The 70597-nt window shown below is 32.3% G+C and overlaps 1 protein-coding gene and 12 non-coding genes across 13 annotated transcripts; all 13 read left to right on the top strand.

Annotated features, from left to right (window-relative positions):
* The first annotated feature begins 14957 nt into the window (after window positions 1-14957).
* Window positions 14958-16803, top strand: LOC125069384 (prolactin-releasing peptide receptor-like). The gene is made up of 2 exons (XM_047678865.1): window positions 14958-16298; window positions 16595-16803. The coding sequence occupies exon 1, from the start codon at window positions 14958-14960 to the stop codon at window positions 16281-16283; it is 1326 nt and encodes a 441-aa protein (XP_047534821.1). The 3' UTR covers window positions 16284-16298; window positions 16595-16803.
* A 9510-nt stretch (window positions 16804-26313) lies between these two features.
* Trnav-uac lies at window positions 26314-26386 on the top strand. The gene has a single exon. It is a non-coding gene; the product is annotated as a tRNA-Val (tRNA).
* A 249-nt stretch (window positions 26387-26635) lies between these two features.
* Trnav-aac lies at window positions 26636-26708 on the top strand. The gene has a single exon. It is a non-coding gene; the product is annotated as a tRNA-Val (tRNA).
* A 96-nt stretch (window positions 26709-26804) lies between these two features.
* On the top strand, window positions 26805-26877 carry Trnav-aac. The gene has a single exon. It is a non-coding gene; the product is annotated as a tRNA-Val (tRNA).
* Window positions 26878-26972: 95 nt separating this feature from the next.
* Window positions 26973-27045, top strand: Trnav-aac. Its single transcript has one exon. It is a non-coding gene; the product is annotated as a tRNA-Val (tRNA).
* Window positions 27046-28259: 1214 nt separating this feature from the next.
* Trnav-uac lies at window positions 28260-28332 on the top strand. The gene has a single exon. It is a non-coding gene; the product is annotated as a tRNA-Val (tRNA).
* A 96-nt stretch (window positions 28333-28428) lies between these two features.
* On the top strand, window positions 28429-28501 carry Trnav-cac. Its single transcript has one exon. It is a non-coding gene; the product is annotated as a tRNA-Val (tRNA).
* Window positions 28502-30407: 1906 nt separating this feature from the next.
* On the top strand, window positions 30408-30480 carry Trnav-aac. The gene has a single exon. It is a non-coding gene; the product is annotated as a tRNA-Val (tRNA).
* Window positions 30481-32300: 1820 nt separating this feature from the next.
* Trnav-uac lies at window positions 32301-32373 on the top strand. Its single transcript has one exon. It is a non-coding gene; the product is annotated as a tRNA-Val (tRNA).
* A 14816-nt stretch (window positions 32374-47189) lies between these two features.
* Trnav-aac lies at window positions 47190-47262 on the top strand. Its single transcript has one exon. It is a non-coding gene; the product is annotated as a tRNA-Val (tRNA).
* Window positions 47263-48311: 1049 nt separating this feature from the next.
* Window positions 48312-48384, top strand: Trnad-auc. The gene has a single exon. It is a non-coding gene; the product is annotated as a tRNA-Asp (tRNA).
* A 4836-nt stretch (window positions 48385-53220) lies between these two features.
* On the top strand, window positions 53221-53293 carry Trnav-aac. The gene has a single exon. It is a non-coding gene; the product is annotated as a tRNA-Val (tRNA).
* A 9295-nt stretch (window positions 53294-62588) lies between these two features.
* On the top strand, window positions 62589-62661 carry Trnav-aac. Its single transcript has one exon. It is a non-coding gene; the product is annotated as a tRNA-Val (tRNA).
* Window positions 62662-70597: the final 7936 nt, after the last annotated feature.

Raw genomic sequence — 70597 nt, 5'->3', positions numbered from 1 at the left:
GCAATTCATAACATAGTTGAATTATTGACGTCATATTGCATTAAGTGAAACCAATTAATGGATTATAAACAAATAAGCAAAAAACAAACTTCAATTCCATATCGTGCTGCACTTGATACTATTCCTGATTAATCGCTTTAAATTATCAGTTATACCGCAATATTTTTATCATCAGATATCATCAGATAATTTGGTTAATATTTCAGTATTTCGTACATTATAGGATAAACAGATGCTCTGTTCCTCTTATTTGTGATACTCTTTAAGTTAATGTCAACATTCAGACCAACAGGTACGAAATATATAAGTATGGTAACTCAGTACCTACATATCAACAATACGTATGTAAACTAATAGATGTAGTATTCATCGATTTTAAAAATTGACTTTCTTCGGGTTCAACAAAGTAAAGTTCGAAAAGAATGTCTGTCTCAAAGTGAGCGTTGGGTTTCGCCAAACCAAACTTGGAAGCTGAATGGTACATTAATTTGGACACGATTATATATATACTGTCATTGCTTAATAAATCTCTTTTATAATTTTTTCTTACCTTCTGTTGTTGTTTTTATTTTTGTATATTCAGTAGTATATACGTTGTTTGTTTTTGATTTCTTTTGTCAGGATTTCTTTTTCTTTTTTTATACTTTTTATTATTGTGCCGTGTCTTTCTTCTGTCCTAATTCACTACGATAACATAAATTGGAAATAAAATCAAATATAGAATACACTTGCTCACTGTTGAAGCATAAACTCGTTAATACTATGAATTATTAGTAAATGAACGGTGGGATTCATCGCTCGAGTGCTGTTTAAATGGACGCAATAATTTTATATAAATTAAACAAAAGCGCTAATAATCGCCGGAGCATTATGCTGTCGGATTGCTACAATAGCAGGTGTATTTGACAGCTCAATAGAGAATACACGTTGTTATTTATCCTCAACGAATCCTCCCGTCATGGATGGATATCATTAAAACACAACATTGTAGGTATTATATTTCATAATTTACTATTTTCAATCTAGTCACGTAGTTAACAGTGTCGTCGGTCTAGTGGCAAATTTAAAAGGCACTTTAATTTTGTTGCGGATGGATTGATATCAGATTTATGTAGTTGAAATTTTATTAATTAAAAATTATATTATATTAGAGCTGTATAAATTCTTTTGGAACACGCGATTAATTTCTTTTATTTTTTCAAGCCAGGAATTTATGTTTTGTACGAAATATATTAAATTAAAAGAACGAGAAATAATGAATTCGAAGTTAATCCATTTGGTGATGGCCAAACTGTGAGTTCCAACGTTGGAGCCAGTGGTCATACGTGCTTTAAGAGGCTGGGAAGTATGAACACTACTAACTTCCAAACTTCAGGTAGCTAATGAGAATTGCTGGACTTGGCTTCTCCTCGGGCCTGTTTAAATCAGAGATTGAGATCTGCAGCTTTTAAAGCTCATTGCTGCACCAACGAGTATTTAATAATGATCCTGGATAGACTACTTGCATTTTTTATGCAAAATTTCATATTTTATCCAAGCCATAACGCCAAACAGGCGCTATCATACTAAAAAAAGCGAAAAAAGGAACTTGGTTAATATTATATTTTGCTGCTTGAGAATTTATCTTGTTTAATTTTTTCGTTACTGTCTTCGAGGGAAAAAATTTATTCTGAATGCATTATTTTAAGCTTATTATGATAATAAATATCGTTCGTTAAGATCATTTGTTATGTCGTTATTTTATGAATTAGTTCTTGAGGAAGCATATTTGTATTGTGTCATGAAATATTTTTTTTTGATTTTGGGTAAGAAATTCGTTTGCAATTATGATGTAGATATCTATGTATTTGCAACCAATGTCATATCGATAGTTTTAGTATCTATAGGTTTTTAAGCGACGTACTAAATGTATTTACAACAAAACTGTTGGTTGGTGAAGTTTTTTATTTAAAGGTATTATAATTGAGCCATCATATCGACCATATGACCAGACTCTATATATCTTTGACTGTAACACATTAAAAATCTTCTAAATAACCGTAAATTGATATACCTGTACGTATACATGTTTCTTAGCTTATTTATTTAAACAATGATTTAATTCTTCACTTACTCAATCATCCTTATAATTGAATCGATATTAAATTGAAGTAGATACAGCATAGTTTAACTGATCACCCTTATAGAAGTTGGTAAAGCCGAAAATTTATATTTAAAATAGCTCAACGACCAAAGTTTTAGAACCTCTTCTGATTTCAGGGTTGAGTTTAACTTCAATTTATTTTGAAGCTAAACAATAAAATGGATTAACAGAGTTGTTTTAAACAAATAAAATCTTCCCATTTTCATTTCGTATCTATAGTAATATTTGGATCTGAATCTCTAAGCTCGGGCAAGCGCCGCTGAATTTTAATGCTGTGAATTTTTGTTTCTAATTAATTTCGTGGTTAATGGCGATGAAAAATGTCGTAAGGAAACTTGAATTTGTGAAATAAAACTTTAATTCTTTTGTAGAAAATTTATGGGATTATTTTACGTTTCAAATGTTCTAAATCATTTCATGTATCTGTAATGTTAATAATAATTTCTACAAACCATATTTGTTATTAGTAATTATATAATAAACTTCTTACGTTCAATGAATTTGAATCTCAATTTAATGTATTGTTGGATAGAACCCAATCAATTAACCAAATCAATCAGACAATTTTAGTCTTAAGCACTCAATCAGACCTCAAAAAGTATTTAACGATTAACTTCTATCTCTTTTTGCTTCATAATTTTTTTTAATGAGATCTGCGGCAAACGAGCAGGAAGCTCAACCGCAACACCCTATGTGTCGAAACTTCGAATTTTACGCGATATCCGATGGTGAAATTTAACAGCCGGAATTAATTCAAACAATTCCTCGGAATATTCCTCGTGAAAAATGCAGAAGATGAGATCCAACTTCTAAACAAAGGCAAAGTATCAAGTTTGTGAGAAAAAAAAATTGCTCCAATGGATAGGATGCAAAGAAGGAACAAAGTCTATCCCAATCCGCTGATCTATAGTGCCACACTCGGCGGCAGTCCAAAAAGCGAGGAGTGGCAACCTGTACTCCAGACGAGACAGTGGTCCGATAATCCCAGAGGGGATCGATTGTTGCCTGGTAGCCGAATGAGAAGTCAGCGGAAGGTCTTCTCCGTTTCGAGGTGAAAGTGAACGGCGTTCAAGTTGGAGTTCAGGCCCCTTATGTTTCAGAAATCCACAGAGAGGGTTGCCTTATGACGCACACTTTACTTGCTCCGAACAGTAACGAGCGTAAAATCTTATCTCCCAGAATTCGAAGGGCAGCCTTGGCATCCCTGTTCATGTGGGGTACTTTCTGAGCTTAGATGCCCAGTGAGGGATTCTATTCCGAGATCGCTGATGGTCACGTCCTGCGGTAATATATCCAAATTCTGCAAAATCATCATGATTTTTAGTATCGCACCTCTGGGACTCGATTTTTAATGAGAGAGTAGTACATCCCCGTTAATGCCGACCGACCTGAAGGTATGAAGCATGACACTACCACTAAACTACCATTTAGAGAATTCAATTCTTTTAAAGCGGTTTCAATGCATTAAAATTTCAAATACATCATAATTTATTTATAATGTAATAAAAAAACTTACGGTATCTTACGGTAAGAATATAAATTTAAATGAACGTCGGACTTAAGCTATACTTAAATGTTTTATAGAAGTTTTAACAAAGTTAATCGCAGTTTCTTGACACTTAAAGACACGTTTAAAACCAAGTCTATTATTCATTTTAATTTTCTATGAACTGTTAAGTAACAAGTTCAGCTTATTTAATTTGAGATTAAGGTTTTCGAAGAAAGGTGAAGATTTACGTGGCCGTCACGAGTCGGTCGTACTCTATCGATCTCGAACACTGAGATTTTTATGTATATAATTTGAATCTTATGTTTAGTCGTGAGTCATTAACAGTTTTGGGGTTGCCTTCGACATGCCAATTGAACTTGGTTCTTTGTAGAATTTTGGACAAAAACCGATACACTTAGAACTATACTATAGAAAAACTATGACTAGACTATGAAAGATTTTCAGCCTGAAGAAGCTGGTGAGACCTGATTGGATACGACAACTTTGATGCATCTTGGGAAAGCCAATATCCGTCAGAGTTACTCTACTAGTTGTATGTATTAAGGATGAATAACAGGAGTTCTGGTGAATTTTTTGCCCAGATGATTGGAATTGCGATTCAACGAGGTAATGCTGCTAGAATTCTGGCACCATTCCACGCGGTCATCGGTAAACTGTTTTAATTGTTATTTAATTATAAAAATAATAGAATGTTAAACTTCAACACGATTAAGTTTAAAAACATTTGCAATTTTATTTTTAAGAGAGTTTTTTTAAGGTTATTTAGTTAACGCGTTCTTTAAGCTTCGGGCGATTCTATTCAAAATGACAGGCTATTATCTTGACGTAATGGAGCCATTGTCGTGTTCTTTCCTGTTCGTAGTGGTAAAGTGAATTGAAAAAGGATTTTAAAAATGGACTGCCTAATGCTATAATAAATAATTCTTTCGTTTTAATCTTTTCACTTATATTATTTCTTATAATGTTATTCATTTCGAAATTGTAAAGGTGAATTCGATTAAAATGTTTTTTTTTTTAAATGTAACTTCTTTGATGTCGTGAAATGTTTATATCAACTTTTAAAAAAATAACTTCGACTCTGTCATGTTTTTAGTTATTTTTAAATATTATTTTTATCAGATTTTTTTAGAAGAGCATAAATGTAATTCCGTTATTTACCTCCAATTTCGAAAACTTTTTTATGTATGTTAAATTATGTATGGTATAGGTGTTAAAGACTTGATTTTAGACAAAAGTTTGTTCCGGTTTTCTTCAATGTTTTCCCGAGATATGGTAGCACGGCCAATGTATAAGGTTTCTATGGTACTGTCGTCTGAATAGCATTGAATGTACCTGATTTGCCACAAGTCATTTGTACGCAGCCTTGTGGAACACCAGAATTGACGAAGTATAAATCAGAGCATGCACCGTCTACAACGACCTTGATGCTCCGATCTGCCAAAAAGCTGGTGATCCCATTGCATAATTTCCCGGGAAGCCCATAGGAAGGAAGCTTAGAAAAAAGGGCTTTGTGCTACATGCGATCGAAGACCTTCGCTCCAAGCTGGCTACTAATGTCTCTCCCTTGCTCTTAACTGCTTCCTCCCATGTGTGAGTTAAACTATAAGATCTCCGGCTGAGCGACCCCGAAGGAAACCGTAATGCCGGTCGCTAATTAGCTGGTGCTCCTCCAGGTATCGTAGGAACTGGCAGAACTATAATAAAAGTGAGAATCAATGATTTGCCTTGATTTTAACGTTCATTGTTCGCTAATTTTGTCATCGGCTGCTACCGACCAATAACCATTAAGACTATTGTTGAATTGACTAAATAAGTGAATTTGAATTTAATCTACATTCCAGAAACTGGAGGTTAGAATATTATCCTTAGTATTTATGAAGAATAACTAAGTAATGCTTTAGAACACTCAATATATAATGCGAAAAACAAATACAATACTGGCTTTGTAAGAACTAATAGTTGAGGCAATATTTTCTTAGATTTACAATAACATTAACAAAAGTTGTGGTCACAAAAACCGTTTTAATTTGTACTACTGCACTTTACTAATTTAAGACAATTAGTAATTTTGTATTATAAATATTTATTTGCCAGCACACCTTTCTTGCTCAGTATCTAGCAAATGAATGGCTTGTTTTCCGACTTTTGTTATAAGTTCAATTTGGGGTCAAAACCAAACTTGTATTATTAATCAAAATAAATATTTTAATCTAAATGGAAAGAATCAATTGAGTTACTACATTATTTGTAGGATATAGTTTATAGCTTATTGTATATTTCCGCTTTATGACAACGCCTTAAAACAATGAAATATCTAAAGTTGGTAACATAATCAAATAAAATGCCAGTATGTGATGTTCAATCAATAAAACATTATTTATTGATTGAACATCACTTACTGGCTAAGATCATATCATGAAATGTATAATGTAAAAAAATTACGAGTCATCTTTATTTAAGTAAGCTTTCCTTGGCCATGATTAGTGTGACGTCACGTGTGTTTGTCTCTGTGACACGGTTATAAGCGCTGATTGGCTGAATAAATATTTTTAATGTGGTAGCGATTACTATAAAAACAAATAAATGAATCCTGCCAAATGGTGGATGGTAGTAAAATTTACATGGATGTAGATATTTGTGCAAGCTAGTCTTGGTAGGTACTATGTACCCATCTCATATTCAACCGCCAAATAATATTTGGTATTATTGTAATTTGCTTTGAAGGTAGATGGGCCAGTGTAACCACAGGTGTAACGGACATTACAACTGAGTTGCCAATGTTGGTGGTGCATTGGTTATATAAGGAATGATATATTATTAATATATTTTTCAGTACCAATGTCTATGGACAGCGGTGAGCACTTACCGTCAGGTGGTGGTGACATCAAAAATCCAAAGTTTGGTGGTGCATTGGTCATGTAAATATGTGTAATGGTTAATATTTCTAACAGTACCAATGTTTATGGGCGGTGGTGACCACTTACCATCAGATGGCCAAATGTATTTCTTACAGTATCTATGTCCATAGTAGGGGGTGAACATTAATGTCGAGGAAAAATATAAAAAATAATGGAATTGAAATGGAACAGAAAAAAAATGGAATTTCAAAAATATTGTACGCTATTATGCAAGTAAAACAGCGGGACAGGGGCTTATCGTAGCGCAATATCGTGTCGGAAAACATTTGTCGCAGCTTCCGTATTGCGTCCGCTGCACAATGGCACAGGCAAACACTTAACGGTGTGATGTACATGCACTATCGATAGATTTATTTTTAAATGAATAAAAAAGCAATCGAGCAAATTATCAAATCAAAAACGAAAAATGAATACTAACCGAATACTACAAAATGATAAAAGAAATGCGTTTCAAATTCATCACTTTTAAACGTATTAAATATCTTGAAATCTTACTCTCAACGTGCTCACAAAAGTTTGACTTCAGAAAGAAAAATGCGTCTAAGCAATGTGTAGAAAATTGTTTGTCATCATTTTCGTACATTTGGCACATCACGTTATCTTGGTCCACTTGGTGTGGTCATTTCGTTATTCTTTCATTTAAAAAGTACGTTTATAACATTGGTACTTAACATTATTAAAGAACAAATAGATTGTGTTAAACTCGAGCTGTTAATTAAAAAAGTAGCTTATGTTTCTTATCAGTCGTATATCCTTCGGGACTCAAACTATCTCCATACAAAATTTCATCTAAATCGGTTCAGCGGCTTGAGCGCGAAGAGCTAGAGATAGAGATAGAGAGATAGAGATGTCGGATATAAAAAAAAAAAAACATAAGCGTTAATGCTAATTTTAGCTTAAAAATATACGTGATACAAAATGGTTTTAAATTTGTATGTGAATTTAATTATACTATAGTATATTAATAGTACTCGCTATAGTAGATATATATGTTTAGCGAAAAATTGGTAATTTGTATCGCAGATGTCTACATAAAATACTCGTATCATCGAAAAATGTTATTAAAATAATGCAAATCACGATAATTCGACATCAAACCAGCCAAGCCCTAATACTACCGAAGCAGGGCTGCCGTAAACGGAAATTTAACAGAAATAATTACCTGGGAACATTTTACTGCGCATGTGCCAACCCGTCCCGCGCATGGCATCGGGTTGCGGACTCTTAGTAAATAAAAATACTGTTTATTTCGTTTTATCTTATTTTAAAAGTATATACTTACTTCGTTTAATATTTTTCATAATAATAATATGTGAGATTTGTGATATTGGTGTTTAAAATAACCAGAGTGAGACAAATATGTAAGTAATTCTGATTCTAACCTCAAAAAGTGTGGAAAATATGACCGCCGCTTAAAACTAAATGGATTAATTAAAAACAGAAATACAGAATAATAATATTATAATTATAGATGCATATTTTATTCCGTTTTTAATTTAAATTTATAGTATATTAGTGCCTTTAAAAATCGTAATCGCAATATACACGCCTAAATAAGTTTTATTGGTGTAGTCGTTGAAAATTGCGTGTTGCTTAGACTAGATTTAACCATGATTATACCACGGATATATTAAATACCGAGACAATTTAAACTCCTATTAAAAGCCATGTTAAATTAATTCTGGTTATTTATTATGCGTGTTAGGAAGCACACTTTTGTAATTTAGTTGTTTGATATTATTAAAACAAAAACAATTTCCACTTGTCACAGATTGTATTCTGTATTTTGTTTAAATGATGTATTTTATTTGTGAATGTTTTCTTTTTTTATTTCCTTTTTTGTTTGGTTTCAAATAACGAATTTGTAATTAAGATATGTTTCTATTAAATCAATATGATATGGGTCTATCTAGTTTAGTAAGTCAGAATGTTTTCATCATCGCACTAAAGTGCAAACGGTCGTACCTATATAAAAATAAAAATGAAACTAGACATGCTACGATTTTTTTGGTTGAATATTTGTAATTCCATCACGAAACAATGGATCTCAATGAAATTTAGCACAAAGATGGATTATAGTCTGGAACAACACAGGGTACGTTTATCCCTAACACTTGCACTCTTCACGAGGGTGAGGCCTCGGATGAAACTACAGTAGTATATTTTTTATGTTTTAAATGTAGTATAATCCTAACTTGACTATCTCGTTAGCTAACCATAAAACCCCGAGGTTCTGAGTTTAAACCCCGAAAAAATCTTATCTAAATCTTGGACCGACAGAAGTTATTGGGGGACTGTCCAAAAATTTTCAGTCAGCCGGAGTCTGAAAGAGGTGTATACTCTCCTTTGTCCCGAAAAGCACGTTAAGCAGTTGGTCCTGCATCTGAAGTATTTCTGGTCGGGTAGGATTTGCCATCCCATAGTATTATAGCCATCGGAATAGAGAGTGCATTCGTTTGCACAAAATTGAGCATAGTTGGTGGTTTTCCCTTGAATTTGGACGCCGTGACTGAAATCGGTCAAGACGACATCATCATCAATCCTAACTAAAATTGTAAATGCAAAAGTTTTTCGTTAAAGGCGTATCCAGAGCCATTGGTGGAAACTAATATACCTACTAATAAAATAAAGTATCAATTTGTATGTACTCAAATTTGACATACGACCTTTTGCACTAACAATAGCAATATACTTCAATAAAGATTATTATTAGTATTAATAATGTAGGTGAAGGTTAAGGAAATATTAATAACAGATTGAAATTACTCGTCCATTTGTCGATTTTATCTCTGAAGTATTATATCCAATATTTATCTAAACCAATGAGTTGTTAGATCCTCTAAAGGATCTTTATACGTAAATGTTTAGTATAAAATATGTGTCTAGTTGTACTAATCTTTCGAATGGTAAAACAAAAGCACACAGTTTGTTATAGAAGAAGTGTTTTATTATGAGATAGAGTATACTCTAAGTACAAATAATATATTTTTGTTTTTCCGTCTCAAATCACATAATGTGGATATTTAAGTGAAAATGGCAGGACAAATATTTGATTTGTCTCTATAATAAGTGGATAAGTAAATATATCGTGAGGAAAAATGCACGTATCGGTTAAATTATACTAGAGTAACCAACCCGCGTTTGTATGTACGTCTTGTAAATATAGTTTACATATAATACAAGAACATAAATGATTAATTGAATTAAGTTATGTTATATATAACTTTGTAAAGTAGCCGAAGAATAATTATAAATTTAATTTAATAATGTATGTATTTTAATATGGTTTAAAATGTATTTATTACTCATAAGAATTTAAAAAAAAAATTAAAATTAGATTTATAATACATAAAAAATAAGTAAACAAAAATTACTTACAGTATTTAAAACGGGATATTTACCATGTTTTTTATTTTTATTTAATGGAGCTCGATATTTCGACATTATCTACGAATGTCTTGTTCACGAGACTGCTCCAACAAATAAAAATAAAAAACATGGTAAATATCCCGTTTTAAATACTGTTAGTAATAAAAATAACCATGTTAATTTAAAAATTTAAACAAAAATTGCTAGTATATAGGTAGGTATATAGTATATATATAACAGTAAATAATTCCGTTAACTAAATAGGATTAGATAAAAAATGATTTCATGGTATTTTTCTTTTTAGTACAAAAAAGGTTTAATACCCTATTTGTACCGTAAGCGACGTTATCGTGTATTGACTTTTTTATTTTAGCTTTTATCTTCAATTGTAATGGATTAGATTTCTACGAGACTGCGAAAACAAATCCAAATCAACAGCGTCGTATTTAGCTGATAGTAGATATGTGGTCGATTGTTGTTGGAAGGCTGCCAGTTGGACCGGTGAATTGAGCCATTAAAGCCATCAATGCCAAGTGAATTGGCGATGGAACCTATCCTTATTTTATGATAGTCATAATTTAGTTGAGCATTCGAATTCATGAAGTAAAGTCGAGAGAAATGTAATTATTGCCTTTTTTTTTAGTCTCTTTCTGTTATATATTATTTTGAAATTGGAAAGTGAATTTTATTTTGTTATAATATTTATTGTTGCTGCTAAGTAGGTGTAGTGTTAAATGTTACAGCTTGCTCTACTGATCGCATCGTGATGTTATATCGACCTTCAACAATTTGGTATCTAATGCAAATACATTTTCAAATCGGACTCGGAAGGTTCTGAGACGAGTTCGATCGAGCAAATAGACTTCTCCTTAAAGGTATTATTATTTATAACAACACAGTTTATTTTATTTTATCTTACTTATATTACAAATGTGAAAGTAAGAAAATGGATCGGAATGAAATTTGACACAGATGGGTTATAATCTGGAAAGGACATTAGTTACTTTTTACACCTAACAAACTTTTGAATCGTCATTTAACAAACTATATTAAGTGAAGCTACCACCGGTTAGGAATGCTGATTATACCGAGACGAACCGGCAAGAAACTCGGTAGTTACTCTTTTTCAACATTTAAAAATACAATGTCATGTTTGTAAAATACAATTATATACCTATGTATATAATTCATCCTGCCTGAAAGTCAACAAGTATTAGCTCTACGCTTTTTTACTATGTATATAATATCATATCATATCATATTGAATAATATGCCTCCTTTACCAATATGTTTTTAAGAAATGATTTGAATTTATGAAGTTAAAAAATTAAATTATATACATATATTTTTTCATGGGTGAATGGGTTATGTGGGGGTAAATGCTGACCGTTTCACCATAAAAATTAGCACACAATATTATTTATTAACGCCGGCAAACAACACTGAGTTTATACGTATGTAATTTACTTCAAATCGTGCTGGTTGGTTGAGTAACAAAATTAAGAAACGATCAACTTGGTGAGATCAGCTCTCTTAAACAGGAGTGGCAACCTTTGCCCAGAGCTGGTATATTTACTGTCTGTTACTGATTTGCTAAGATATGATGGTATGTTACATTTTCAAAGTCATAAATAACTTAATAAAAGGAGATCCTTACAATGTCAAAGCTATATTTATAGCTCGGCTAAGTGTGACGCAAGTTCATAGTGGAGAACGTGCTTGCGAGTATATTGATAGCACTTCTGCTTCACGTTTTATGAAGTATAATATAGTAACGCACCAGACACACATGCTTATAACTTTACAGTATTTATAGCCTTTTGTAAGACCTGGTAAATAAAATGTCAAAGAGTTCTTTCAGGAAAGAATACGCCATCGTATTCCATTTTACGTGGATTATTTAGAATTAATAAAAAGGTTTTAATTAATGGAAACCTTCATGGTCTATTATTATTCGCATAATAAAAGACTATTGTCTGCCTCGAGATCTATATTAATTAATGACCTTTTACCTAGAAGTTAAGTATTTTTTTCTACAAAACCATATTATTTATATTAAATATTATAAATGGCGAATATGTTCTTAAGTATAAAATCGCGTTAATAAATCCTGGCCGCAAATATTCGTCTTTAATTAAAAAATATATCTGAGTGTCTTTTACATCTGGCACAAATGCGAATAAAAAAAAATGAAAAAAAGTTCGCCTTCAGAAAATAAATTAAAAAATGGAAGGCCGGCAGATGAACGTGATCTAATTTGATGATTATTGAAATAATTTATAATTTAAGAACACCAATAAATGATTTCGAAATCAAATAAAAAAAACATACAGACTCTTTAATATAATAAATCTATTTTCATTATTATTATTATGTTCTTAATAACATGCAGCAACTAAATAAAATAAATTCAACTAATTTAGGATTTTTTTTTGATTAATCCCGGCTGCTGAATTTCACCTTCGGAATTCACGTCAAAATTCCAAGGTTCACCCGCAGCACCTAGATGTCTTGATACAACAGCGCGATTTCTAAGGCATTTTCTGCCTCGCACCACCACACTGTGGAACCAGGTGTCGCCGGCGGTTTTTCGGAACCGATACGCCTTAGAGCTTACCAATTTCTTTAAGGCTGGCACCGCTCCCACCAGTGTTCCGATGTTGCAGATGTCGATAGACGGTGGTAGGTACTTTCTATCAGATGAGCCTCCTTCTTGTTTGCCACCTGTACCATAAAGAAAATAAAGGTAGAGTGGGGCGTAAGGGAGTGTCATGTTTGCCGCCACAGTAAACAAGTCGGTTTTACCCCCAAGGCGCGCCAACAGAAGTTTCACTTGAAAAATTGAATACCCCGTCTTATTGCATTCAAACATGAATCAATACTCCAGGTTCAATTTTCGTCCAGAGAATTGCAATTAGGAATTCAATGGAGAATTCCCCACTACCGTTCTTACTGATCCTTGCGCTGACAAGACTTAAAAAAAAAAAAATTGTTTTTATATTGAATTCATTAATGTAAATAATTGTTGTATAAATAAATTGTTGTCCGTTATCGTAAGTTTTTAATATATTTTTAATGAGATAAAATTATATAATACACGACAAAATTTGAAATATATATAAATTAAATATACACTACGTGTATACACTAAATGTTTTTAACCTTCTACACGGAAAATAATTCGTAATTCAATTCTGGTAATAAGGTCTGACAACATTTTTATATTTATAAGTTAGGCAACATTTTCTCTACCAACTTTTGTTCTTTGTTCGATGATTTATGTCTTTCGGTAACGTAAATCAACTGCGAATGATGTCTTAGAGCCGTCTCATGAAATTTATATAAGTCAAAACCAGTACAATGGGATAACTGAAACAGGCTTTAGCTTAAGCCGTAATTTCTCAAAAAATATTTTTTACGTTCGTTTTAAATTTGGAAGTGAATTTCATTCTTTTTTTTCGCGTTACATTATGCCATCGTAAAATTCAACACAGAATAAATTAATACGGATACATTTCTTATTATGAATGCTGATTTTTTTTTATCTTATAAAAGTAACTTAACTTTGAAATTAATAGAATACTTCATAATGATAATTAACTAGGCGGCCCTATTTTTTGATGTTTCTTTAGTAGGGCAAATTATGACTTACTTAGTTTCGAGGTAGATGAGAATTAATTTATTTTATAACAGAAAACATAGTCGGGTAATTAAAGCGATCGTTTAATGTTACATTGAATTACTGCGATGATCATCACTATTAGATGGATTTATCGATTTAGATTAGATTGGTAGATTTTAATGGAGATGTAGCTGATTTGGAAAATTCTATATTCTTTTTTTTGAGGAGTTAAATGAAATGTTGAGATAAGGTGAGACGGGGTGGGAGGGACGGGGTTATTAAATAAATTGAAATTGTGATCTTGATGTCTATTAAGAACTGTCTAGTTACATGGGAAACGATAAATAAAATAATTCATATCGATTTGCATTTTTAGTACCTATTGTTAGAAATACTTATTTATGCAGTTACATTTATATTATAATTATATATTTAATAAACTCATATTTTGTTATTGTATCCGATTTTATAAAAATAAGTGTATTCGATTTCAGAACGTCATTCGTATGGCTTTAAAAAATAAAACAAAGATGTTTTCCCGCGCAAAATTAGAAATAGAAAATGACGGTCATCGATTTAATGAAAATAGGAGATTTTTGTCAATTTGATTTTATTTTAAACTCAGAATTATAAGGCTTAAATTTAAAAAAAATTTTCTCTGTACTGGTATATTTATTACTATTTAAGTTTTAGTATTTTACAATTTATTGTGTTTCGGTTAGAAAGTAGGTTACATATAATTTATTTGTAAAATTAATAAAAAATAATGTAACAGTCTCTGAATGTCCCGCTGTAGGGCAAAGGTTCCTTTTGAGGAGAAGGCTTGGAACTTATTACACTATAGGTTTGGTGAATATGCAATTAGCTAATTAAAAAGACACTTGTTTTCTCACCACATTTTCTGAACGTCGGGCACAAAATTAATTTTATTAACATAAACTGTTAATTTAGTTTAAGTTTTTTGTATAGAACAATGCTTTATCTCGTGGGGCATTCAGTTTAAAAAGTGTTATTTTTTTATTTGAGAAGCGAATGAAATTTATTTTAAATTCAATTAAAATTTTAATGTATTAGCAAATGAAAGGAAGCGAGCCCAAGCCTTCGGTAATGAAATTTTAGTAATGCAAAATCAAGTCACGTTTTTAATATTACTTAGACAGACATTATTACGCAATAAGCCTAGTGTATACAGGCTGTGTCTTTTGTTTCTTAGTTTGTTTAAGTGTTTGTGTTTTATTAGAAGGAAAAAAGTGTTCTTGTGTTTCAACAAAATATAATTCTTTTAAATAGTATAATTTTGTTACAGGTCAGACGTTTAATCTCAGCGGTGCTCTTAAAGCTGACAGCGGAGGAAATACTATCATCTATTACAGGAAAATATACCCGCTTAAAACGATGAACGAAACGACTCTTAGTTATCCGTACGCGCTCAATGTAACGGACAAGTTTAGAAATGAATCGAATGCAGCTTCGCCCTCTCCACAAATACCCGGATACGAAAACATCATAGATAACAAATGGATCCAAGCATTCTTTTGCGTGATTTACACAATTATCTTCGTCTTAGGTTTGCTCGGAAACGTTATAGTATGCTTCGTCGTAATAAGAAATAAAGCAATGCAGACTGTCACGAATCTATTCATAACGAATTTAGCATTATCTGATATATTATTGTGCGTATTTGCAGTTCCATTCACACCTTTGTATTCATTTCGCGGCTCGTGGAGCTGGGGCTCACTCTTGTGTCACATGATGCCTTCTGCACAAGGGTGCAGTGTATACATATCAACTTTGACACTTATGTCTATAGCGATTGACAGATTTTTCGTAATTATATATCCGTTCCGACCGAGAATGAAAATCGAAACGTGTATCACAGTCATTATAATGATATGGACATTTTCTATAACAGTTACGCTTCCCTATGCGATATTTATGACTTATTACGATTTAGATATCGGAAGATTTTGCGAGGAAACTTGGCCAACGGAAAGGATGAGGAGAATCTTCGGCTCGGTGACATCGATCCTACAATTTGTCTTACCGTTCACCGTAATCGCTTTCTGCTACACCTGTGTTAGTTTCAAATTGAATGACAGGGCGAAAGCGAAGGCTGCCAGCAAGAATACTAGAAAGGAGGAATTCGATAAAAATAGAAAACGACGTACAAACCAAATGCTTATCGCGATGGTTACTATTTTTGGACTATCTTGGTTGCCATTAAACGTAACAAATCTTTATAATGATTATTACATATACGCTATCCACTCTAAGTACTATTTTCTCGTATTTTTCCTGTGTCACGTGGTTGCAATGTCCTCAACGTGCTACAACCCATTTATTTACGCGTGGATGAACGAGAACTTTAGGAAAGAGTTTAAACAGTTGATACCTTGTATTGACACAAGCGCGCAACTGCGAAGCAACATTCCACTGGAGCAATTAGGTGCGTGTCAATCGGAAAAGACGTTTAATGGGAACACGGCAACTGATAGTTATGTAGGGTCGAGTTCCCAAAGAGCGCCTTCGTTTAGACACAAAAGGAAACCGAGCGCGGCGGCCGACGTCGAAAAGAGTGGCGTCGAATTAAATGAAGATTTGCTAAACGTGGATGTGAAGCATTGTCACATATCTACAAGCTACAATTTAAGAAGAGAGTCTGTTAAACTGAGGCTCATCAATGAGGAGTCGTTTGATACACCGTCACAGAGTCAATTCTAACGTTTGATTTCATGGGTAAGATAATGACCTTTTTGAACCTTTCACATAAAATATTTTTTCAAGTATTTTCTTACGAGCACTTATCAAAATATCAGCATGAAAAGGCAGGCAAGCGTAAATATAGTATTAATACAGAATGTAGGTAAATATTATTACCTACTAATTGTTATTTCAGGTACCTGTTCTTTTCAACAAGTATTAATTATTTACTAAGTAATTAGCCTACAATATTAAATTTATTAAGAACAAATAAAAAAGTAAGTTTTGTATTTAAATTTTAGGCAAGAGATGTGAAAATTATTTGTTTTCAGGCGCGGCACTGGCAACGTTCCCAAGTTTGAGACAGCGAAGTAACTTTGAGCGAAGACTCAAGAGAAGCCAATATTTTTGGAGGATATTTTTTGTACCGGTTCTTTGCTATTGTAATTTTGACGACTATGAAACTTCAATACGCTTATGAATTTTGATGATCTCTTATAGTCGAAAATAGATTTTCTTATAGATATAACTTAAGCACATTTAATAGGTCCTTAATCTGCACCACTGCCAATCACCTTGAATCGTGTCCGACAAATGTTAGTAATAATTATGTAGATAGAGTATCTACGAGTATCATAACTTATGACTAGAGAGCCATACTAAACCTGTTCCTATAAGAACATCTAATTATTCCTTTTAAATTCACTTATACATTTAAAATACCGTAAATAAATATCATTATAAATGTTATAATTTTTATGCTGGAAAAATATCAGTGACTGAATAGGGATTCGTTAATCCCACTAATTCATTTTCTATGTATCACTTTCGATTGTGAATTTTCAAACAGCGATTAACCCAGTTGTGCTATTCTGTAAGAACAAAATCGAAACTCATCACGGAACACACATCGTGATGAGTCAGAGAGTCTCATTGTTTGTAATTTAAACGCTAAGGGCTCCCAGAAGAGCAATCGCCTGTAATGTAACGATCTAAGATATAATTTTGAGAATTCGTCTACAGGCGAATGCTTCCGGCGAGGGGCCGGACTAAACGCATCAGAATAACATATAACCTTATGTAGATTTCTGACATTGTACGAATGAGATACGAAATTATTTCTTTCAGATTAGCACTGCAAGTTTTTTTTAAAATTATTAATTGTATAAACTTGTAAAATTTATAATTTCAATTAATCTAAAAAATATTAAGAATAGTAATAACGTCACTTAAAAACATTTTGACAAGTCATGATTTGACCTTTGGAGCAGTTTTTTGGGAGTGAAAATTTAAAGTTGAATTTGAATGCAACGTTTTTAGTAACGTCTAAGGGAAACGTTTACAAGGTAAAGGGGAGATTTACGTCTGTCAGCTGTATTAAGCTGATGTCCTTTTTTCTCCTCAACAATTTATTGTCTTTAAAATTAACTAAAAAAAAAATAACGCTTATTATAACATTTATTAAGGATTAGTATTAAGAATTAATTTAAAATTTTCAGGTATTTTATATAATAATCGTCTAAAATGTATTTGAAGCTGTGAAATTATAGTTCATGAATTTAATAATTTAAAGAATTTATGTTACGAGATTAATAATGACATTTAATAATATGAGTATGAGTAATCACTACACTTTTAAAAAGTTTCATATGTAAGTATTCATATGACATTATATTTATTAAAGTAGGTATTTATAAATAATATTCTCTCTTTCTTTCGAATGTCAAATCAATGATGATAGAAAGAGAGGAATATATGTTTGACTACCCGCTAGACTTTTTTTATCAGTAAGGCCGGATTTTATATTATTTTAATTGTCTTAGTACTATTGTTAGTCCAAAATTTTGTCCAAGCTAAAAACTGTAAGCATTCGTATGAAAACTTTTAAGGTTTCGATAATAAATCGATAGGTAACATGCAATAGAAGACATATATGATTTGGAGTGAAAGAGAGCCATATATTTAGAGATATTTAAATATGCTATTATTGATGCTTATAAGATGTAATGAAGCAGATTTTTCCCAGCAGTAAGAATTTGCAGACTTGCTTACAATCATAGCGGGTATTATTCTCTTTCTTACGCCATTGGTAGGATATGAGAAAGAAGAAGATGGCATTGTGTAACTAATCACCCCTAAACGTTTATAGGTATAGATCTGTTCAATCACGAAGACTTATCATATTAGTTATGTTTACAAAGACATGTAAGCACAATTGTCACTCAACGAATGCACGCAAAGGGGGGATGTAATTTGGTTGTTCTTCGCCGTCGTGAATGAATAGATCTGTAAATTCAATCTTACGTATTTTGTAATAAAATTTTATCTTATGAAATTTAAAATTAGAGTATATTATTAAGTATTTTAAATTGATCAAAGATATTACTTGTTCTTGCACATAGATTTAATAGTTACATATACACGAAGGACTTAATAATATTTTTAATAGATAACCAACGCACACTTTAAATTTATTCACTAATGTTTTGAAGATACAAACATATTATTTCGATATTTCTATAGATATGTAATTAAATAAATGGCAAAAAAAGTATTATTTAAGAATATTCGTATTTATAAGATTTCTAGAAAAGTTAAATTTTACAATACGTAATTGTATTCACGTAAATATTTAATATTAGTATTTTATATAATACATCTTATTTTTTTATATAGACTGTAGGATATTTTTAAACCTACCAAAACTGAAGGATACTGGTCGATATATTTGTTTGTTGGTTACGTTTTCACGTTTATGTTTGTCTTAAAATTTGAGTTGAATGTTTAATAATGACCGCACCTGTCTACCTGTGTCTATAATTTGTACCCTATTGCTAAAAGGTGAAGATAATAATTTAATTAAATATGTTTTAATTATCTATAGCTACAAGCTGCGAATGATTCCAGACGTACAGTTACTTGTTTAATTGTTTATTAAATATATTTTAGTAATTATACTGGCCAAGCGCTTTGCAAGCTGGTTCATAATACGTACAACCGAGTTGTGGATTTTTCTGTGTCGGGTTTCTATACCTTATTGCACTTACAATCTTTAAAGCACTATTAACTCCTTTGGTCAATCCATATCTGATGATATATATATGTTTATAAAATTGGCCACTTGATGTGGTCACCAGCGCCCATGGACATTTGTGCTGTACCAACCAAACTTTGTAGTTAAGATGTTTTGTCCATTGTGCCTGTAGTAACATTATTTCACTCATCCTTCAAACTAGACCACAACTATAACTGTTTGGTGATAGAATATTTGATAAGAATCTGGGTAAGTTACCCACACTTACCCAGACAGGCATGCACAAACCCTTTTCATTAATTAAGTGAGCTGATGAATTTATCATTTTAGATAATTTTTCAAAAATTTATAAATGTAGTTCATTCAGATAATTAGTACTTTATTAAACCTATCAACTCGTATAAATTAATTGTATCGTTTGATGATTAGGGTAAAACTAAAATTCAAGGTCACAATCCATTTAAAAATGACACGAGCTATTCAATTTTTTTTTATTTTACTAAGGTAGTTCATATTGTAGATTTATTATAAGAACCAGTAGTAGATAGAACAATGTCATATTATAAACTATCAATTATTTCCGATTTTATGTACGAAAATTGGTGACTTTAGTTGACCAAATTACATGTTACGTAATGAAATAAAAAAAAAAAATTTATATTTAAATTGTATCAATAAAAGTTGATACAATAAATTTCATTAAATTGTTGAAACTTTTGTTGCCTTATTCTTATTGGAACTCAACTCAAAGAAATAATTGTTGTGGATCGGATTTCTACTATCGTATATTTGTAATAATAAAATAATATTTAATTTAAAGTTATATTTGTTGTGAACATTTATACAACTTCATAATACATATATATTTAATAATATTATATTAAAACATAAAGAAAACATCTACGACATAAATATTTAATTTAATTAAAAAATGGCAACACTTTTTAATATTTACATATAGTCAGTTTCACCGTTTAAAAATATTGTTGTTTGAAAGAGACAAATATATATTTGTATAAAAAAAATATTTTTAACGTGTATGTTCTAATTTTAAAATATTCTTTCATTGGATTACTTATGTATTTAAAATAAGAAATGTGATGTAAAATATAGCAATACGTTATTCTATTTATTAGAAGGTTTCGTACTTAAAGTTTTGATGTTTTAAATAATAGATTTTAAATGATTTGCATGACTTATCATGTAGTTAATAAATATATTACATTGTCCCTTGGGCTTGTTATTTTACCCCCTAATGAACTTTAATTAAAAATATAAATATTTTTTTTATATGATGAATTTCAGTGAATGGATGTTATGATATAAAGATATATTAAGGTGGAATTAATGTATTAGAAGTACTTAGATTATTAAAAAATAAAAACATTATCTATAATAGGCATTTAATCTCGATCGGCTTCGTAAATAACATTTAGTGTTATTTAAATAAATTCTTAAGGAAATAGAACAGTTGTTACTGATAGCAGAAAATAATTACAAAACAGGCGGGAAAGCAGAGGTATGTACTTCCTGTCGACGAACGTAATAAATGTCGTTGGAGTTGACAAAGTTAGCTGGTTCACGATTATATAAATAAGTTTATGTTTACTTCTTGTTTCGTGTTCGACGGCGAAGAAAAACATCGTGAACCACGCAAGTGTTTAATTCAATTCTGCAACATCTATATCCATAAAACCTTATTAGTGCAGTGTGGTGGAATAAGTTCCAAACATCGAAAGGAGAGGTACTTCTCCTCAAAAGGAGACATGTGCACCGCAGTGGGAAAATTCGGATGCAGAACCAACGATTTCACTTGATATTTGCGGCATGAAATGATAATACTGTCACTTCCCAATTCCAGCCTATAATTGAGAGCTTATTGACGAAAAAACCTTTTTATTTTAGACAATTTTCGAAATTAGAATCTAGAACCTTCGAATCTTGTATCCTACTGAACTAAGGCGACAGTCACTATAATTAAGTGAGTTATAACTCGAAAATTTCCCTCTACTAAAATACCTTTTCTCCTCGTACAATGAAGAACACCCAGGGAGCATAATCCATCACTGCATATTGTCGGAACCATTACTTGCAGTTTCTTCCACAAGCTTCCTTTTCTTAAGCAGATCACGTAATCGATTGTAAATACTGTAGACAGTCTGACGTATAGTACTTCGGAATGATATTTGCTGGTAGTTTAAGCTTCAAACTACAAGCAATTCAAATTATAAAGGTGTTGCGCGATAGAATAGAATGAAAGAACTATACGTTATCTCTCAATGTGAGAATTTAATACAAGATGTCAAATTGTGCAATTTCGTGAAAAATAAGTTTAGTATGTTTATGTTTTAGTGAACGGACACCAGTTTATTACGAATAGGTTAGGGCAGAATCTGGCATTGATATTTAAAGTTGTATAACAACTCATTACATTTATTCCTAGAGCGGTATAATAACATTAAGATCTTAATTAAAGTGAGAAAAATGTGCATAATAGAAAAATAAAATCATACACTTAATCATTTTAACATATCTTTATGAAAGATTACAGCTATGCAGGCAAATATATATTTGTGGCTAGGTAAGGTAAGCTCAATACAGGTCTATATGGAAAGATATTGCACATAAACTATCATCTCGGGAATCTCGCTGCATTATATTAGTAGATTTGAGATAGAGAGCGAATAAGCCAGTGCCAAGATACAACGAGGCAGCTTGGGAGTATGTACGGTTGAACACGCTGGCATTTTCATTTTGTATAATCCAAATAGAACTCGAGACACATTTGCTATATTGAATCATACATTGAAATCATATATACATATCAGACCAATTTCTTGTGAGCTATCAATGGTGTGTCAGTATATATTTATAGCACACTAGTTTCAGTAGGGTAGCTGCAAGATATTAGGCATAACAAGTTCTAATTTCATACCAAATTTTATCAAATTCGCTTCATTGGTTTAGCAGTGATAGTTTTCGCATTTATGATACTAGTATAGATTAAACTGAGATAACATAAATCCTTACATAAAAATATCCAGCAAATGAAAAAAAAAAAAAAAAAAAAAAAAAAAAAAAAAAAAAAAAAAAAAAAAAAAAAAAAAAAAAAAAAAAAAAAAAAAACAAATCTGTTCTCAATAAATTATTTACGCTTAAATTATTGCTGCAACAATATCGTGTCGATAAATTCTTTGCGATGTTATGAGAACACCTTTAGCCGTTGTAAATTTTCCCGAGGAAACCGTCGTTAGTGCATAATATTATTTGTATACTACTAACAATTACTGGTATTGTATACTATAATTTATAACTTTACCTTTAACTTGTGTTCGTTTAAATTGCGTTTGTATTGGAACAAATTTTTATCACACCGTTTCAAAGGTCAGGCCTGGGTTAAAATAGAAATATATACTAATTGTATTGTTATTATTTGATGTATGTTATGCTAGCTTTATTACAGCCTTCACGTTATAGTCTACTAAATCATATTATATTGCTCTCCTTAATCATAGAATGCGATTCTCTTGGAATGCGTTTACAAGAGCACTCTGCGCGGCATATTTGTGCACATTATGTGATTGTATTCATTATAATAAAAAATGAAGGTGATAGTTTTTCACGAGTAAAAATTTCCGAGGTAATATATAGGGGATATATCCAAACGCGTCGGATTTCGGCTTCGTGCACATACACTTGAGTAATTTAAATTTTCCATGCAGTTAGGTTGCCGTGAGTAAAATTTGGTCATGAGAATTTTGTATTTATTTTGAAAGTCGTTTTTAAGATTTATATTTGAGCTGAGCCAAATTGATTATAATTGATCGCTGCATCGTTCCAAATCTGTCCTTCTACTCTTTCGTCTCTGTATGGCAGCTGTCTCGCCGCTAACGATCAGCGAGAAACGAGAGTGTACTTCCGATATTTTTGTCGTTAAGTTATAAGCCAGTGTGCCATTGTGACGGGCGCTAAGTTAGTTCCTGACACTATACAAATACTATGATAATATTTGGCAATAGTTGTTCTATATTCATATTAGCAACAATATAGATAAGTGCGTAACTCCCAACTGAATCTCTCGGCGAGTATTTTGACGTCACACGAGTGTCGCTGAGCGCGTTTTTTTTTTTTGATAGCTCTTGTAGCTATAACGAACTTGTGAAGAGACAGTTCTTGTCGGCAGTATGAACATTCAGCGAACAACTATGTTGATATTTTTGATAGACTCTACTCTTGATAAAGAGCGAACCAAAAGCTAAAATTTCAAATTTGACTGTAGGTACGATTACAATTTTAGGTACTTATTACTTGAATTACTTTACATTAGCCTGTAAATTTCCTAAGCTGGGCTAAGGCCTCCTCTCCGTTTGAGGAGACGGTCCGGAGCATATTCCACCACGCTGCTTCAATGCGGGTTGAAATTAGACACATGCTGGTCATTAAGAAGTTTACCTTTACTGTAGAGCACGAGATGAATAATTAACATAAATTAAGCACCTAAAAATTCAGTAGCGCTTGTCTGAGTTTGAACCCGCTATCATCGGTTAAGATGCACGCGTTCTAACCATTGGGCCAACTCGGCTCTCCTTGACTACTTTGCCTTTCAGTAAATTTATTGTAATGATTAATATGTATATTACTCATAGTTTTGCAGTGACAAGTCGTACTATTTCTGGTTTTCTTTCTCGCTCTTTTCCTTACTCTCTATGCAAAAAATTGCGATCCTATTGCTACGTGGAAGATCTGAAGGATCAACCTAAAAAACTCACGTACTATTTATCTCATAATATTACCAAGGAAATTTAGATACAGACCCATACTCTTTACATTATTCAATCATAGGAAACACAAATAAAACTTTAACCTTATTTCGGCCTACTGGTGGAATGAAACTTGGTTAGTCGAGGTGACGCAAACAACGTGTAAACTTGTTAGGGACACGTGTTTGTTGTCACACGGTTGCAAGCACGTAGCCTTTTTAGGCTAATAACCATTTAAACTAGATTTTATGACTTTTATGAGGAAATAAATTTTGAATACCGTATTATATATCACAAAAACAACCAGTTGTGAAAGTAGATTAAGTCTGAAAGGATTATTTTTTACATATAATATAAATAAACGATGTATTAATACACTTTTATTGTGAAGTTCATATGCATTTTAGTACTAGTAATCAATGAGGGTACATATTTATATTAGATTACAACATGCCTTTGACAATTCATATAACTTTATATATTATCCAAAAAATAATTAAAAAAGAAATTATTTATGAAATATACGTATAAATATTTGATTAATTTAATTGCAACTTATTATTATTATTATTATGTATCCTTTATTGCACCCAAACTTAAAACTAAAAATTACATTATTGCTACACGAAGTTGCATGAGGTGCAACAGGCGGCCTTATCGCTAAGCAGCGATCTCTTCCAGGCAACCTTTGGGCAGAGGATCATACTATTTACATATATGGGAAGGGTACAGTAATTTAAGTCATAATATAATACATACATGTGTATATTACACAATACACAGATAACAATAAATATATATAATATAAATATATGCATAATCATAATGTTCAAAAAAAAACTTTTGAATAATATCATTAAATTAATAAATAATAAATAATCACAAAAGTCATTAAATCCAAAAATAAAATAATTACAAAACACGTGATAACTTAAACTAATCTAAGTTGAACTATTTAGTAGTGAAATTGCTTAACTTGAGAAAAGCTTAGGTTATTACTTAAATTTTATGTATGATAATGTAAGGAAAGGTATCAATCAAATATTTTATTGATTATAAAATATATTTTATTCTTATTTAAAAATCTTGAATATGTACATTAGAATTTCGTGTATCTACGTTATTAGTATCATTATTGTATGCATAAAAGAAAGGGAAGCCAGACACACTGGCGCCGTAACGCGTTACGTAACGAAGCGGTTTACCCTCCCATAAGAAGTTATCACTTCAAAAATAATAATAGCATTTTCATCGTCTTTGCTCACATGGTAGTGAAGATATTTCTTTCCAAAACGGTTGACCTACTAATGACAATATAAATGACAATTATTAAATGTTCATAAGGATTTATTAATATAAAGACAGCATTTATAGCATGGCAAACGATCAGCTTTAAATGTTTCATTACTATGAGATTTACTCTTGAAACTTCTCTGTATTACAAGCGAAGGCCCCTTATTAAGATTTGTTTTGTCTATGCATATGCATGACTATATAGTGCTCTACCTTTTTTCGTTTTGATCAAGTTATATTTAATACTAAGCTTAAGCTAGTCATTTTGGAAGTTTCCATGGTGTAGTTATCACGCTTGCCTTGCACGCAGACGGCCTGCGGTTCGAACCCGGGCAGATACATTGCTTCCGTTAATCGAAGTCATTCAGTTTTTTTTATTTTCTCTTCTTTCGGATTTTTTCGGATTCTTCATTATTGATACAATATAAAAAAGATAAAAGAAACGTTCTAACGTCACAATTTCCGACAAAAAGATTTATTTTTGAGGTTATTCATCTATAACAAGAGCCGAATCATCTAGTAAATCTTTGATAACTGAGTTACGTTACACGTGGCTTTTCCCCAAGTTTGTTGGTACAAAATTTGACATTACTGATTTTTCAAGTGATTTGTATGGGCACAAATCGGCGGAATATACCGGAAACTGCGCTGTGTGGTATGTGAGTGCGCTGTGCTTAGTCCGAACGGTATCCTAAGAAAAGCAGCAAACAGTCCCTTAAATTGTGGAATGTGAACGTTTTCAATAGTTTTCCCTTCGAAAATATGAAGGAGGTACTCCGATACCATGGGGTGCCTTCTTAGCTTAGGAGGCTATGGGAGCATATCTCCGGGACCGTTTCTCTGGGAGGCGGTGATGGGTGACTAGTCCGGCTTGGAGTTGGTATATTTGTTATTATTGTTGTACATCTTTGATTCTTGATAAGCAATATTTGATAACTTTCAGATTTAAATAACGCAACTGGAAGTTTCCGTAGTGTAGCGGTTATCACATCTGCCTTACACGCAGAAGGTCCTCGGTTCGATCCCGGGCGGAAACATTGTTTTTGTCTGCCGAAGCTTAGCAATCATGACACCTGGTAAACGATATAAGATTTTTCATTCTAATAAATATATAATACTTGTCTACGGTTTACAAAATTTTACTCTATTTATACAATTTACAGTCAGTAGTATATACAGGTCAACAACTACTACTAGAACTTACTTCTCGTTAATCTAGTGTTATTTCTTGTGTTCTTTGTAGCAATATTTAAACGATTTTCAAATTTAAGCTAGTCATTCTCGAAGTTTCCGTGGTGTAGCGGTTATCACATCTGCCTAACACGCAGAAGGTCCCCGGTTCGACCCCGGGCGGAAACATAACTTTTGTCTATCGAAGCCTGTTAGTTTTTATTTCTTTGTGTTCTTTGTAGCAATATTTAAAAGATTTTTAAATTTAAGCCAGTCACTCTGGAAGTTTCCGTGGTGTAGCGGTTATCACATCTGCCTAACACGCAGAAGGCCCCCGGTTCGACCCCGGGCGGAAACATTACTTTTATCTAACAAACCTGTCAGTTTTTATTTTTTTGTGTTCTTTGTAGCAGTATTTAAAAGATTTTTAAATTTAAGCCAGTTACTCTGGAAGTTTCCGTGGTGTAGCGGTTATCACATCTGCCTAACACGCAGAAGGCCCCCGGTTCGACCCCGGGCGGAAACATTACTTTTATCTAACAAACCTGTCCGTTTTTATTTCTTTGTGTTGTATTCTTATGTCTGGCTTTTTATTAATCCTGACTTTTGCTCAGGGTATATTAAGTCTACTGCACTGTACACGGTCTCTAGCGTCATCCTTTTTTAGTACATTGGCTCTCATCTGCTTCACAATATCCAGCCATCGCTGCTTTGGACGCCCGAGAGGCCAAGTTCCAGGTACAAGCATACCATGGCACTTTCTTCCGACATATTCCTTAGGTCGATGCGCGACATTGCCATTCAATTTCAAGTAAATAAAATATACTGGGAAATCTTATTCTGTTTGTTTGATTGACAGCGTTATGTAGTTTTAACTTTAAATAAAATATCAAGTAATCTTTTTTAGACTTTTTGTACAATACAAACATTTCAAATAAAATTCCTATCATAGAACGGTTAAGAGTTATATTACAGTAATAAAATGAAATTTAAAAGGCTATACCACTTATCGGAGCACTATGCGATTTTTTTATAATCTGTTATACCTATGAAATTGAAATTACACGAGTAACTTAGCTTTATACTACTTCAGCGACCATTATAATTAAACTTTTTAAAACTGCATTAATTAATATAATATCATGATCAAAATAGTTTGTGTTCATTAACGTGGTAATTGTGCGGTGCTACAATATAAATTCCTTTAATTATCGGGATTTAACTGTCAGGCTTTTAGTTTGGAGTAAATGACGATAAACATGTATCATGTTACAAAAACGTGTACTCACGTGAACAGACTGATGACGTCATTGGTCTTCTGAAATAAATCGCAATGTTTGAACATGTTGATAAAATACAATTACCACAAGAAAACGTTTTTTAAAATAAGTCTTTCAATTTATATCTTATCAATTATTCCTTTCCTAGTACATAAAGCTTTTGGGTTCAAACCTGGGCATCACTGATTTTTCAGGTGCTTGATTAGATATAAAAAATCATATATCATTTATAAAATGTAGAATTAATTACACACACAGACTAGTACACAAAGCTTAAAGACACGGATAGAATTGTCAGGCTTCGGTTGTCCAAAACGATGTTTCCACCCGGGATATAACCGCGGGCCTTCTGCATGTTATGCAGATGTGATAACCACTATACCACGGAAGCTTTTTACTTCTTTTTGTTAGATGTTGCAATAGTTAAGCAATCTTCAATTTTAAACTAGTCATTCTGGAAGTTTCCGTGGTGTAGCGGTTATCACATCTGCCTTACACGCAGAAGGCCCCCGGTTCGAACCCGGGCGGAAACTTTTCTTTAATTAATCGAAGCCTGTCAGTTTTTATTTCTTTTTGGTCTGTATCGCACTATTCAAATATTTTTTATATTTAGACTTCTCATTCTTGAAGTTTCCGTGGTGTAGCGGTTATCACATCTGCCTCACACCCTGAAGGCTCCCGGTTCGATTCCGGGCGGAAACATTACTTTTGTCTACCAAAAACAGACAGTTTTTTGGTTTTGGGTTCTGTATAGTAATATTTAACCTATTGCAAATTTGAAATAGTGATTCTTGTATCGGGTGGAAACATCATGTTTTTGTTTATCTTAATTTTTTTTATTTATATTTATAGTTTACTTCTGGGTAATCAAGATTTAATTAGTTTTTAGATTTACACGGATAAGTTTAAAAACTTCTGTTGTGTAGCGATTATCACTTTTGTCTAACACGTAGAAGAATTCATAATCTTGTTGGTGTAGAAAAACATTGAGTTTAATATATTCCGTAATAAAATAAAGCCTTCAATAGACAGTGGTGGAATAATTTTCCAAGCTTCTCCGAGACAGAGAAAACTTTGTAACCAAGTATTATTGAGAGTAAAGAAAAATCATAAAAAATACATTACAATATTTTGAGTGTAATCAAAATTTTTGTTTTGTAACAAAATTATTATTTTTTTGTTTGTCTGTTAGTTGTATTTTGTTCTAAATGAAGTCAAGCGATCGGATTTTATACAAAGCGGAATATAATCTGTCTTCTTTTCGTGAAATCGTTTAACCACACAATCGACCTTATCTTTGGGCTGTGAACAAAAGCTATTTAATCATAAATTATTTAATTACAAAGCAAAAAGTTTCTAATAAAATTCCCATCATAGAACGGTTAGGAGTTATACAACAGCAATAAAATGAAATTTAAAAGGCCATTACCAGTTATCGGTGTGTGATGCCAATTAAGTAAAATCTGTTAAATAAAATTTATATGACACGAGTAGCGCAGCTTTGTACTACTTCAGAGTTAATTATAATTTTACGATTTAGAATTAAATTCATTAATATTAAAATTTGAAATATTTGTGTTCATTAACGTGGCTACAGTATAAGTTCCTTTTATTACATTATTTTACAGTATATAGTAGTGATCTTGTAAGTCATGTTACAAAAACTCGTACTCATGTGAACTGACCGATGGCATTATTGAATACTTTCTGAAAGATAACGCGTTACATTTGAAGCGCGAGAAGACGATTTAAAAAAAAGGTCTTATATGTAATAACTTATCAACTATTGCTTATCTAGTACAAGTAATAGTAAGCTTTAAAAATCGGTTGATGATAAATTAGAATTGTCAAAGAAAATATTGCATGTATAGAAGCTAGAACACATAAAAACTACATGACATGCTTTCATTGACAAAAGTAATGTTGCCATCCGGGATCGAATCGGTGGCCATCTATGCATATTCTTATATTTAATTTTGTAATTTCTATTTAATAACTTAATTATATTTTTAATACCATAATTAAAGTAGGTAGGTAGGCAAGCTCGTCTGGGTAGGTACCACCCACTTATCAGATATTCTACCGCCAAATAACAGTACACTGTATTGTCGTGTTCCGGTTAGAAGGGTCAGTGTAATCACAGGCACAAGGGACATAACATCTTAGTTCCCAAGGTTGGTGGCGCATAGGTGATGTAAGGAATAGTTAAAATTTCTTACAGCGCCTTTGTCTATGGGCGGTGGTGACCACTTACCATCAGGTGGCCCATATGCTCGTCCGCAAACAATGCCATAAAAAAAAAAAAACATAATATGTTGCTTAAGTTAGTATGATATTAGATAATAATATTTACGTCATCTTCGGTTACATTATAGTGAAGGTATTTCTTATCGAAACTGTAGAGAGGCTAATAAAAAAGTAAATAAGAATTATCCAGTATATATAAGCATTTATATGCAACTGATCAGCCTGACACACAAAAGACCCCTTGTTCGTTCTCCGGCGGGATCATCGCTTTTGTCAATCGAGGCCTGTTCGGTTTTAGATATTTTTGATTCTTGATTAGAAATATTTGATAACTTTCAGAATTGATCGAAACAACTTGAACGTTTCCCTGGTGTAGCGGTTATCACATCTGCCTAACACACAGAAGGCCCCCGGTTCGATCCCGGGCGGAAACATTGATTTTGTCTGTACATAATTTCTGTATATTTATAATTTTCTTCTGGGTAGGTAAGATTTGTTTAATTTTCAAATTTAAGTGGTTTATTTGCAAAGTTTCCACGTTATAGCAGCTATCACGTCTGCCGAACACGCCGGTTCAACCCTGGACGGAAACTTTATTTTATTTTTAAATACAGTTTTAAACCGGAACAGAACAATACTAAGTTCTGCTGTTCAGTGGTAAAATATTTTATGAGACGAGAATGTATCCAGACAAGTTCGGTCAAAGCACTATAGCACCAAGTAAATAAAATTGTGTAGAATATTTCAATTTAACTTTTTTTTTTTTGGCATTAGCAGCCCGTAAATGTCCCACTGCTGGGATAAAGGCCTCCTCTCCCTTTGAGGAGAAGATTTGGAGCATATTCCACCACGCTGCTCCAATGCGGGTTGGCGGAATACACATGTGGCAGAATTTCGTTGAAATTAGACACATGCAGGTTTCCTCACGATGTTTTCCTTCACCGCCGAGCACGAGATGAATTATAAGCACATGAAAATTCAGTAGTGCCTGCCTGGGTTTGAACCCGACATCATCGGTTAAGATGCACGCGTTCTAACCACTGGGCCATCTCGGCTTATTAAAATTTAACTTTACTATATTATAATTATCTATTCTTTTATAGAGGTTTTATATTTTTACATTCAAAAAGCTTGTAAAAGAATTCCTATCATAGATCGGTTAAGATTTATTACAAGCATAAAAAGATAGTTGAAAAGCCGTAACACTTATCAGGGCATTATGCGAATTTAGTATGTACCTATTATATAAAAATTTAACTGCACGAGCAACGTGGTAATGACTTCATCGTTCATTGTAATTTAGCATTTTGGAATTGTACTAATTAATATAATATCTACATCAAAATAGTTTGTGTTAATTAACGTGTTGATTGTGCGGTGCTGTCGTATAAATTACTTTAATTGTCGAGATTCAGCAGCCAAACGTTTAGTTTGGAGTGATCTATAAACAAGTGTCATGTAACAAAAACGAGATGTGAACAGAACTACGACATCATTGGTTATCTTCTGAAATGACGCGTAATATTTGAGCACGGTGACCGAATGTAAATTCAGTTTGAAAACAATTTTTCAAATAAGGAATGCAATTGAAACTCAACTATTACTTTTCTAGAACAAAAAGTTTGCGGGCTCAAATCAGTGCACTTTGATTTTTCAGTTGCTTGATTTGTTATAAAAAAACATGTGTAACAATGCATTCATACAATATAATTAAAATTTATCTGAGATGAAGGGAGACTTTCACCAAGTAGTATTTACAACTGTTATTTTTTTTTTTTAAAACGTAAATTATTTCAATTTTACTTTATGTAAAAATCTTAAAGCCTTCAAATTAATCTCTTAAATCCAAAGATCAGATATAAGAAAAGTCAGAAACAAAGTTTAACACGGGCTTGCGATTAGAATAACTTGGAAGATTTTGTTAGGCTTTAAAAACTTATGTTTATACTTAGGTTTAAATACTTTTCATATATAATTAACATTACGTTAAAATAATAAAACGTCATTTAAATAAAAATCTTATCCATGCGTCTATCGTTGGACCAACTCTAAGTTAAGAAGAAAAATATGTCCTAAGGATTTCTCAAATATACCATTCGAATTGCAAATTTTTTTTCTCATATTATACAATTCTAATTAGATATTCATTGCGAATCATCAAATATGAAAATAATAAAAAAAAAAATATGTGGGAATATTTGTTCTATGTGGTAATATTTAAATGATCTTCAAATTTGAACCAGTCACTCTGCAAGTTTCCGTGGTGTAGCGGTTATCACATCTGCCTTACACGCAGAAGGCCCCCGGTTCGATCCCGGGCGGAAACATTGTTTTTGTCAATTATAACGAGCCTGTTTCTGAATATTGCTGTTCTTGTTCAGGTATTCGATTAGTTTTCAGATGAATCTAATCTGTCTTAAAGTTATCACTTGCTATTGCGGTTATCATATCTACTTTACACTCAGAAGGCCCCGGTTCGATCCCGGGCAGAAACTTTTGTCAATTACAATGTGTCAGTTTTCGAGTATTGATGTTGATTCCGGGTAAGCAATATTGAAATGATTTTTAAATTCCGGCTAGTCATTCTGGAAGTTTCCGCATAGTAGCCGAGTGTAGCCGATTATCACATCTGCCTCACACGCAGATTCTGTTCGAACCAGGGTGGAAACATTGCTCAGGACTATTAGAAACAGTCTGGAATATCTTATATTTATGTTTTTTTATGCTATCCGGATAGGTATATGACTCCACTCTACCAGATGGTAAGTGGTTGTAGAGTCCAAATGAGAAGACGGCCAGTACAGTCAAGAAGAATGAACTACCTTCGTCGCCCTTACGGGTGATGGCGACGAAGGTAGTTCATTTATTCGCATGATCCCTCTTCACGCCTCTTTTGAGGGAACCCAATTTAAAAGAGGAAGGGAACAAGTATTCTGGTAGAGAGTTGCCAAATTTCTTCGTGCGCGGTGGAATTGATGACATAGTTAGGCGTTGTCAAAAGCCAGAACGAGTTGACATGGAAGGGAAAAAATTAGAGAGAATAAATCTTTACAGCACATACTGTGATACAGTCGATAGGATGGCTATCTCTTGCCGCAACCGTAAATGTTCGGAGGTGTTTGTGACCTTTACGTCACCAACAATGTGAACCGCACATTGCTGTAGCCGATTCAAGATCTTCAATATGTAGTTGGCGGAGACATCCCAAAGGTGCAAACAATTTTTTTTTTATTAATTAACTTATATATACATTTTATTTTATGTTATACTGTACATATTATAAACGATGTAACAAAACCCCTATTGGATTTTTCCGTAAATCAGACTTGTACTAAGATAAAAATATAAAAGAAACAAAAAGCAGGTAAATAGCAAATAAATAATGTTATAATTAGTTGTTTGTGTTTTTTCCATAAAACCGCGATAAGTGAATTGTCGCGGTGACTGTTCAATATTCAACGCAAGACCGCACTTACGTATTGTACAAAAGGCAGTTATTCTGGCGTGAAAATACGCCACACTTTGTTCAGGACCGCTTTTTTGCATTAGATTCCTTCCAAGCCTTTGGCTCACATCCTGTAGAAAGAGACATCTGGCGTGTTAATGACAGCTGCTTACTTGCTTAGTACTGTAGCTGGTATTCCATCAAAACCGCTAGCTTTCTGAATATCGAATGATTACAGCTCTGCACGGACATCACGATGCCTGATTTTTATGTCAGGCATTATGTGACCTCACGAAGGAATTGTTGGTAGCAGCTCGTTAAAATCATCGATCTCAGGGCTGTAGGCAAGTTTTAGCAGAAGATCAGCTCTTCCTGCGAACTGTGAGCTAGCGATCCATATGAATTTCTGAGTGGTGGCAGCAAAGGTTGGCTATAATAGTTTTGCACATACTTTGTCAAACGTCAAAATCTACGGGAGCTCGTAGGATGCGAGATAAATTCGTGGCCAATCTGTACAGTGCGTTGTGCATCGGCTCTTATGTATGCTTTCTTACAGGACTTGGACTTTTTGTTGTAGGTTGCTTTCAACTCATTGAAACTTGGGGCTTAAACAATGACTTATCATTGTTCAAACCCTAATAACGCAGTCATTGATCCACGCGCGATACGCCGCTTGCTTGGATGACACAGCATCGGCAAATAAAGCAAATAAAATGTTGTAAATATAACTTTAAGACAAGAAAGATAAACACGGATAGAATTGTCAGGCTTTGGTTGTCACAAACAATATTTCCGCCCGGGATCAAACCGGGGGCCTTCTGTGTGTATTAAGCAGATGTGATCACCACTACACCACGGAAACTTACAAATTCATTCGTTTAAACTTAGAACTAATCAAATATTGCTTATCAAGCTAGCCAAAAATACTTAGAAACTGATAGTTCTTGATTGACAAAATATATTTTTCCATTTGAGTAGAACTGGGGGCCTTCTGCGTAATAGACAGGTGTGATAACCGCTACACCATGGGGACATTCATATAAGATTTCATTCCGATTAACAAACAACAAACGCTTTACAGTCAGCTGGTCGACAGCTACCGCTACTTCGTTTGTTTAGTGCCTATTCTCAGTAAGCCCGGAGTCTGGCAGGTGGAAGGGTGCACAGTCACACCTTGGAAATCATGTTCGTCTAGAATTATGTCTGTCTGTGTCAGTTTTGCTGTTCCACCGGATTATGATGGTGAGCGATTAGAGAGTGCAGCTTTGTTTGCGCGCATGTTTTGTGCAATATCATATGTTCTGCGCAACTTGTTAGCCTCTCGTGGGGTTAACCTACATGATCGAAATCGTTTTGGAAGACATAATCATATTCTACATCATTATATAACTCTTACCTTACCTAAAGTATTATATTAATCAAAAATACTTTTTAAATTCTCACCGATCAAAAGTGATATTGACTGGAACGAGTTCTGTATAACATATGCAAAGTCGTTAGTCATTTTTCTAAGTCAGCTTTCGATATTAAGTTTCGAGAATAATTAGTACTTTCGCGTGTGAGGGTTGATAATTAATTTATGTTTAACGGGCTTACAATGGTAATAGCAATATTTAATGCATTTGATACTTGTGAAGTATATTGAACGGTTTGAAATCGTATCTAATTTGTGTAGTTGTGCTCGGTAATAAATTACGAGAATAATCCTTATAATTACTTAAAAAAAAATAAATGTAAAATGTCATGTTTTGATGCATTTGTAAAATAAAGCTGGATTCTGTTTGCCTAAGTCTAGACTACCTCATTACTGTAATTACTAAACAATCAGAGATGTTTATGTAGGTGTTGAGTTTCATAAAAACTATTCTCCGCTTTGTTTAATTAAGCAAAGGTACCATTATTATTCAAGTGCAAGCGTGTGTAACATTTGCATCTGTATATTATGTTTTCTATGTGTGTGTTAAATTAATGACAGTTTATTAACAGGAATGTTGTCTTGGTGATATGTATATACGTGTAATTGTTTTTGTGTGTGTGAATGTTATGTAAACTTGCAATGGCGCATCAGTTTGCTTAGGTTAAATCAAGATAAATTACGTCATACTCTAATCCTATAGAGTTGAATATATTATTAAGGGTATGTCCTGAAGATTGTATCCAAATGTATACATGTTCAATTACGCTAGTCTGTTCAGAATTTCTCACATGTTTATCGCATTCGAATAACATTTTCGATTAAAAAAGGTTTTATATATACTATACTATACTTATATACTTATTATATATACTATACTATACTATACTATACTTATATACTTTTTTATGACATAGTTTGGCGGACGAGCATACGGGCCATCTGATGGTAAGTGGTCATCGACAATGGCGCTGTAAGAAATATTAACCATTCCTTATATGGCCAATACGCCACCAACCTTGGGAACTAAGATTTTATGTCCCTTGTGCCTGTTACACTGGTTCACTCACCTTTTAAACCGGAACACAGCAATACTAAGCACTATTGTTTGGCGGTAGAATATCTGAGGATTATGTGGTACCCAGACGGGCTTACACTAAGCCCTACCATGAATTATATAAACTTACTTAAATATAAATCTACTTTAATATCTTAATTGTTATACGGGGTACACGTATTACGATTAATTACTACACGATTTAAGAATTCTTAAATTTATTTATTTTGTTCATAAATAACTTTATACCAATGAGTTTAATATAAAAACTCCATGGAACAGACAAAACGTCTGCTGGTGTTTATTCTGTATAAAGAGCTCCATGTTAGAGAGAGGAAAATGTAAATAATTGACTTTACATTTGTCACGCCGCTCCGTCTACGTGTTGTTTCTTCCTCTTTTCATAAACGTTAATTGAACGTGAACTGAATAATGTCTATCTGTAAACAATGTTTAGTATCTTGTTTATAAATTTATTTATATAGGAATAAATAATTCACGCTTGTCACGTCAATAGTTTCAATTTAAAGTGGGTGAAGCTGCAAAGCGTTGCGCAGCGCTTTAGCATAACGATATTGCATTGTAAAACCGCTGCATCATCTATGCTAATATTGTAAAAATGTAATATTTGTTTGTTTGTATTTAGGGGGTAATTTTGGATCTAATGACACCATTAAAAAAACACACACACAAAGCTACATTATTCCTGAGTACTATGGGATATAAATCACATTTATATATTATATCTTTTTCGTTATCAATAAATTGCACCCCTACGACGCTATGCTAGCTATCTTCTGCTTTTTTATGGTATAGAATATCTGATGTGTAGGTGGTACTTACGCAGACGGACTCGCACAAAGCCCTACCACCAAGAAAAGCTATTCTAGTATACATTCCCATTAAAGGCTGGCAACGCACCTGCAAGCCCCACGGTGTTGCCGATGTCCATGGGCGGTGGTAATCACTTTCAATCAGATGGGCCTTTTGCTTGTTTGCCCTCTCAAACATAAAAAAAATACAATTACCAAACCAATATAGATGGAATTTCATATGAATTGGTTCAGCATATTTGTAAGTTAATTGGTAGATATTCATTTATTCATTGACTTTATTGAAGGAATGTGAAGTAAAACTTCAGTAAAATGTTGTGACATTCATTTTGATAAACTGATGTAATGAACAATGTCATTTCGTTATTAACAAAGTAGAAATGATAAATTGGACGCCATATTTTCGTGACTGATACAGGCCAACGTACATTTTTTATGAGAAAACTTTAATTAATTAGTAATTACATCAATATGGTAATATAGTCCTTATTAATACTGCGTGAAAGTAATTAACTATTTATTTATTATTAATATTATGTATTATTTAGTAAAGGTTAAGGTTTTTTTAGGTTGTTTACTAAAGCTTTGTTTGCACAAATAAATATATAAATATAAATAAATATTGGACAACATCACATACATTACTCTGATCCCAATGTGAGTAGCTAAAGCACTTGTGTTATGGAAAATCAGAAGTAACGACGGTACCACATACAACCAGACCCAAGACAACATAAACTAATGAACTTTTTCTACACCGACTCGGCCGGGAATCGAGCCCGGGACCTCGGAGTGGCGTACACACTACTCGACCACGGAGGTCGCCAAACATACCATCCACTCATCATATATTTTACCGCAACAACAAATAGCAACAACTCAGTGTTGTTGTGTTCCGGTTCGAAAATGAGTGAGCCGGTGTACCTACCTACAGACACAAGGGACATAAAATCTTAGTTTCCAAGGTCGGTGATGCTTTTCAATAATCAAAATCAAAATATACTTTATACAAGCACGTTTGAATCGTCATTTAACAAACTATATTAAGTTAAGCTACCACCGGTTCGGAATGTCAACTCTATCGAGAAGAATCATTATACATATATATTAATTTGTTACTTTATTCATAAATCAAATTTGAAATAAATATCAATGCTTAGATTGATTGATTTATTGATAGATTGTCAAAGCTGAGGACGGGTCGAACATAATTATGTCAGCAGTTGGCCGTTAAGTACACGCACACTACTAAAATAGATTGACGTTTGGCAAGCATCAAGCGTTTGTTTTAGTTCTTTTGTAGTGCGACACTGTACTGTATGTAAATTATCTAAGGTATTGGATAATAGACCTCAATTGTTTGTGTTGTCAATTGTTATTTTTTAATATAAGTTTTTTTTTATAGAGTAGAGTCGATTACTAATTTAAGGATTTATTGACTTTAAAGATTCGAATCGTTTAATAAACTCAATTTGTAAAATGTATTCTCTTTTATTAATATCAAATTGTTGTTATTATTATTAAAAGTGTATAAGGACAGGACATTACTTTGGGTCCTTATAGTAGAAACTTCGCACTAACGAAATACTGGACATAGCCGATAAGCGTAGGTACGTAGGTGCTCGTTCATTTGGTCTAAATGCCATTCCTGGCTCTCGTTGATCGTTTGCCTTTATAAGCTTAAGTTACTGGCATTACCTCGAATTAATAATTGTTCGATTATGATTTAAATCGATCAAAGAGTAATCGTTTAAATCTGATTTCCTTCTGAATATAATGTTTTGAACAATCGATAACTTTTAAGACAATTAATTAGAAAATCTAATGTCATATTGACTAAAGAAATTTGAATTTAAATTTATGTATAGTAGTTTGTGAAAACCACTATAGTTTCAGTAATCATTGATAGTTTCTTCAATAAAATTTCTAGATAAAATTTATACCTTTGAAAACGGATGATATGCAGATCAGAAATTCTATTAAAAGATAAAATTGTCGTAACGTAAAATGTTTTAAAAAAGCAAACAATCTAAAAAATAAAATAGCGTTACTTTTACATCGAAACCCAAGAACCGAAAAGTTTTATCTAAATCTATATAGCCAATGTTAAAATGGCGTCTCCTTTGAAAGACAATGGGAGGAGTGGGAAGGGCCATAGATAAGAAATTGGATTTTATTTATTTTGTCTATAGTTGTACGGCGTTAGTGTTTTTATTGATTGATTTTATAACGACCTGTTGTGTTTTTCCAAGGGTTGGCTATTTTTTTAATTTTATTAATTTTGGGCTTCGAGCGATATCGAGCTGATAAGATCATGTTTATATTTGATCACCCAGCGATTCTGTAAGAAATCACTTCATATCTCACGCCGACTTAAGACGAAATAACATCGTTTATCCTATAAATTTTACAATAGCTTATCTTACTTAGCTTACTCCAAAAATAAAATAGGAGTAATAAAAATAAAAATGCAAATTATTTTCAGAATAAGTTATTATATAAACTCTTTTATCTTAAGCGATCTAACACATGATTTCTATGGGAGCCTTGAACTTATTTTACAGAATATCTGACAATAGGATTATTTATGTAATCGATCGCTATACAACTCCGAAATGATTTATGAGGCGGACATGTGACACTTTTCACAGCCATTGCAGGTTTAAGATATATACATAGGCGGTATGTTTAGTTTAAGTTTAAGTTCAATAACGTTTATTATCCACTTCTAAATAATGGATATACATTTCCTACCATTAGCCGTGCTGTGCCAAAACATGCTTCTATAGTATAAAAAAATATCACTAAGTATCATTATTGTGAGACATTTTTTACTTTTTTAAATCTTTTAATATAGTTGACTGTTGATTGCTCATTGTGCCTCTTAATTGAAACTGTTTTTTTTAAAAAACAGTTTCAATTAAGAGGCACAATGAAAAATCAAAGATTGTAATTTATTACAATCTTTGATTTTATATAAATTTATTGCTATTGAATATAATTTAATTAAAATACTAAACAATACTAATAATAAATATATTATTGGTACTAATGTATTGTTAGCCTATTTTATAAATATCATTGCCCCAAATCATTCTACGAAAACATTAAATTTATATAATAATTAAATTAAGTTTTCACCTTTATTAAAGTCTATTGGTATATATTATTTAACCAGAAGAGCAATCAATGGCAATTTAAAGTACGAAATATGACAAAGGCCTTTCCTATTGAATATATAACATTGGGTTTTATTTTCTCTGTATTTTGTTGATCTACGTTTTAAGTGAACTCATATCAAAATATATTCAGTGGTTTTCACTAAATGTATACCATACATACATAAAGAAAGTAAGTGTACGTTTAGAAGGCAAACCTTACGGCACATCGGTTTCACACAATCGTGACACACTTTTAAAAAAAGGCTGCACTAAATGTTTATTTAAAATATTATCCAAATTTCTTTCAAAGACATCTTTTATTAATTTAAGGAAAACAGACGTCCAAATTGTCTATGTAACGGTCGTTGAACCTTCGATGGCACTGTAGGAAAACTTTTCATTTCAATTTATTTTTTCTCTAAACTGTCAAAAGCTACTACACTTATAAACTTTCGTTTTAACACTACGAAAACTTCTTTTTATTTTATTTTCAATGTCCATTTATTCTTTATATTGTATACAGTGACTTAATCTTACTTTAATATCATTGCATGATATATGAATTGTTAATAATCATTAGAATAAACCAGTTACAAGCTACAATAAATTACAGCATGTCATAAGCAGTTTTCGAATCAAGGTTTTAGGTCCTTCTACCTATTCTAAACTGAAAATTCAGCAATGACTTGTGTGAAGATCGATATTTAATTATATTTGGAATTCCAAATTTAAATTTATTTTATAATATACTTAAAATACTTATTATAATAATCTGTTGACTAGTTTTCCCATCGTCCGATTTTTCACTTATACATATATAAAATGGTAGTCTGTTGGAGCAAGGTCCGGGGAGTACGTTGTCGCGGACATTCCAATTGTAGCTCATCTAACTTAGTGGTTGTTTGTGGTCTTGCGTTGTCGTGAAGCAGCAGTGGCCTAGAGCGATTGACAATCTCGCTTGTTTAGAAGCTAATTATTCCTTCATGGTTTGCAGTTGCTGATAATAGATATCTGTCGTAATCGTTTGACAAGATTTTAGAAAGCCGTAGTGAACGATACCAGCGCTTGTCCACCAAAAACTCACAAGTAGCTTTTGACTCAATTTTCGTTTTGGGCAGGATTTGGCTGGGTCTCCAGAGTCAGCCATTGTGACGAGCAATTCCGATTATCTTACCAGTATCCACTTATTATCACAAGTAATGATTCGATTTAAAATCCCTTCATTTTTTGTCGGTTGAGCAAAGTAACACAACAGTCGACGCGTGTTTGCAAGTTCGATTCACTCATTTCATGACTTACCGATCGTTCAAGTTTTTTTACTTTCCCGATTTGTTTCAAGTGGATTAATACAGTTTTACCACTTATCGCGAAGCCTGCAGCTATCTCTGAATTGCTTTGTAATGGATCCGCTTCCACAATAGCCTTTAATTCTTCATTTTTCGCTTTGGTCACTCACCTGTCAACCCACGCTGTCAACAGCGCTGTGGTAACAAAATATAATTATGATACAGTTATATAAAATAATTTAATGAAATTTTTCATATATTTTTAAATCTCAAACATAAGATATAATTAATCTAGTAATGGTGCCATACCGACAGAAACTGGACCTGACCTTCTCATTAAAATGTACGTATTTATTCTTTCAAAATGTGTATATAAATATAACAACTGTCCGTAATTGATTTGAAGCATATATCCCGCAAACTTCCTCTAATTCTTCTGGGAAATCATGCCTTAATATCTTATTAGTCATGTCTACGAAGTTACGAACAGCTACGGTCATATTTGAAAAGGTCTACGAAGTTACAACAACAGTAGAAAATTATGCGTTAAAATGATTTTTATTATTTTTAGGCGCAATTTTTTACTTGATTTAGTAAGTAAGCATTAACAATTACGGAACAAATAATGTATAGAAATTGAGGCTCTCCGATTTTGAATAGAGCCGTCATTTTATTTAGTATCTCAACCGAATATGGAACGCCTAAACTCAATTGCACGTTGTAATACGCGTTGGAGTATGCTATTTGTCAAATTGACACTACGTGATGGAATATTCACTTCTCTCTGTTGCTCTGTTATATTATTTCCTCCTCCTAAATATAATATTACAAGTAATTTTAAATTATATAGAAGGGAAGTAAGGATGTATGAAGTTTAACACGATGAAATTCTTAATTAAAGTATAATAAATTAGTAATATGTAGCGATAATGTTTGCATAGTTTCGCTTGTGTCAGACAATTTCAAATTTGAGTGTTTTTGTATTAAACAGGAATATATCGAAGCACTGTAATAAATTGCAAACAAATAAATTATTAATAACGTTAATAAAGCGTCAATAGCGCAATGATTTAAGGTTTGCGTTGTGAAGTCGGATATGCGATCCTGACTCCTTGGGCTATTTTTAGTTCTAGTAAATAGGATTATTAATCTCTGGAACAGTTGAACCGATTTCGATGGGATTTTCACTGGCAGATAGCGGATGTAATAAGGAGTAACTTAGGCTACTTTTATTTTAGAATTATTTATAGAATAAAAATAAAATCTCGTTACAATATCCAAATAACTTAAATTCAAACAACGCGCACGAAGTCGCGGGCACAGCTAGTAGTTAATAAACATTGCTACTTTTCTTATAAAATAAAAAAAATAATTGTGTATGAATTTAAATTAATTGATATTATAATGATTTTTAACAGAAACTGACGCTGACATATTATTGTGCAAAATTGTCTACGTATGCACAGGTCCGCTTTCTATACGGACGATCTTATAGTGCCGATGGGTAGGTTAGACACAAAGATCGAGTGTCAGTAGCGCAGGAACGCCTGCGAAGCATGCAGAACGAGACAAATGAATTTAAGTACTACCAACATCCACGATTATCCGAATCGTACAAATCCTACTATTACAATTTATTGTTAGAAATACGCAATAAGTTTAAACGTCCCAAAATCTACCCTATTATGACTATTCGCAGACGTTAAATTATTTATAATACTATCCTTTGTATTTTATTAAAATAGACAATAATTAAACTAATTATACCGTTAAAATGGCTAAAGCGTATCGAAAATGTAATGTCCAATAATTCGATTAATGTAAACATTTTACGCTCGTGGAAATGTTCTCATAGACGCATGCAGATTTTTTTTTAATTATTTATTCTTTATATTGTATACAGTGACTTAATCTTACTTTAATATCATTGCATGATATATGAATTGTTAATAATCATTAGAATAAACCAGTTACAAGCTACAATAAATTACAGCATGTCATAAGCAGTTTTCGAATCAAGGTTTTAGGTCCTTCTACCTATTCTAAACTGAAAATTCAGCAATGACTTGTGTGAAGATCGATATTTAATTATATTTGGAATTCCAAATTTAAATTTATTTTATAATATACTTAAAATACTTATTATAATAATCTGTTGACTAGTTTTCCCATCGTCCGATTTTTCACTTATACATATATAAAATGGTAGTCTGTTGGAGCAAGGTCCGGGGAGTACGTTGTCGCGGACATTCCAATTGTAGCTCATCTAACTTAGTGGTTGTTTGTGGTCTTGCGTTGTCGTGAAGCAGCAGTGGCCTAGAGCGATTGACAATCTCGCTTGTTTAGAAGCTAATTATTCCTTCATGGTTTGCAGTTGCTGATAATAGATATCTGTCGTAATCGTTTGACAAGATTTTAGAAAGCCGTAGTGAACGATACCAGCGCTTGTCCACCAAAAACTCACAAGTAGCTTTTGACTCAATTTTCGTTTTGGGCAGGATTTGGCTGGGTCTCCAGAGTCAGCCATTGTGACGAGCAATTCCGATTATCTTACCAGTATCCACTTATTATCACAAGTAATGATTCGATTTAAAATCCCTTCATTTTTTGTCGGTTGAGCAAAGTAACACAACAGTCGACGCGTGTTTGCAAGTTCGATTCACTCATTTCATGACTTACCGATCGTTCAAGTTTTTTTACTTTCCCGATTTGTTTCAAGTGGATTAATACAGTTTTACCACTTATCGCGAAGCCTGCAGCTATCTCTGAATTGCTTTGTAATGGATCCGCTTCCACAATAGCCTTTAATTCTTCATTTTTCGCTTTGGTCACTCACCTGTCAACCCACGCTGTCAACAGCGCTGTGGTAACAAAATATAATTATGATACAGTTATATAAAATAATTTAATGAAATTTTTCATATATTTTTAAATCTCAAACATAAGATATAATTAATCTAGTAATGGTGCCATACCGACAGAAACTGGACCTGACCTTCTCATTAAAATGTACGTATTTATTCTTTCAAAATGTGTATATAAATATAACAACTGTCCGTAATTGATTTGAAGCATATATCCCGCAAACTTCCTCTAATTCTTCTGGGAAATCATGCCTTAATATCTTATTAGTCATGTCTACGAAGTTACGAACAGCTACGGTCATATTTGAAAAGGTCTACGAAGTTACAACAACAGTAGAAAATTATGCGTTAAAATGATTTTTATTATTTTTAGGCGCAATTTTTTACTTGATTTAGTAAGTAAGCATTAACAATTACGGAACAAATAATGTATAGAAATTGAGGCTCTCCGATTTTGAATAGAGCCGTCATTTTATTTAGTATCTCAACCGAATATGGAACGCCTAAACTCAATTGCACGTTGTAATACGCGTTGGAGTATGCTATTTGTCAAATTGACACTACGTGATGGAATATTCACTTCTCTCTGTTGCTCTGTTATATTATTTCCTCCTCCTAAATATAATATTACAAGTAATTTTAAATTATATAGAAGGGAAGTAAGGATGTATGAAGTTTAACACGATGAAATTCTTAATTAAAGTATAATAAATTAGTAATATGTAGCGATAATGTTTGCATAGTTTCGCTTGTGTCAGACAATTTCAAATTTGAGTGTTTTTGTATTAAACAGGAATATATCGAAGCACTGTAATAAATTGCAAACAAATAAATTATTAATAACGTTAATAAAGCGTCAATAGCGCAATGATTTAAGGTTTGCGTTGTGAAGTCGGATATGCGATCCTGACTCCTTGGGCTATTTTTAGTTCTAGTAAATAGGATTATTAATCTCTGGAACAGTTGAACCGATTTCGATGGGATTTTCACTGGCAGATAGCGGATGTAATAAGGAGTAACTTAGGCTACTTTTATTTTAGAATTATTTATAGAATAAAAATAAAATCTCGTTACAATATCCAAATAACTTAAATTCAAACAACGCGCACGAAGTCGCGGGCACAGCTAGTAGTTAATAAACATTGCTACTTTTCTTATAAAATAAAAAAAATAATTGTGTATGAATTTAAATTAATTGATATTATAATGATTTTTAACAGAAACTGACGCTGACATATTATTGTGCAAAATTGTCTACGTATGCACAGGTCCGCTTTCTATACGGACGATCTTATAGTGCCGATGGGTAGGTTAGACACAAAGATCGAGTGTCAGTAGCGCAGGAACGCCTGCGAAGCATGCAGAACGAGACAAATGAATTTAAGTACTACCAACATCCACGATTATCCGAATCGTACAAATCCTACTATTACAATTTATTGTTAGAAATACGCAATAAGTTTAAACGTCCCAAAATCTACCCTATTATGACTATTCGCAGACGTTAAATTATTTATAATACTATCCTTTGTATTTTATTAAAATAGACAATAATTAAACTAATTATACCGTTAAAATGGCTAAAGCGTATCGAAAATGTAATGTCCAATAATTCGATTAATGTAAACATTTTACGCTCGTGGAAATGTTCTCATAGACGCATGCAGATTTTTTTTTAATTACAATTAAATTATCAACTCAATTTACTGCAACTATAAAGGCAATATAAATTTTATAATAATAATGAGGCAACGCTTATATGAAATCTTAACATGATATCTTCTTAATCTTACCGGTAACTATTTTCATTGGAGCAACATGGCATAGGCACTAACTGCCTTCTGCGTGCAACCGGAACGCTACTCAACATATCAATTAAGAAATCGTTGGCGGTAGTTGTAAATAATATTTCTTTTGTAATTCGAACAGACAAATGTCACCTTAGTCTGCCCGTGACCACGAACACTGCAAAGTGCTCGAAACGTCGGGATGTTAAAATAATTAATATACGCGATTAAATCCTTTAAAAACTAGTTTTATTTCAAAGTGTAATAATCGCGAAAATCTAAGACAACATTATGGGAGGTATCTCCCATATACACTGCTCTAGAGTGTGCACAGATCAGATGCACTCTTAACACACTCATAGTTATCACTGGTAACATCTTATCGCCGGGCTACTATTAAGAATTTCTTCTCGAATTGATCCTAGTTTTGAACCCAGGACCTGGATATGCATCGACCGTCACGTTGTCTAAGCCCTATATTTTGCCTAAAATCCCGAGATTCTGGGTTCGACCCTGGTATGGCGATAATTTTTTTTAGGATATTTTGATTGAAAATCGAAATCTGGTAGGAAGACATTGCCGTGCCCAGGAAAGCACGTAAAACTGTTGAGCCTAAACTCTCTCCGGTCATGTTGGATTTGCCGTCCAATCGGATTATAGGACCATGCAATTTAGAGTGCACCTCTGTTTGAGCACATTCTTCTGCAATATAATGTGTCCTGTTTAGTAGGCTTATCTCTGTAGTGAATTACAATACACTACAATGTGCTACGCTACGCTACAAACTTATCTCCGTATCCCGTTACCTTTGATGAAACGTAACATTTATATATTTTATTTGTGTAAATATTTCGATTATTAAGAACCGAGATGGCCCAGTGATCAGAACGCGTACATCTTAACCAATGATTTCGGGTTCAAACCCAGGTGGTGCTCACCACTGAATTTTCATGTGCTTAATTTGTGTTTATATATGAAATATTATAATTCATCTCGTGCTCGGCGATGAAGAAAAACATCGTGAGGAAACCTGCATGTGTCTAATTTCAACGAAATTTTGCCATGTGTATTCCACCAACTCGCATTTGAGCAACGTGGTGGAATATGCTCTAAGCCTTCTCCTCAAAGGGAGAGGAGGTCTTAGCCCAACTGTAGGAAATTTACAGGCTGTTAATGTAAAAAAAAATGTAATGTGTAAATATTTTGGCGGAAACGTTAATATTAAAAAATATTAACAAATTTGAAAGGTATTTCATTATTGGATTGTAATCTAATTATAAGCAGATTTGTCATGTAGTTTCCGTGGTGTAGCGGTTATCACATCTGCCTAACACGCAGAAGGCCCCCGGTTCGATCCCGGGCGGAAACAGTGCTTTTGTTAATTAAAACCTTCCAACGTTTTTTTCTTGATATGTACATATTTATACTATATTCTGATAATATGAGTTTAATGTTTTCCTATTTTTAACATAATTAGAAAAATCTGCAATTATAAGTGATAGCAATCATTTTCAGCGTAGAGATCATATCGTACATACATACATATGTATCATACATATCATCATAATATCATACATATGATCTATACGCATTTATTTTAAGAGACGAATTAATTGCTTCATAAATAATTTAATATTTTATGTAATGTTATACCACTCCTAAAAATATTTAGACGAGATGTATAATTATTTGTATAAAAAAATAAATAGACTAAAACAGTAAAACGTAATGCATAAGATAGTTTATTTTTAAGAAAGCTTTTAAACTTAAAAATGTATGTACTAGAATATTGACAAGTACATAAGTATATCAAAATGATACAAACGATCGATATGGAATTGATATACTACAGATAATATGAAATGCACGCTAGACTCGTCACTATTTTAAATTTAAAGCGGATGAAACTGCATAGCGCAGCTTCTTATTCAAGAATATTATATAATACGCTTTTTGAAAATACGCTGCGTCTGCTAGTATAACTATTATATATAACGGTTTTGTTCACTTTGGGATTACGAAAAAGTCTACCCATTTATTAGTATAGTTTACTTGGTGGTTGGTTTAAGTCCGTGTGAATAGGAACCACCCACTCGTCATTTACTCTACCACCAAATAGTTGCTGAGTGTTGTTGTATTCCGGTTCGAATATGAGTGAGCCAGTGCAACCACAGGCACGAGTCATACATCTTAGTTTTCTAGAATGGCGACGCATTGGTGATATGAGGAAAGATCAATATGTCTTAGAGTATCAATATCTATAGGCAGTGGTAACTATTTACCATCAGCAGTACTGTACCATCATTTGCCAGTCCGCCAGAAATTTATCACATCAAAAAAAAAAGAAGAGATTTAGAACGTGGTACGTTAGTTTCAATTATATGATTATAATTTAAATATTAGCTTATACATATCAGAGTTTCCGTGGTGTGGCGGTTATCACATCTGCCTATCATGTAGAAGGCCCTCGGTTCGATCCCGGGCTGAAACATTGCTTTTGTCAAACAAAGTTTCCAAATATTAATGTTTCTATTCTGCATAACAATATTTAATTAGTTTTCAAACTTAAGCTACTAAGTCTCCAAGTATCCGTGATATATCGGTTATTAAACATAGCTAATACGTAGTCGGTCCCCATTTCGCAGCAGAAATTGTTAAATTCCGTTATAAATACTTTTCGTGACGACAAAATACAAGTTATATAATATGACTATGTTCACTCAGTTGCCGCTCTCCCACCATAATATTTATTATTGAAAATTATAAAAAAAAACAGCAATAAAGTAGTAAGGCGAACTGTTAAATGCAGGTGGCCTGATGGTAAGCCACTATCCTCACAGTCATTGGCACCGGAAAAAAATAAACTGGGATGTTAGTGACCCTAGTGTGGTAGGATATATGATGAGTGGGTGGTACTTACCAAGACGGTCTCGTACAAAGCGCGATCACCGAGTAAATTTAATACTTATTACAAAAAAACCGGTGAAACCTGACTTACTATCCCTTCATTGATAAGGTTTATTAACGCTGAAATGACCAATTATGAACGATGATCACCACAAATTTGAGTGGTCACTAAGTGGTGAGTCACCTTCCAAATTTAAAAGTTAACTGTATAAATTGTTTACACCTTTAAAGACGTACTTTAAATGTTACCCAAAGATATTAATTTTAAGTGCTTAGTGATAAGTTGATGGTGTAATTTTTTCAATAAATAAATTAACTGTACACAAAAAGAAAGAGGGAAGGGTAGCCGAGATTCGACGTTGCCCATTGGTTAGAACAGGCTTAAGCCCATGCAGGCACTTGTCACTGAATTCACATGTGCTCATTTTGTGTTAATAATTCATTTTGTGATTGAGGACGGAGGAAAGCATCGCGAGGAATGTGTATCTATTTTGTAGTGGAATTATCTCCAGACCTTCTCCTCAAAATGAGAGACACAAGCCCAGCAGTGGAAATATTACAGGCTTACTTCTCTCTTATTTTACTCTCGACTACGACTTCTACTGTCTGACTCGTACATAACTATTTTATAAAGAAAACTGGTCGACTATTGTACTCTATAGACGGAAGTACAATGAAACTCCGTCAATAACACGAATTTACCAGATCCGCTTACGAATGTATCAGGAATCATATTAATGATATTATACGAGAGATTAGGCATTATTTGGTCAAAAAGACATCGGTTTTTTATTATTTGACCGCTGCCGGAAGGTTATTGGAAGACATGGATATTTAAGCAATAAGATTGCCTTTTGTATAAGTTTTTCCGCTTTCATTTTCCTCTCGTATTGATTTTGTCATATTCGCTTCAGCTCCGTTTATATATCTGATATACCAAATATTATCGATGATGGTAACCTCTGGTATTGTAAGAAATTTTAATCATTCCTCATATCCACAATGCGGCACCTTGGTAACTAAGATGCTATATTCCTGTAGCTACACTGGCTCACCTTCCAACCGGAATACAATAAAACCAAGTATTGCTGTTTGGTGGCAGAATATACGATGAATGATCGGTACCTACCCAGATAGGCTTGCACAAAGATCTACCTTGGTATTAGGTTTTTGTGCAAGCCTTATGTTATTTATGCATGCTGTGTTCAGATGTGATTAACGTCACGGCATCAGTTTTGTCTGGACGGATTCCGATCACGCTGGGAAATCTCAAGGAAGATCCATCTGTCAGACAATTATGCAGAACATATTAAGTGGCGCACTCTTTATTCCGTCACTCTACTTCCAACATGGACGCAAAGAGTTCTGGCGCAGGGCTAACTGCTTTACGTGCCTTTCGAGGCACGGGAGTGTACACATTTCCAACTTCTAGATTTCGAGCTAGTACATTGAATTTTTCGATAGAAAAACCCAATAACTTTTTATCAGCCCGTTCTGGGGTTTGAACCCCTTCTGGGTTCGGATCGGGATATGTATCCTTACATAAAGCGGCAGTCTTCTGACTGATGACTGATCTATTATAATCTTCATAAATTATTACTTGAAGACCAAATGAGCAATTTACGTTAACTTTATTGGAACAATACCGTTTATTTACATATTTAATTGCATTAATTACAGTCAAATTACCGCAGTACATAAACTCATTGCACGGGTAAATATATCTGTAACCAACGAAAGTATAATTAGCATACTATTATAGTATTTTCATGGCACTATTAATTTGAACCCGAATACAATACACCATCAGATAAAAGTTGAGGTTATGAGCCCCATGAGGTGTGCCCCACGGATAACAATGGAAAAATAAAATAAATATAACCATAAAAAAAAAATGAGATACTCAGTATTTTACGCTATAAGAATACTTTCAAAATGGGTAAATAAGCCCGAGATAATTAGAGCTACGAAAGGATTAATTATTTCATGTTTTCTCTTTGAAAGTAGATATGTGTTATAAATGTTCTAAACTAGAGTGTTGATAACTCAGCGACATCTATACTTTTCGCAATATATTTCCCATCGACAGTCACTCGAGCTTTCTGGGGAATACAGCACAAAGCCCACCAAAGCGATCACCGTGAATTCAATAATTATTCGTTGCACAGAGAGTTGCAACATCAAGATCACTGATGAACCGCCGCCAATAATTGATACCGAGTATGAAGGAAACTTCACTTCTGGCGCACGTTTCCAACAGTAGACACTAGGCTTATTAGTTGACAGGATAAATGTAATTTCTTCACTCCTTTTTTAATAAATAGTTTATGTAATTGACGTTTTATTTGCGCCTCTCGGTCTCGCTCATTGACACTCGTGAGTTAAATATTCTGTTTATTTGCGTCATTCGACATGTCAATTATAATTTTGAAGTCAATAAAATGTCCAATTCATTTCAGTTTCAACAGGAAAGTTATAAAATAAAGCTACAAAAGCTATAAACATCGAATACTGTAAAACTTCACAGGTTTTACGAGTCAAACAATTTCCGTTAGTAAATAAAGTGAAAACAACACCAAAATTACATAAATGTATCGTATTTCCTTCTGTTTAAAATTTCAAATGAACGTTTTAAAGATTCTCCTATTACCAAACATAGCTATACCGTATATTGAGTAATTTAATTTTATGAAAATTAAACGTATATTTTTTTTAAATAATAATAATAATATTGGACAATATCACATACATCACTCTGATCCCAATGTAAGTAGCTAAAGCACTTATGTTATGGAAAATCAGAAGTAACGACGGTACCAAAAACACCCAGACCCAAGACAACATAGAAAACAAATGAACTTTTTCTACATCGACTCGGTCGGGATCGAACCCGGGACCTCGGAGTGGCGGACGGCGGAATTTATTCGCTTTGATCTCGAATTTTCTAGAATCCTTATATAGGTCCCAAGTGGACATTATGTCAAATTAAATTATGAACAAATGTTTAGAGTTGCTATGAGGCAACTAACAGATAAGGTTACTTAGAACTCAATACATTAAATCAAATACAAAAATTTTTTAAATCAAAATATACTTTATTCATTTATTTATTTATTATTTATAGAATAGAATTTACATATAATTTATATATTTATATAGATTTGTACTGAGAAGAACCCGCATGAAACTCAGCAGTTACTATTTGAAATTTAAAGTAATGTAAAACAAAGTAGTGTTAATTAAAGACTTATAATTATAATAATATTAGGCTGATTAAAAAAAACACTCTACGCTTATCTAAAAATTATTCAATTCTATTCTACTTTTGTATTTATAATATTAATTAAGTAATCCAGCTTTCGCCGGCGGTTTTTCCGAACCGATACGACTTGGGAATCTTCAAGAAAAGAGCGTACTTATTTCTTAAAGGTCGGCAACGCACCTGTAACCCCCCTGGTGTTGCAGATGTCCATGGGCGGTGGTAATCACTTTCCATCAGGTGAGCCTCCTGATCGTTTGCCCCTATAACATAAAAAAAAAATTATAGCAAATTTTTACAATTAAATATTGAATAAAGATATTTTGACATAGGATCATTTTGGTCATATAAATTTATATTGAATAAATGTCATGTTGATATTCGACTGTACTTATTGAAAATGAAATTAATTTTAATATAAATCAATCAACAAAAACAACGAGCAGTGTATGTAGAACGTTATAAACCCACACACACACAACATACAAACACAACTTATAAAATAATGTATGCGAACACCGTCTGCCAGTCCCGTATAAGATTAGTTCACACAATGGACTATAAAAAGGATAATAAAAGTTATATAATAATAATAGTTTATAAAGTCTATTAATAATTTCTCTGAACCGTTAAATTAAATGGAATTTATTATATTATTTAAATAATAAGAAAATGTCAAAACGAAGAAATCTGTTAGCTATATTAAATATAATTTTATGTCATTTTATATATTTATAGATTAAAATTATTAAATTATTGTTTAATGGAACCATATAAAACATATTTAATAATAGCAATATTATTTAAGGAAAGCATTTAAATGTAAAATACTTAATAATAGTTAGTTTTCATTTCAACGTGTTATTATTGAAAAACCATTTCGGTCTGTTGGGAAATCGTCAAACAAGTCATTAGGTAGCGGATTACAATGCACTACAATGTGCTACGCTACGTTACAAACTTATCTGCTACGAAATACAATAGGTGAACGACATTGGTCGTTTCGCGTTTATTTTTGAATGAAACGTAGCATTCTTATTTATTTGTGTAAATATTTCGCTGAAAATTTACTACTGAATGTGAAATTAAAGTGCTGTAAAAACAATTATAAAATTGAAAGGTATTTTATTGTAATTTAAATTTTAGCCGCACTCCATCGTAGTTTCCGTGGTGTAGCGGTTATCACATCTGCCTAACACGCAGAAGGCCCCCGGTTCGATCCCGGGCGGAAACATTGCTTTTGTTAATTAAAACCTTAACTTTTTTCTTGATATTTATATATTTACTTACTTGTTTCCTTATTTAAAACATAATCGTAAAAATCTGAAATTATAAGCGATAGTAATCATTTTCAGCATATAGATCGTATCATACATATATACTCTCATTTATTTTAAGAGACTTCATTAATTTCTTATTTTTTTGTACAAACTAAAAAAACATAAAAATAATATACTAAAATAATTGTCAAGTTTAAGCACTCATATTTATTTAATCCGTCTAATACTAGAATGAGCATGTACATATATATTAGAGTTGAATCGGGTATAAAAGTTAGTACAAATACTGTTCCATGAAGACTTACTTACGCAATTGGTCCAAAACTTTGTCGAAATAATTTCCAAAGCAAATAAATAAGTACGTGTTTTGCAAGATACAACGGGAAACAAGACACATATCGCCGGTAAGAAACTTTTGAGAGGTTACTTCTTTTTTCCAGTTAGTCAGTTAGTCGTATACAACGTTCAAACGATTGTGCTAAGTTTATACATTATTTAATTCTACTGCAAACAAACATTGTTCTTCTAATAACAAACATCGTCAATTAAAAGTTTAGTTTAAAGAAGTTTTAATTACTTTAAAAAAAAAGTGTATCATTTATTTTGATTTTCAATCGAGACTAGATTCAAAGATTTCTTCGTGTAAGAAAATTATAGTATATTCAAATTAAATATAATTTATTTTATTATTTATAGCTAATTTGATAATACATATGGTTTAAACGTGATGTGTGTCGAAGAATCGATGGATGTTGGAGTAGACTGAACACAACGAACCGCGGTTTAAGCCTGTCGAAAGTGTGTGAAAGGCGAACATTAGAGCTTTTATTGTTAAGAGATGCATGTGTCCATTTGGTTAACGATAATAATCATTGATAGCTATCGTTTATTGTCTGAGGAGAAGGTATGGAAGTTTATCCATCACGGCGCTCCAACGCCGGTTGGTGGATACACATGTGGCAGTGGCATTGAAATCAAACACGTGCAGGTTTCCAGGAATTTAATTATAAGCCCTAATTAATCGCACGAAAATTCAGTGGTGCTTGCCTGAGTTGGAATCCGCAATGGGTTACGATGAACGCGTCCGTCCAGTGGATACTCTGGAAAATCTCGGCTCTTTTGGAATAAGATCCAAACCGTCCCATAAAAGAGAGAATGCCTTAGCCCATCAGTGGCACATTAACAGGCTGTTATTTTACTTTTTATGCTATCTCGTATTTATTATGGAACTAAATTCAATCAACTGTTCATACTTAAATCAATTTTGATTATTTAATAATTTATAAAAAATATTTACATGACATTGCTTCTAAAAAGTGTACACTAAGTAATTTAATCTTTAAGTTGGTTGACTTTGTATTGTTTGCCGTACACAATAAACCTCATCCTAAAATTCTGTGCGTTGTTTCTTCAATACTATTGCCTAACCATTTCACTACCGCCTCGCCGTTTCGTTAACACATGAAAACTTATCCGGATATGAACACGTGGTTAATGAACATTCGCTTATTTTGTCACCTAAATTCACGCGTTATGTATAATGTCTATCGCAACCAACTACTGCAATAGACTTAAGATATACTAAAACTGTGCTGAGAGTTTAATTTAAATAATGTTATTATTTTCTAACCTATCCAATACAAACATTTTTAATTTCAGGAAAGTCTTAAGAAAATAACCCTTTTCTATGAACGGGAGATGTATTGGCTGGATGTCAATCAAACCGCTGGTTAAGCGGCGCCGCTTATAAAATTAACTGGCGTTAATTAAATGGTTAATTTAAGTAATTTTCTGCAATATATCTATAAAAATAAACAAATAAAATAAAAAAAAGTTTTTAATTAATTCGTGTTAAAACAATCAATTTATTTAACGTTGAAAGCATTAAACACTTAATTTTTTTTGTTATGTCAACAATGAAATCCGTTATTTGCACGTGAGTACACAAACGACTAAGTCTTTTTTTTTTTAATTTTGATAAAACAATACAGGCAAACGAACCGTGGGACGAACAATTGATCGCCGAACCGTTTTTGTCCAAGCGTGTAACGAAACACACCACGGATTTTAGTCTGAAAGATAAATCCTTTGTTTTAGCAATATGAAGTTCTAATCTATGTTTTTTATTTATTATATTTTTAAATATATTAGAAAACAGAAAGTGCCATGACTTATAAAAAGGCTTTGATTGGAAACTAAAAGAGTTCAATAAACTAAAAATTTGAAGTACGTTACTGAATATAATAATAATAACATATTATAATAATAAGAACCGAGGTGGCCCAGTGGTTACAACGCGTGAATCTTAACCGATGATTTCGGGTTCAAATCCAGGCAAGCACCACTGAATTTTCATGTGCTTAATTTGTGTTTATAATTCATATCGTGCTCGGCGGTAACGAAAACATCGCGAGGAAACCTGCATGTGTCTAATTTCAACGAAATTCTGCCACATGTGTATCCACCAACTCCATCAACTTGGAGCAGCGTGGTGGAATATGCTACAAACCTTCTCAAGGGGAGAGGAGGCGTTAGCCCAGCAGTGGTAAATTTACAGGCTGTTAATGTATGTATGTGTGTGTGTGTGTGTGTGTGTGTGTGTGTGTGTGTGTGTGTGTGTGTGTGTGTGCGTGGGTGCGTGCGTGCGTGCGTGCGTGCGTGCGTGCGTGCGTGCGTACGTACATACGTACATACGTACGTACGTACGTACGTACGTACGTACGTATGTATGTATGTATGTATGTATGTATGTATGTATGTATTATAATAAAAATATTTTTATGTTCCGATGTCTAAAATGTTTTATATGAATATGTATTATTTACAAAACTAGTTGAAATGTACACAGTATACGCAGAATATAATTTTACCAAATAAATAGACGGTTGACCGGTTTTTTATATATAACATGCAAATACGCCACCTGATGGTAGGTGTTCGCCATTCATAACCATTTGGACTTATTAACCAACCTTGGAAGCTAAGATGTAGTCTCTCCTGCATGTACTCTTCAAACCAGAACACAAGTAAATGCACCAACATTTATAAATAGCGATCTTTGCTTGTATCTGATATAGTCGAATCATCGATTGCCTCATAAAAGGCCGAACAAGTGCTGTTTCTCAATATAAATTAAAAGATAATATTAGATTTTGAAAAAAAATTGTATTATGTTACAGTCAGAATTATTATTCGGGCAAAACTACTATTAACCAACAGAATTATTATTTATAAAGTAGAGTTTCTGCTTTTTTTCTGCGATGATTAAAAAGATTAGAAAGACTCTAACGGGGAAATTAAAATGATTTAGTTTTTATCCCTGACGAAATTACGCAGAATAACTTATTAAAGTATCATCATAAACGTAGGAATGGTTTAGGAACGCATAGAAAGAAATATTCAATTTTTTTTTCTAAGAGATACCCAACTCAAATTACAGTCGTGCTATTTTTCGAGAAAGAACCATTTACTTATTTATGATAATTATTATATATTTATTTAAATATATAACATATTAAAATACAGCTTATATATATCAAGTAGTAAATAGGTACGCTTAAGTGCGATTGAGATTTACGAGTAGTAGAGGTACCGCACTCTGTTGTCAATCCTGTTCCACATAATATTACGGTAACAGAAACAAAAGTAATATAATAGTTCTATTTTATACGTGAATACGTCTTAATCTAAAATAATTTTCGAGTTTCCGCTGGTAAAAAGCAGTTTCGACCGGATAAAGTTTCGACTGTAACATACTCGTGTATGTTATGTAAGCAAAAAACGATCAAAAGAAATCTCATCAACCGCTATTCACAGCCGTCGACACTGTTTTTCATCGGAAAATTCACGCGTTTCTAGTGAATCATGCAGATGAACAAATAGGTCGCATGTGAGGCTCATATAAATTGGTTATATGATTTTATTTATAATATTAATAGCTTTGTAGAGTCGAGATGGCCCAGTGGTTAGCAAGCGCGAGATGATTGCGGGTTCAAACTTTCCTTGTGCTTAATTTGTTTTTACAATTTACATCGTGCTCAGCAATAGAGAAATCGTGAGGAAACCTGCATGTGTCTTATTTCAAAAAAAATCTGCCACATGTATATCCACCCAACTCACCTCTCCTCACAGGAAGAGGAGGCCTTAGCCCAATAGTGGGACATTTACAGGCTGTTTTTTGACATTTACTTTTTTTCAGTATATATTGAAGCCGATATCTGTATATATAGCCTAATTGAGTATAGATGGATACTATAACAAAAATAGACTAATGTCAAATAATATTAATTAATAAAATTAATTGTCTTTATATTAATACAATTTAAAGGCCAATGGGCCCGAACTGTGAAAACTATACACACTCTGAACAGAAATAAAATAGTATGGAATAGGCATTAATGCCTCTAGTTTACGATAGTAGTAGGATTGTATTTGGGTACAGTCCGTCGGGATAAAAAATGAAAAAAAAATTTGTACCAGTATTGAAACCTTGTTGAAACATAATATATAGAACTTCATTGTCTATTTTTCATAAACTGCACTTAAATACAATACATTTTATTGTCCAGAATATTCATACATTCCAGGCAACCTTTGTGATAGAAACTTAACAATTAATGGTTTGTTTAGAAATGAAAAAAAATAGAATTTATTGAACAAACATAACATTTAATAGAGTGTTTTGTTTGTTTAAATTAGTAGATACATAAATCTTCATAAATGTGTTGCCTCTGGTGTTGTTTATTTTATTTTAACCAACTTACGCCGACAAGTAATGACTTGAGAACCTTCAAGAAAGGCGCCTACTCATTCTTCTACGGCCGGCGATGCATCTGCAATGCACACAGACTACCGCAACCAAGAGGTAGTTGCGGTAGTCACTTTCCATCAATTAAGAGTCCTGCCCATTAGCCACCTATTTCATAAAAAAAAGTTTAATAGTTTTATGTGCCTACACATTTTTATTTTCAGGCAGCCTCACTATTAAGATTTTAGGATTACAAGTTTTGTATGTACTTGTATCTTCTTTGTTTATTTATTCCCTTGTGTACCACGTATCTTCCTTGTGTAATTGATCTTAGTGAGATCCAGAATTTCTTGTCTCGTATTTGATAAGTCTTTGATGGGGTTACATCTATCATGAATCGTCATTATGAAATTGTAATATCCTGGATAGTCGCCATTTGTGCTTTCTTCATCTGTCATTGTCTTCCGTATAACAAACGAAAGTCTTCGCTTGAAGTTGTTATTAAATTCAATATAATTAAATTAACAGAATGACAACAGACAACCAGGTTAATAATTTCAGCTTGCATTAAAGAAAGTCGTAGGTATATTAGTTTCACAAGTAGAGATGATACTTTCAGTTCAATAAATAACAAAGATAATCTATGAATGAATTTAAATTCATATAATCTTGATAAAACATTATTAATGGTGCTGAACTTGAACCAATCATTATTCAAAGCCACGATTCGGAACGGAGTTAGTGTGATAAAATACTCGTATAATCCTTGCATTCAAACTTATTCGTAAAGTTTTAAAATCTAAACATATAATAAAAACATAACTATCTCATGACTTATTTGTAATTATAATCGCTAAAAATACAACTTATCTTTAAAAAATATTCAAACGGTATTTTCGATCCCACGCTTGGTTTACAATATGCTTATTTTTATTAAATTCGACCATCGTAGGCCTACACGTAATAATTAATTATTTATTTCCCTATATAACGTATTTACAAACGTAGTCAGGAGTAAAGCATATGTTTCATTATAAATCGTTTAGATCCGTAGTCTGAGCGCCGTTTGTTTGAAAATTTAATTACTTCAAAGATGATTTGAATAACAAATAGCTTCCTAATTACTTGTTTACCCTATGTCACGAATTCCGTCAGGTGTTCTGTTTAATTAAATTAAATATTGTTAAACTTCGAATGTCCTATTGTTGAATATGCAAGTTAAATAACATCAATAATAAAAGATTTATTATATTTTACTGAATTCCAAATTCAAGTTTAAGCTTTCATTTGTTTTCCCATCGTTCCTTTTTTCATTTATCTCACTAACACTATTATTCGATCCTACCTTTGAAACGGATACGAAAACCCGTGTTGGACAAAATACGTATGTATTCATTTGTTTTTTTAAACTAATAAATCTACACAGTCGTAGTGTACGTGCCTGGTGTACAAATCAGTGAACTCTCGATGGCGCTCGACTACATGTCAAATAATATATACAAATATTTAATTAAATTTTATTTATTATGTATTTATACGATTTTGAAGTCATGATTTGTTTACTGAAATTTCCTTTTTTATCTAAATACGCAGACTGAAAATAGAACCAATAACATTGTCAGATCATCTATAACATTAAGCTTGTTAAAGTATTCCCAATTTTATAAATGTATCCTTAAGGACGATTAATTTTCGTTTTGATATTACATTTTTATAACAGCCATATTTTCTTACCGTCTTTTTATTTAAACTTCTCTTGTATTGGCTTGGATCCAAATTTTCGCGACAGAATTCGTTTCAAGATTAATAAATAAATACTAGAATCGCCCAATGAGGTCAGTGACTTGAATATTGCCTTAATAATAATTTTATTTATTTTATGACTGAATTTATTTTACTACTTTATGTTAATATGATTATCTTTTGCTGAGTTATTACTGTATATTTATAAAGGAAATGGCTTAATTATTTTTATATAAATTTATTTTTTATATTCAACTTGATCAAATATTCGCTCCACAATAGAGATTAATTTCCGTTAGTTAAGACACGTTCTAGTCAATTTTACTTCAAAACAGACTCTATAGTATTATAGACATTATGAACATCGTAAATTGATTTTATATGTGTAAGCAATTTTTCTAATTTTACATTTGAAAATTTAACATATTATTTTATATTATAATAATTTGTTGAAAAACAAATGTCAGGTAACTAAAAGCTTACCGTAAATTGCTAAAGCAATTAGTTAGTGAGGATTTTCGTCATGATGGAAATCGGCTACGAGAATGTCCTCGTAGATAAAGTCGTCATTATCACTAACTATTACAGCTATCAGTAGAAATGAATAATTTTTAAGTAATTCATAAAAATATATGTTTTAAGTTTCTTTTGATAATCTTTCATCTTACAGACTTTATCACTGTTTAATTAATTAATAATATTTCGTAAACCATGCAATGCAAATACTACCTCCTCTTTATATATCTAGCTGACCATTTCCGAAAATTAAAATTCATACAAAGTCACGCCTAACAATCCCACCCCATTCAAGTTGAAATTTACAAATACGTTATATTATTTTATACTTATGTTCCTAATATCGGCTTTCTACACTTGACAACGTATTGATAGTCAGACAGGACAAACGATTCTGTAAGTATAGATAATCAGTAAACCGAACACGTGTTAACTTTTGGCAAGCAATAATACTGACGAAGCCAAATTGCATGAATAAAAATAAAACAAAAAAATATTATACTTGCTTGAACCCACGAATTTGATAGCGTGGCGTCGCGTAGCGATAAGGGCTACAAAGCCCTGGGCGGGGATGATAAAAAATAGCCCAGTGCGACTCGGACTCTCGTGAAGAGGGTTCTGTACTTTTCGATTCTTCTGGGAATTTATTGACCTTGGATTTTCTATAAACTGACAACTATGTTTCTTTAGTGCGCTAGATAATTTATTTACGCTGTGAAAATTTGTAATATAACAGCTGGTATGATACACAAACATTTAAGTCAAAATTATTAATTCAAAGTATTGAACGAAAAGGATATTAAAAAATGTAGCCGGAACGCTCGGCCGCTGGGATTTATTAAAAAAAAAATAATAACTAATGATATATAAATAAATAAACAAGGAATACAATAAAAATATATTTTTCATATTAAAATATTATTATGTAGCGATGTATAGTTACATATATAGTATACGTGTCATACATGTGTGTATGAACTCATGAGAGAGGGAGTACAGAGAGTCATGCCGTTTGCCGACTGGCATACAAGTAAATCTTACCCCCAAGGCGCGCCAATAGATGTTTCACGTCAAAAAACCCGAAACATTTTATTTTAATAATAAAAATATAATTCAATAATACTTCGTAGAATGGTAACGCTTCAAAAAATCTAATCATTTTTATAATACCATTTTATGAAAACGTGTTTCAGAATTGGAGCGATTATCGGTGGGAAGATTTTAGTCAACTCATAAACACAAGTAACGGATAAAGTATCTTATCGGACAATGAATAAAAGTCATAATCCAATGGAAAGAGTCATATAATACGAAACATTTGTTAACTGTACGTCGTTCTTAGTAAAAATATCTCTGTTTACCGTTGATAAAAGTGTAATAATGCTTGTAAACGTGGAGTTCATTTGCATGCGTGAAAAAGCGGAAAATAATTCTATAATGGAAATCAGAACCAATTTGCCTTTATAGGCCGTAACTTTTTTTTAATATTGCTCTAAGATATTATTCGGCTAAGGTTTCAACAAAGTACCAATTGGTGAGTGCTCAAGAGCTATGATACTAATATTATAAAGATTATAATGACTGCACGGTTCGTCTAGTGAATAGATAAAAGGACGCAGATGTAGAGAGCATAGGTTCACACCTCTGGTCAGACCGATAGAAAAGTAATTGGTTTATTTTTTATCAAAAAAAAATTATAAAGTGTGGTAACTCCCGCGCCTTGGAAAACACGTAAAGCCATTTGTCCTGCGCCTTAATTTTATCCGGTCCCGTCGGATTTGCCGTCGGATAATAAAAATGTGGGAATAGAGAGTGCGTCTGTGTTTGCGCTTACATAAATTTCAGATAAAACAATTATATAAACCAAAAATGAAAGTGAAATTATTTAAAGAAAGTGCTTAAATGTAAAATACTTGAATACAGTTAGTTTTCATTTCAACGTGTTATTATTGAAAAACCATTTCGGTCTGTTGGGAAATCGTCAAACAAGTCATTAGGTAGCGGATTACAATGCACTACAATGTGCTACGCTACGCTACAAACTTATCTGCTACGAAATACAATAGGTGAACGACATTGGTCGTTTCGCGTTTATTTTTGAATGAAACGTAGCATACTTATTTATTTGTGTAAATATTTCGCTGAAAATTTACTACTGAATGTGAAATTAAAGTGCTGTAAAAACAATTATAAAATTGAAAGGTATTTTATTGTAATTTAAATTTTAGCCGCACTCCATCGTAGTTTCCGTGGTGTAGCGGTTATCACATCTGCCTAACACGCAGAAGGCCCCCGGTTCGATCCCGGGCGGAAACATTTCTTTTGACAATTAAGACTCCATAGCAGTTTTCATATAGTAATGTTCTTTTTGTTCTGCATCGCAGTATTTAATTAGTTTTCAAACTTAAGAGGACTACAAGATCTAAGTGCCCTTGAGAATCGCACGCACACATTTACAAAATCGACAAAAACGGCAAACCCGTGTACTAAGGGTTAAGCGAGGTAACGAGATTACGCCCAAATATTCTAATAGATGGCGCCAAACCGAGCGACGTAAGATCAATCATAAATCTCATAAAAAATAGATAGGACAACAGAATTATTTTTATTTCTTTCGATGTTAGTTAACAAATGATTATAAAATAAAACTGATTCAATTAAACTTACAATATTTTATTTATATTTTGTATACAATAAATAGACAGTTAGTTTTAACCTATTTTTTCTATTATTTATATTATTATACCACAATTAGTTCTTATACTAAATATTGAAACATACCAATTTTTTAATATTTTATAAAAGTTTAATGATCTATTTATATAATAAAATCGTAAGTGTTCGAAATCTGTAGTGTAGTGACCGTGGGGTAACATATAGCGTAGTATTTGTTCGTTTTATTAATATTGGTTCATAAAGAAAAAATATATATTCAATTTAAAAAAAAATCTAAATATTTACTAGAAAAAAATGTTGTCAATTCGATTTGGTTGAATCATTGATGAATGAAAGGTTAATCATAATAGGTTTAATCATAAATGTCATAAAAATAGATAGGATATTAGAATTATTTGTATTGCTTTTGACTGTTATTCGAAAATGATTAAAAAATAAAACTGATTTAATTAAACTTAAAATATTTTTATTTATATTTAGTACTACAAAAAAAAAACATTTAGTGTTAATTTTTTTTTTTATTTTTTTATTTAATTTCACTTGTATGTATTAATGTTATTTCATATTTCCTGGAATCTTGGAATAAATATTACACCCACTTTCAGCTGAAAGTTGGCACACATATTTAATCTCGATGACAATGCACGATTCATGAATTGCTGCTATATTCAATCCAATATGGCGGACGTTACAAAGAAATTTAAATTTATGAATTACGTACAAATGACACTTCTAAATATTCTAGTTCTCTGGTTCACAACAATTACTTTTTTTTGTTACGACTTTACTTTTTTTTATTATTATTAAAATTAGTTCATACATAACTTTAATTCTTATTATAAACAATCGATAAAATTAAACTCTTACGCAATATAAATAGCTTCCGTGTTATTGTTTTCGACTTTCTTTATTCTGTAAAAAATAAATATATGTTAGTAATTACATTTTTATTAATTATAAAATTATGTATTTAAAAAATATGTATCTTAATATGTCATAGTAATTATAATGAAAAAAAATGCTTCGAGTTCATGGGGATCGAATGCAGTCACTTGATCCCCATGAAAGTCAATTGATGTTTTCCTTCCTTTGACCAAATACTTTATCGTAATTATTAAGAATGGCTCGAAAAATCTGATTATATGCGAACTGATTGCACATTTTTCTAATAGATGTTTTCAATATTCATAATTTATAAAAAAAAATATGTTTACTAATTAAATACTCTTACCTTTTAATATCATTCATATGTATGTTCAGCGCTTGATTTATATAAACGTTTTTTAGTTTTCCTCACGCGTTTCACTTTATTTCCCATATTTACACAATTAAAATTTATAACAAATAATATAATAAAAAAACAAATGCCTAATTACTACTACACTATTTTAACTTAATATATTTATTTACAAGAAAGAATAAAATTTATTATAAGAAAACATGAAACAATGAATTAACAATTAAAATTACAAAAAAATATCTCGTAACGTAATGAATGATGCGGCGAAAAGATCGACACGTCTGTATAGCATCAGGCCTCGGCCGGCATTGTCTGTACACGGCGTTTACGCACACATGCGTACGCTTTTTGTTCGAAAATAAGAATATCGGATTTAAAAAAAATCTATTGATTTTACTAAAAAAGTGACACCCAGGTTAAATAGTATATTGCTTGTAGAATAATCTGACAAAAAACCAGAATTATGGAACGTATATAAGTATAGTTATTATTGATTAAAAGATCTTTTTAGAGGTAACTATGTGATTTTTTTCTATCGTACCAAATTAATTACATCATGTTTTCAAAATAACAAATACTTAGCATGTATCCTGAAGATTATCATATATTTTTTTCATTTGGTTTACTGCATTGGATCATATACTTTTTTGCATTATAAAACTTGCATTTAGCTCATGTAGTCCCCTTAAGCTACTAATTCTCCAAGTATCTGTGATATAACAGTTATTATACATAGCTATTACGTAGTCGGTTTCCATGTCGTAGCCGTAGATCATTCATCAGCCTTTGTTATGTCAGAAATGATTAAATTACGTTTTAAATACTTTTAGTTATATATTCTGACTATGTTCGCTCAGACGCCGCAATTCCACCGTAATATTTATATTTTAAAATTTACAAAAAAAAAACAGCAATAATATAGTATGGCGAACTGACAATTACAGGTGGCCTGATGGTAAGTGGTCACCATACCCACAGTCATTGATGTCGAAAGAAATATTAAACATGATAACACCAATCTTAGATACCACCTCGGTAACTAAGATGTTAGTTAGTGTCTATTGTGTGGTAGTATATTTGATGAGTGGGTGGTACTTAACAAGACGGTCTCGTACAAAGCGCGACCACCAAGTAAATATTGTACTTATTAGCATTTATAGAACTTAATTTTATCTTCTCTTATTTATATTTTATTTTTTTGATTATTTCTGATAGAAATGCTCGTTGTTATATAAAACAGAAAAATCGGTTGAAATACACGAGAGAAAAATGTGCGTACACAGAATAACCAAATCAAACATTCCAATGAAACTGAACTTACTAAGCCTTCATTGATAACGTTTACTAATGCTGAAATGTACAAGTGTAAACGATGTTCATTATATACTTTTCAAACACCATTTTTAAAAGTTAACTGTATTAAAAAAAAGAAAGCTGAGAGCAGAGATCACGTGAATCTTCACCGAAAATTGCGGCTTCAAACCCAGAATGACTTCATAATGCTCAGCTTGTGTTAATAATTCAATTCATGCTTAGCGACGGAGAAAAACATCGCTGGTAAACCAGTAAGTGTCTAATATGTGGTGGAATTCGTTCCATACCTTCTCCTTAAAATCATCAGAGACATTGCACAGCTGGACTGACAGAACTGACAGACTGGAACATTTACATCTCCCTATTTTACTCTCTAGAGAGATTTCTACTGTCTTACTTTTTTACTTTACAAAGAGAAATCTGGTCGACTTTATACTATATATTATATTTTATAGATGGGAGGACAATGAAATTTCGTCAATAACTCATATTTACTAGACATGTGCCCAGCAGTAAGTCGGTTAAAGAGAATGAACGAATAGAGTTGCACACAGTTGTGCACTTAAATATGCGTACACTGCGAAGTTAAAGATAAAATATTTATTTGAATATTAGTAGGTAACTGATATATATCTACAAATAAGACAGAAATTACATTTTATAGATAGCTAACAGTAAATATTTTTAATAAATAATTGTATAAAGTATTTATTTTTATGAAAATAAGTAATATTTTAATTACAAATATTATACATAAATAATGTGTATGTACTTATATTCAGTTGCTATGTTCAATTTATATCGTTATTTTTTATTTCATATAGGGTTTTTATTTAAATGAGAATTAATAATTAATTGGAGAATATGAATTGAAAAATGTACAAAAAAAGATTTTTTTGATAAAAAATCGTCTTAGGAATAAGAAAATGTTTATTCAGGACAAACATACATTGCAAACATAAATAATAAAAAATTAAAAACCATAGGAAATATAATATAACATTATCTAATGACTATAACAAACAACAAAAGAAAAAAACTAAAAAAACAACAACACGTTTATTTAAATAAACAAAAACAAAATCTTAACTTATGATGTCTGCAATTGTGATGTGTCTCGAAAAGGTGAACCAATTTGTTACTAATTACGTACTAGGAAGCCTAAAAACCTTCCTCGTTTTTCGTTCTTTCTATTATATAAAGCAAAGAAATATAATATTAACAAAGCAAAACGTTTATGTTATTAATTAGGTCACTATTTCGTGCAATACGTTTTGAAATTAATATACTTCTTAGACTTTTATCCTAGGATAAAAAAGTGTTTGAGAAAAATTTAAATGAAGGATTTACAGAGATATTATAAATGAAAGCGGCTTGCTTGAAGTACTCATAGAATTTATGGACAGCGATTAATAATAAATATATTTTTTTTATAATTTGTTTTAGTGCTGTCTCTCGCTAAAAATCGGTATAAAGTAGCTTAACTGATGCGTTTTGTCCAGTATGAAAGTTCCTGAGGCTGGAGCCCCATCTCTTTCACCCCTTGATCAACTACCATCGATTGCTGTGGAGAATTCCACCGATAGCCCTCTGTAGGCATCCATTCTCAGGACGTACACCATCTGAACTGGGATGCCCAGGCTGCCCTCCAAATTCAGGGGAGGGCAATTTTGCGCTTGTTATTTTATCAAGTTTATTTCAAATATGTTAAGCGTAATTTTAGTCAAAATTTAATACTCTTTTATATAACTTAAAATGTATTTCGTTATTTCACTTCAGTTAATTAATCAAGCTCATTTCTTACGCTTACATATTAAAACGCTTTCTTTAACAAAAGCGGGTCGGTAATTACTGCAACACAAAGACTGCTCATCTGAAACCTTTTTATTGCAAGGAAACTATCTTCCAAGTTAGTTTTTGAGGCTGAACGTTTTATGCTGTTCTGGCTGCTATGGAAACAAATTGAGACAGTACACGATGAAAAATTATCGTATATTACATATATAAGTGATGATTTAAATTTAATTCGGTCAGCGTGCTATGGATTGAGCTATGTTCGGAGTATATTAAAAAAGATAAAAACAGGAATGATATTATCTGGAGCAGAAACGGGGTAATTGCCCTAGCGTGCTTAATTAATACACTGAAATGGCAGTGAGCAGATATTGAAGGACCGATGGCCGTTGGGTAGTTGAGTCCTAGAGTAGAGGCCACGGATCGCCAGCGTAAGTAGCGTTAGGTACCCCCTAGCCTGGTGGATCGATAACCTGAAGAAGGTAGGGCTACCCGACTGTATGCAGAGGGAGGATAAACGGGAGCTCTACATATTTTAATTTTTGGAAGTGAAACTTATAAAAAATATCTAAAATTAAGTATTTTATTTTAAACTTAGGCAAAATCAATTCTTTATTCGAGTAGACTCATATTTTTTTATCGTCATGTTACAATGTTGAGGTAAATGTAAAGCTACCACAGATTCGGAAAATAAAGTCTAACGAGAGATAACCCAGTAGTTACTCTTTTCCAGCATTTTCATTACAGAGTATGAATAAAGTACAGTTAACTTTATATCCTGCATAGGAACTATGAAGTCCACGTTTTTTTATCATTAATATAATTGTATTGAATATGAGTAGTGTGGCACCACTGCATACCTCCGGGTTGCAGCCAAATGGGCCGGCACGCACTAGGAAGTACCACTCTCTCAATTAAAATCGGCGTAAATTGGTAGCTACGCTACCACGTTTCTTTCGGTATGTGAGAGTCTCGGAGGCCCGATTCCCGACCCCATAAAACATAATAAAAGGCCGGCAACGCATCTGCAAGCCCTCCGGTGTTGCAGATGTCCATGGGCGGTGGTAGTCACTTTCCAACAGGTGAGCCTGCTGCTCGTTTGCCACATACATATTAAAAAAATGTGCCTTATTTATGAATATTTCTACTGATATGAGCATTAAATTTTTAATAAGCTAAGATAAAAATAATTGTGGAATGTTATTATAGAAACAAATACCATGAACCAAAAAGGATGTATTAACTTTACAAAGTCGGAAACAAGGTGATAATAGTTTATCTTGTTTATTTTTTATTTTTAATGAAATGCTGCTAGCACTCTTGCTACCATTCCATGCGGTCATGACTTTTACAGTAACTATTTTTAGTTCTTGTTTGTACCTATACGGCAAGTGTGTCACTTTATTAAAACATCCCGAAGAGTGTCACACAAGTTATTTTAAAATTATGAATTATTAGTTATAATGACTAATAAAATCTTTATAAGTAAAATAAAATAACAAAATAACAGAACTACTATAAGAAATCCTAATTTTTTTTTTATTCAGATTTTAATGAGGAATATTAAAAAAAAACAAATATATTTCATATAAAAATATTAGTAGAATACTAATTTGAAAATAGAATACTCGAACGACATTATTAATAATATTCCAGTAAATCCAAACGTAAGTTAATCCTGCCAAACCAGCCAAACCAGCGAAATCTAACTTTTCTTCATTAAAGTACCAAGCCGTGAACCGTTTTAGTTTCAGCGTACTACAAAAATAGGAACGAACTCGTTTGTTTGTTCAGACAAAACTAGAAACTAGAATAATTCTAAAAGTATGTAAAGCATCTCTATCTGGCTAAAAAATGTGTGGAAACTTACATTCTTCAAATGATGTTAAACAAACCAAACTTAACTGTTGAAATTTTTGAATAAATTAATTTCATTTTCATTAGCAGCCTGTAAATTTCCCACTGCTGGGCTAAGGCCTCCTCTCCCTTTGAGGAGAAGGTTCGGAGCATATTCTACCACGCTGCTCCAATGCGAATGCTCCAAATTAGACACAAGCAGGATTCCTCACGATGTTATCCTTCACCGCCGAGCACGAGATGAATTATTAACACAAATTAAGCACATGAAATTCAGTGGTGCTGGCCTGGATTTGAACCCGAAATCATCGGTTAAGATGCAAGCGTTCTAATCACTGGGCCATCTCGGATCGCAAAAACAAGAAAACTACATTAAATTTATATTTTCTATGTTGTTTAATATATCGTCGTCAGCATTTAAAATAGTGAAAAACTGTATAACCAACTTAATGAGTAGAACTGGTTTTAAATTCGGTTGTAAAACTTGGAACACAGATTAATAAGGAAAGTTAATTAATATAAGCCTGTAAATTGAAGTCAAAAGTAAATTTTAAGTTAATTTTTTTGTGAGTATTCTTTAACCTTAACGCATTATACTAATTATTCTTTGCCTCCCCAGGGATTCTAAGTAATTAGAAACATAATTTAGATTCTAAGACCGAACCATTATTTATAGAGCTAATTATAATTAGGCAAGATCTTTGTTAGAAGCTTTGCACATCATAACGATGCACGAAAATATTATATTGGTGACTACATCGATTATTGAAGTATCTACGTAATTTGGTTGGGTTATCAATTTTATATGTGCAAAATACCTGTTACAAAGTCACGTTTAAATCAAAACATTCGATACCAGGCACTCATAAAAGTATGAGAGATATGCACTCACTAGCGGGTTTCGAGCATTGAAAATATTAAAATAGACTCTATTCGTTCAGGTATTTGGTTTAAAATCATTTAACCGGGAGTATATTATTAATATTATTTTCCATCAGTGTTCGAATTGAGGTAATCCGTCCATTGCAATTCAAACTTCAGGTGAAGATTTGTTTAAGCTGTGTTTTTTCAATAGTTTACTTTTTCTGATATTAACATAGATCTCTGCCACTTCATCGACATATGGTCTCATTTGAAGACTAGTATAATTTTATGGCCGAAATATTAGTAGCCAAGCTCATGTTGTTGTGTCATGTTGGATAAACAATTGAAATGGGTCAGCGCTTAAAATTACATTGCTTGTCGTTTACTAAATTAAATTGAAAATATTAAGTTTTTTTTTTAAATACGCCTTTGAAATGATTAGTTCATATTTATGTAATACTTTTATAACAAAGGGTCTTAATTAAATTTTTGAATTGCTTAGATCAA

The sequence above is a fragment of the Vanessa atalanta genome, chromosome 15, assembly GCF_905147765.1.
Source record: "Vanessa atalanta chromosome 15, ilVanAtal1.2, whole genome shotgun sequence".
Lineage (NCBI taxonomy): Eukaryota > Metazoa > Arthropoda > Insecta > Lepidoptera > Nymphalidae > Vanessa > Vanessa atalanta.
Note: the sequence above shows the minus strand (reverse complement) of the source record. Positions and strands in the feature narration are given on the sequence as shown.

Coding starts and splice junctions, on each gene's coding strand:
- LOC125069384 (XM_047678865.1), top strand. CDS start 14,958: ATGAACGAAACGACTCTTAGTTATCCGTACGCGCTCAATGTAACGGAC.